The sequence below is a fragment of the Cydia strobilella genome, chromosome 26, assembly GCF_947568885.1.
Source record: "Cydia strobilella chromosome 26, ilCydStro3.1, whole genome shotgun sequence".
NCBI classification, from domain to species: Eukaryota; Metazoa; Arthropoda; class Insecta; order Lepidoptera; family Tortricidae; genus Cydia; species Cydia strobilella.
In genome coordinates this window covers 8,922,766-8,994,854 of record NC_086066.1, presented here as the reverse complement: position 1 = coordinate 8,994,854, position 72,089 = coordinate 8,922,766, and the positions used below count along the sequence as shown (strand labels likewise).

The window sequence follows — 72,089 nt, the reverse complement described above, 5'->3', positions numbered from 1 at the left end:
TAACCTAACCTAACCTAACCTAACCTAACCTAACCTAACCTAACCTAACCTAACCTAACCTAACCTAACCTAACCTAACCTAACCTAACCTAACCTAACCTAACCTAACCTAACCTAACCTAACCTAACCTAACCTAACCTAACCTAACCTAACCTAACCTAACCTAACCTAACCTAACCTAACCTAACCTAACCTAACCTAACCTAACCTAACCTAACCTAACCTAACCTAACCTAACCTAACCTAACCTAACCTAACCTAACCTAACCTAACCTAACCTAACCTAACCTAACCTAACCTAACCTAACCTAACCTAACCTAACCTAACCTAACCTAACCTAACCTAACCTAACCTAACCTAACCTAACCTAACCTAACCTAACCTAACCTAACCTAACCTAACCTAACCTAACCTAACCTAACCTAACCTAACCTAACCTAACCTAACCTAACCTAACCTAACCTAACCTAACCTAACCTAACCTAACCTAACCTAACCTAACCTAACCTAACCTAACCTAACCTAACCTAACCTAACCTAACCTAACCTAACCTAACCTAACCTAACCTAACCTAACCTAACCTAACCTAACCTAACCTAACCTAACCTAACCTAACCTAACCTAACCTAACCTAACCTAACCTAACCTAACCTAACCTAACCTAACCTAACCTAACCTAACCTAACCTAACCTAACCTAACCTAACCTAACCTAACCTAACCTAACCTAACCTAACCTAACCTAACCTAACCTAACCTAACCTAACCTAACCTAACCTAACCTAACCTAACCTAACCTAACCTAACCTAACCTAACCTAACCTAACCTAACCTAACCTAACCTAACCTAACCTAACCTAACCTAACCTAACCTAACCTAACCTAACCTAACCTAACCTAACCTAACCTAACCTAACCTAACCTAACCTAACCTAACCTAACCTAACCTAACCTAACCTAACCTAACCTAACCTAACCTAACCTAACCTAACCTAACCTAACCTAACCTAACCTAACCTAACCTAACCTAACCTAACCTAACCTAACCTAACCTAACCTAACCTAACCTAACCTAACCTAACCTAACCTAACCTAACCTAACCTAACCTAACCTAACCTAACCTAACCTAACCTAACCTAATAGGTTTTCCATTTTCCATCCCATGACTAATGTTGAAGGTCCTATCAAAATCGGACAAGCCGTTTCGATTTGGGAACCAAAACGGACAAAATGTCACAAACTGTCAATTTTGACATTTTTGACAGATGTGTCAAACTACATTTTCCATCCCATGACTACTGTTGAAGTTCCTATCAAAATCGGACCAGCCGTTTCGATTTTGGACCCAAAACTGTCAAAATTTCACAAAATGTCAATTTTGACAGATTTGACAGATAGTATAAATCTACACTTTACAATGTCACTTGGTGCTAAATTATATCCCAAAATGAGAATTTTCACTGAAAATGGCAAAAACTGTCAAACTGTCAAATTTGACAGATGTCAAACAACACTAAGTACATTAAACTATGTCACTTAGTACCAAACAATAACAAAACATGTTAATTTTCAGTAAAAATGACAAAAACTCTCAAACTGTCAATTTTGACAGTTTTGACAGATGCGTCAAACTACATTTTCCATCCCATGACCAATGTTGAAAGTCCTATCAAAATCGGACCAGCCGTTTAGAAGATACAGAATTTTTCCTCAAACTGAATTTCGGTCAAGTTCGAGTCGGAATTAGCTTTTTCCATACAAAATCGGTCGAGGCGCCTGATGAAGGTAATAGCAATGTTTCTCTATATTTTTACCTCTAAAAAATTAATATCTCAAAAACGGTAAGAGATAAAAAAAAATGGACTTGAAATTCGAGCTATCGGCACCACGTAGTAGGTGCACGAGGTACGGCATGCCTACCTTATATATTTTTTTCAAAATTTTTGGACGCTAAAAAAAAATTAAAAAAAATGCAAAAATAATCTAACCCGGGTCTAAAATCTTTATTTATTATCCGATTTTAATGTAAAAAACGTCATTCGATGCGCAATTATAGAAATTTTGGGGTAGGGTAGAAACCAAACACCTAATTATTATAAGTTTTTAATAAAAAATTAAAAACCGCAAATTTTCAAAAAATATGTATGGGAGGTACCAGACGCAGGGCGATTCAATACCAAAAGCGAAAGACCATAGATAGATCAGGTAAAAAAAAGCCCCTATGCCAAATTTGAACGAAATCGACCGAGAATAGACCCTATAACCTAACCTAACCTAACCTAACCTAACCTAACCTAACCTAACCTAACCTAACCTAACCTAACCTAACCTAACCTAACCTAACCTAACCTAACCTAACCTAACCTAACCTAACCTAACCTAACCTAACCTAACCTAACCTAACCTAACCTAACCTAACCTAACCTAACCTAACCTAACCTAACCTAACCTAACCTAACCTAACCTAACCTAACCTAACCTAACCTAACCTAACCTAACCTAACCTAACCTAACCTAACCTAACCTAACCTAACCTAACCTAACCTAACCTAACCTAACCTAACCTAACCTAACCTAACCTAACCTAACCTAACCTAACCTAACCTAACCTAACCTAACCTAACCTAACCTAACCTAACCTAACCTAACCTAACCTAACCTAACCTAACCTAACCTAACCTAACCTAACCTAACCTAACCTAACCTAACCTAACCTAACCTAACCTAACCTAACCTAACCTAACCTAACCTAACCTAACCTAACCTAACCTAACCTAACCTAACCTAACCTAACCTAACCTAACCTAACCTAACCTAACCTAACCTAACCTAACCTAACCTAACCTAACCTAACCTAACCTAACCTAACCTAACCTAACCTAACCTAACCTAACCTAACCTAACCTAACCTAACCTAACCTAACCTAACCTAACCTAACCTAACCTAACCTAACCTAACCTAACCTAACCTAACCTAACCTAACCTAACCTAACCTAACCTAACCTAACCTAACCTAACCTAACCTAACCTAACCTAACCTAACCTAACCTAACCTAACCTAACCTAACCTAACCTAACCTAACCTAACCTAACCTAACCTAACCTAACCTAACCTAACCTAACCTAACCTAACCTAACCTAACCTAACCTAACCTAACCTAACCTAACCTAACCTAACCTAACCTAACCTAACCTAACCTAACCTAACCTAACCTAACCTAACCTAACCTAACCTAACCTAACCTAACCTAACCTAACCTAACCTAACCTAACCTAACCTAACCTAACCTAACCTAACCTAACCTAACCTAACCTAACCTAACCTAACCTAACCTAACCTAACCTAACCTAACCTAACCTAACCTAACCTAACCTAACCTAACCTAACCTAACCTAACCTAACCTAACCTAACCTAACCTAACCTAACCTAACCTAACCTAACCTAACCTAACCTAACCTAACCTAACCTAACCTAACCTAACCTAACCTAACCTAACCTAACCTAACCTAACCTAACCTAACCTAACCTAACCTAACCTAACCTAACCTAACCTAACCTAACCTAACCTAACCTAACCTAACCTAACCTAACCTAACCTAACCTAACCTAACCTAACCTAACCTAACCTAACCTAACCTAACCTAACCTAACCTAACCTAACCTAACCTAACCTAACCTAACCTAACCTAACCTAACCTAACCTAACCTAACCTAACCTAACCTAACCTAACCTAACCTAACCTAACCTAACCTAACCTAACCTAACCTAACCTAACCTAACCTAACCTAACCTAACCTAACCTAACCTAACCTAACCTAACCTAACCTAACCTAACCTAACCTAACCTAACCTAACCTAACCTAACCTAACCTAACCTAACCTAACCTAACCTAACCTAACCTAACCTAACCTAACCTAACCTAACCTAACCTAACCTAACCTAACCTAACCTAACCTAACCTAACCTAACCTAACCTAACCTAACCTAACCTAACCTAACCTAACCTAACCTAACCTAACCTAACCTAACCTAACCTAACCTAACCTAACCTAACCTAACCTAACCTAACCTAACCTAACCTAACCTAACCTAACCTAACCTAACCTAACCTAACCTAACCTAACCTAACCTAACCTAACCTAACCTAACCTAACCTAACCTAACCTAACCTAACCTAACCTAACCTAACCTAACCTAACCTAACCTAACCTAACCTAACCTAACCTAACCTAACCTAACCTAACCTAACCTAACCTAACCTAACCTAACCTAACCTAACCTAACCTAACCTAACCTAACCTAACCTAACCTAACCTAACCTAACCTAACCTAACCTAACCTAACCTAACCTAACCTAACCTAACCTAACCTAACCTAACCTAACCTAACCTAACCTAACCTAACCTAACCTAACCTAACCTAACCTAACCTAACCTAACCTAACCTAACCTAACCTAACCTAACCTAACCTAACCTAACCTAACCTAACCTAACCTAACCTAACCTAACCTAACCTAACCTAACCTAACCTAACCTAACCTAACCTAACCTAACCTAACCTAACCTAACCTAACCTAACCTAACCTAACCTAACCTAACCTAACCTAACCTAACCTAACCTAACCTAACCTAACCTAACCTAACCTAACCTAACCTAACCTAACCTAACCTAACCTAACCTAACCTAACCTAACCTAACCTAACCTAACCTAACCTAACCTAACCTAACCTAACCTAACCTAACCTAACCTAACCTAACCTAACCTAACCTAACCTAACCTAACCTAACCTAACCTAACCTAACCTAACCTAACCTAACCTAACCTAACCTAACCTAACCTAACCTAACCTAACCTAACCTAACCTAACCTAACCTAACCTAACCTAACCTAACCTAACCTAACCTAACCTAACCTAACCTAACCTAACCTAACCTAACCTAACCTAACCTAACCTAACCTAACCTAACCTAACCTAACCTAACCTAACCTAACCTAACCTAACCTAACCTAACCTAACCTAACCTAACCTAACCTAACCTAACCTAACCTAACCTAACCTAACCTAACCTAACCTAACCTAACCTAACCTAACCTAACCTAACCTAACCTAACCTAACCTAACCTAACCTAACCTAACCTAACCTAACCTAACCTAACCTAACCTAACCTAACCTAACCTAACCTAACCTAACCTAACCTAACCTAACCTAACCTAACCTAACCTAACCTAACCTAACCTAACCTAACCTAACCTAACCTAACCTAACCTAACCTAACCTAACCTAACCTAACCTAACCTAACCTAACCTAACCTAACCTAACCTAACCTAACCTAACCTAACCTAACCTAACCTAACCTAACCTAACCTAACCTAACCTAACCTAACCTAACCTAACCTAACCTAACCTAACCTAACCTAACCTAACCTAACCTAACCTAACCTAACCTAACCTAACCTAACCTAACCTAACCTAACCTAACCTAACCTAACCTAACCTAACCTAACCTAACCTAACCTAACCTAACCTAACCTAACCTAACCTAACCTAACCTAACCTAACCTAACCTAACCTAACCTAACCTAACCTAACCTAACCTAACCTAACCTAACCTAACCTAACCTAACCTAACCTAACCTAACCTAACCTAACCTAACCTAACCTAACCTAACCTAACCTAACCTAACCTAACCTAACCTAACCTAACCTAACCTAACCTAACCTAACCTAACCTAACCTAACCTAACCTAACCTAACCTAACCTAACCTAACCTAACCTAACCTAACCTAACCTAACCTAACCTAACCTAACCTAACCTAACCTAACCTAACCTAACCTAACCTAACCTAACCTAACCTAACCTAACCTAACCTAACCTAACCTAACCTAACCTAACCTAACCTAACCTAACCTAACCTAACCTAACCTAACCTAACCTAACCTAACCTAACCTAACCTAACCTAACCTAACCTAACCTAACCTAACCTAACCTAACCTAACCTAACCTAACCTAACCTAACCTAACCTAACCTAACCTAACCTAACCTAACCTAACCTAACCTAACCTAACCTAACCTAACCTAACCTAACCTAACCTAACCTAACCTAACCTAACCTAACCTAACCTAACCTAACCTAACCTAACCTAACCTAACCTAACCTAACCTAATAGGTTTTCCATTTTCCATCCCATGACTAATGTTGAAGGTCCTATCAAAATCGGACAAGCCGTTTCGATTTGGGAACCAAAACGGACAAAATGTCACAAACTGTCAATTTTGACATTTTTGACAGATGTGTCAAACTACATTTTCCATCCCATGACTACTGTTGAAGTTCCTATCAAAATCGGACCAGCCGTTTCGATTTTGGACCCAAAACTGTCAAAATTTCACAAAATGTCAATTTTGACAGATTTGACAGATAGTATAAATCTACACTTTACAATGTCACTTGGTGCTAAATTATATCCCAAAATGAGAATTTTCACTGAAAATGGCAAAAACTGTCAAACTGTCAAATTTGACAGATGTCAAACAACACTAAGTACATTAAACTATGTCACTTAGTACCAAACAATAACAAAACATGTTAATTTTCAGTAAAAATGACAAAAACTCTCAAACTGTCAATTTTGACAGTTTTGACAGATGCGTCAAACTACATTTTCCATCCCATGACCAATGTTGAAAGTCCTATCAAAATCGGACCAGCCGTTTAGAAGATACAGAATTTTTCCTCAAACTGAATTTCGGTCAAGTTCGAGTCGGAATTAGCTTTTTCCATACAAAATCGGTCGAGGCGCCTGATGAAGGTAATAGCAATGTTTCTCTATATTTTTACCTCTAAAAAATTAATATCTCAAAAACGGTAAGAGATAAAAAAAAATGGACTTGAAATTCGAGCTATCGGCACCACGTAGTAGGTGCACGAGGTACGGCATGCCTACCTTATATATTTTTTTCAAAATTTTTGGACGCTAAAAAAAAATTAAAAAAAATGCAAAAATAATCTAACCCGGGTCTAAAATCTTTATTTATTATCCGATTTTAATGTAAAAAACGTCATTCGATGCGCAATTATAGAAATTTTGGGGTAGGGTAGAAACCAAACACCTAATTATTATAAGTTTTTAATAAAAAATTAAAAACCGCAAATTTTCAAAAAATATGTATGGGAGGTACCAGACGCAGGGCGATTCAATACCAAAAGCGAAAGACCATAGATAGATCAGGTAAAAAAAAGCCCCTATGCCAAATTTGAACGAAATCGACCGAGAATAGACCCTATAACCTAACCTAACCTAACCTAACCTAACCTAACCTAACCTAACCTAACCTAACCTAACCTAACCTAACCTAACCTAACCTAACCTAACCTAACCTAACCTAACCTAACCTAACCTAACCTAACCTAACCTAACCTAACCTAACCTAACCTAACCTAACCTAACCTAACCTAACCTAACCTAACCTAACCTAACCTAACCTAACCTAACCTAACCTAACCTAACCTAACCTAACCTAACCTAACCTAACCTAACCTAACCTAACCTAACCTAACCTAACCTAACCTAACCTAACCTAACCTAACCTAACCTAACCTAACCTAACCTAACCTAACCTAACCTAACCTAACCTAACCTAACCTAACTCAATACCTAACCTAACTCAAAACCTAACCTAACTCAAAACCTAACCTAACTCAAAACCTAACCTAACTCAAAACCTAACCTAACTCAAAACCTAACCTAACTCAAAACCTAACCTAACTCAAAACCTAACCTAACTCAAAACCTAACCTAACTCAAAACCTAACCTAACTCAAAACCTAACCTAACTCATAACCTAACCTATTTCAAAACCTAACCTAACTCCGAACCTTACCTAACCACTCTTTTCGTCGAATGCTGGGTTATTTGTAGAAAAATCTTAACAGCGCGATCTATTTGTGGCGATCTGAATGATAACTGCCATCTAGCGGCCGCATTAAAGATTAAACATTAGTAGGCGACGCACAGGTCGGGACTAATTACTAAACACAAAAATAGATGTGTAGAATCGCCGTTTTTTAACAATTTCAATTTGGTTTAATTAATTTGAATAATGATTTCATCATATAATTATTGTGATTCTTGGTTTTCCCTTTTCAGTATTGTTTTATGCAATCGGGTTTTTTGTTTTTATGATAATAATAAATTTATTCAAATTTAGATTTATACTTGTAAAATTTGTCATCTACGGCTATTTATTACTTCTAAACGTACTTATTCCGACTGACAGCGAATTTATTAATGAATTAATACATAATTTCTCCATGCAATTTCGCAGGTGAGTGTACCTGCAATAGAGAGGGTGCCATACGTCAGCGAGTGTATAGGAATGGTCAGAGAAGGATGGGCGAGTATTATAAAATAAATAGCACTTTTTATTTATGGATATGTATATTTTCAATGAACACTTGATTGTAATAATAGTCGAATACATTGTAACTATTTATATTTCCTAACACACAATAGCCATAAGCCGCGGTGGGCACCGCGACCCTCGAAATTACTGTATGTCTATCTTTATCGCTACTATATAGCAAGAGCGAGAGAGACGTGCATCTCATTTTACAAGACGATTGTAATCAGTAATCAGTGTGTTTATTGTTTGTTAAGAACCAATACATATTAGAGTCACTTCGTTTACCTTTCCTAGCTCAACGTGCAGTGATCCTCGCACACCTTTGGTGGAAACGCAGCCTTACTGGCGGATCTACACCAAGAAATTTCTCCACATAAGTTACTTACTTTATAAAAAACCGGCCAAGTGCGAGTCGGACTCGCGTTCCAAGGGTTCCGTACATTACACAGTTTAAATAATGTATTTTTCATGTAAAACGTGAGTGAAATTTCTTTAAAAAACCCGCAGGGGTCAGATCAAAAACTAAGTAATTAAGTCCGACTCACGCTTGACACCACATTTCGAATAGGTTTTCCCGTGGACTATAATTCTATAGGTAAAGATCTATTTTGTTTTGTGTATTTTTTTCAAAAATTTTGACCCAGTAGTTTCGGAGATAAAGGGGGGAGAATGGTAATTTTTTGCCTATTTTCTTGAATAACTTCTCAACTGTCTATCCTAAAATTAAAAAAATATATATATTTGAGATTTTTATAATGAGCTTTTTCATTTGATATGTAACACTTTATTTTTTAATTTTCTCATTTACCCCCGAAAAGTGGCCCCTGTGTTTAAAATTCATTTGTCACAAACTTACATATGTATTCCAAATTTCAATTTAATTGGTCCAGTAGTTTCGGAGAAAATAGGCTGTGACAGACGGACAGACAGACAGACAGACAGACGCACGAGTGTTCCTACAAGGATTCCGTTTTTTCCTTTTGAGGTACGGAACCCTAAAAATTATAATATTTTTCACATAGCTTGGGTACGTAACGGTGACCGGCTATCATCTCTATACAATTTATAACTTTAAAACGCAAAACTTGAATTGAGATGACAGTTGTCAGTGTCACCGTACCCAAGCATGTGAAAAATATTATAAATTGAGTCAAGTCGTGTATAATTATAATTGCAGTGACTACATTAGTACAAGGGAGCGCGCGTGAGCTGTAGGGGGCAGCACGGGAGCCCCCTGCTTACTCTGTGTCTTACGTAAGCGAACAACTCGCTAATGCGAAGCGAAGCGGCGCGGCGCGGCGGGCCCACGGCGTTCGCGTTCGCAACGAGCTCGCCCACGCCACGTAGGACACTTCTATAGGTATCAAAGGATTGATTCAACCTGCGCCGCGCCGGGCCGCCTCGCGTTCGCATGTTATAATGTGAAATGTCAATGTCAATTATCCGATTTAGGTCAAAAGGCAACGAACTGAACGAACGTTCCCTGTAAGGCTTCTCTCCGTGTGTGTGGTGTAGGCCACAGCCAAATATCACCCTGTACAACTAATACCTATCTCTAAGCCGATTTGATACGTCACTCTCTCATATGTTAGCATTCCTGACAAACAAAGGAAATCTACTGTATTACGCAACAATTAACCAGAACATCTGTACATTTGACTAGTATATAAGGCCAACATTTTGCAATAAAGATTCATTCTATACTCAACTCGAGTGTTGTCATTATACCCCTGGACGTCCCACACTTCATGGCGACCGTGACAGTCGGGCTGCTCGAGGCAGCCCCAGCTTAGAAGCCAGCTAGCCAGCCAGCTCCACTGCACCAGCGAAAGCCAGTACCATCAAAGTCAAGTCATGGGAAGTCAGTGCACCAAGGACAGAAAAGAAGAGGTCATCATCGCTCAGAACGGAGCCGCCAACGACGCCAGCGCGAAACAAGCGGGCAGCAACACAATCACAAATTATACAACCACAGCGGTGCTGATAATAATATGTGCCATTCTTATGTATGCCATATGGAAAAAAAAATACATAAGTGTCTCACAAGAAAAATTGAGCGACAAGCAGTATCAACGATGATGCGCAACACCAACAAGCCGGAGCAGAGCATCTAGCACCCGCCTCACCAGCACCAGCACCAGCACCAGCCCTCGCCACTAACCCGCCACCGCCAGTGCGCTACAGAAACTACAGGTACAATTCAACACACCGGCGTTAATTTGATAATTTGCGAAAATTAGTTTTATTACGGTGTAAAGACTGTTGTAAAATCACAACTTTTCACAATAAATGTGAACATTATATGTAAATAACGTGCAGAAAATTACGACTGACATTCAAAAATTACATGACAAATTAAAATCATTACAAGAGGACATCAGAAAATTAGGGCCCGCACGTCGGAGAGAAGCTAATGGTCAGAAAAAACTCGAACAAGTTAAAGAATTATATGAACAATACAAACAATACATAGAACAATATAGCGAAAAATTAGAGAAATCACAAATCTCAGTAAAAGACAGTGAGCAAATCCAATCTTACTTCACTAAAATCGAAGAAATATACATTAAAATCATAACCACATACGTACAAGACACGATGACGTCTAATGACAGTTTTAACCTAAAAACGGCGGCAGCACTGCTGCCACCCATGGACGGTTCAGAGGCCGTTACTAAACAGCTCATAGACGCCATAGAATTGTATTCTACACTAATCAAGGAATCAGACGCAAAAATGTTAATAAACTTCGTGACTAAAACTCGTCTAACTCAAAGTGCAAAACTTACCATATCAGATAAGCATACCAGTGTAACCATTTTAATTGATGAAATGAAGCTCCGACTTTTACCAACGAAATCAGCAACCGCGATACAAACAAAACTATTAACTACAAAACAAGGGGGTAGGACAATCGAGCGATACGGTCAAGAGTTAGAGGAATTATAATTCATAAATCATAAATCAAACATTCATGATTTATGAATTATTCGTAAACCTCACAGTAATACAGGCAAATGGGAAGCCAGAGGCCTATAAAATCTTGCAATCTATGGCGATAAATAAATTCGCGGAGGGTTTGCGCAATGATAAACTAAGTACCATTGTAGCATCGCGGGAATACACCTCACTGAAAAATGCCATACAGGGGGCAAAGGACCAAGAGGTGTCCCTATCATCTACGCCAGCATCGGAACAACTCTTATACTTCCGGGACGCCCGGACGCCCAGGGGTACCGGGACAAAGGGTATAACAGCCGAAGGCCACAAAGGGGTCATTACAACAATACACAAGGGGATAGATACCCACAGCGTACATTCCCCAGTAATATTGCGTCGAACAGACCACCAAGGGCATACACCCACAGAAATATTACCGCACCCATACAAACCTCGAGTACTTATAACACGCGTACATACACTAATTCCCGAGGACGCCCAGCTAACAGGCGACACCAGGTGAATACAGCGATAGAAAATACGCAAGATGACGGAAACTCACCGCTGCAAGGAAATACGGTGACAGAAAATACTCAAGATGACGACAACCCACCTTCGCTGTTACAATTTTTTCGTGAATAACAACTACATTCTAGCGTACAGCCATATGAACTCAGTTCAACTTGCAATAAACGACACAACGCACATATGGCTTATTGACACGGGCGCGAGTCTGAGCGCAATAACACATGACACGGCATTAGTGTCTCGAGCCCTCATGATACCTAACATAACTCACATCAACGGAGTCGGTGGAAAGATTACGTCATACAATACAATTACTCTACGCTTGCAGAGTGGAAGCCATTCATTTCAACATGACTTTCATGTATTCCAAAAGCTACCATTACAAGTAGACGGAATAATTGGACAAGACTTCTTGATAAAATACAAAAATATCATAAAAACATTAAACAACCACTATGCGTTACTAGCACGTCAATAGCATCGTTCGATAAGATATTTTTAGACTTATGCGGACCCCTAACTAAACATGTGAATGGGCAATGCTATATACTTTCTCTACAATGCGAGCTCACAAAATATGTAGAGGCGTATCCACTTCTAAATAAGGAAACACAGTCGCTAAAGCATTAGTTGACAACTTAATATTGCGATACGGAATTCCAAAAGAAGTCGGAACGGACAGGGGAAGTGAATTTATCTCATCAACTATGCGCGAAATTTGCAATATTTTAGGTATAAACCAACTGCAATCAACCGCTTACCACCATGAGAGCCTCGGTTCCTTAGAAAATTCACATAAAGCTCTGCTCTAGGAGCATTTTTAAGGATACAAACAAATAACCAGGCTTACCAGTGGTCGGATTGGGTGCAATACTGGTGTTTTTCATATAACACAACAGTGCATTCAGCAACAAAATAAACCCCATATGAACTAGTATTCGGCAAATTATGTCGCATACCAGGCAATATCGGTCAACAAGTGGACCCAATGTATAACTTTGACTCGTACCCCATAGAATTTAAGTACAGGTTACAAAAATCCCAAGAGGATGCTAGAAATAATTTAATTAAAATAAAATTATGTAGAAAGTTAATTTACGATTTAAAAACAAATCCAATAACATACACAATAGGAGACTTAGTGTTACTCAAAAAGGAAGATAGAGAAAAAATGGACCCAGTGTATAAAGGGCCATATACTGTCATAGTAGATCAAGGTACGAATGTAAAAATACTAGTTTTAGGTAAAGAATACATCGTACATAAAAATTGAACAAAGCCCTACTATGCATAAATAAAACAACAAACAAATTATATGATGAACACGTTTAATACAAAAAAAACACACACACACACACAGGAAAACAATAAAAACACAAAAAAAAACCAACAATACAAATCGTCAAGCGCACTGAACAAACTTTCAAACGTATAGTCACTAAACCCATCACCGAAGTCCAAGGCCCCGGCGACAGCCACCGAGAGCCACTCCAACCGGCGCCAGGTCACGTAACCGGCCATTACGGGACAGCATATAATCTAAAACTAGACCCTCTCCATCAGGACCCTCAACACGTAGCTCGAACTCCAAAAGTGTCAGGCTTTGTCCCGCTCTGGCATGCGTCTTCTGGTGACTTCGTACTCTTCGTAGGTTGGATTTAACACTACATTTATAATCACAGTGGCTACATTGAAAAGGCATGTCGCCAGTATGTGTCATTTCGTGTCTGCGTAAGCCTAACCTTACACTGCACTTTTAGTCACAATGACTACATTTGTAAGGCTTTTCTCCGGTGTGTATTCTTTGGTGTGTTTGTAAGACTGACCTATGACTGCACTTATAGTCACAATGACTACATTTGTAAGGCTTTTCTCCGGTGTGTATTCTTTGGTGTGTTTGTAAGACTGACCCCTGACTGCACTTATAGTCACAATGACTACATTTGTAAGGCTTTTCTCCAGTGTGTCTTCTTTGGTGTGTTTGTAAGTTTGATTTCTGACTGCATTTATAATCACAGTGGCTACATGCAAAAGGCTTCATGCCAGTATGTGTCATTTCGTGTCTGCGTAAGCCTGACCTTACACTGCACTTGTAGTCACAATGACTACATTTGTAAGGCTTTTCTCCGGTGTGTATTCTTTGGTGTATTTGTAAGGATGAAGAATTACTGCACTTGTAGTCACAATGACTACATTTGTAAGGCTTTTCTCCGGTGTGTATTCTTTGGTGTGTTTGTAAGCCTGTCCTATCACGGCACTTGTAGTCGCAATGAGTACACTTATAAGGCTTTTCTCTGGTGTGTATTCTTAGGTGTGCTTGTTTGGGTGTCTTCTTATCACCAGTGTGTATCGCTTGGTGTTTGTGTAAATCACTTTTAATCGGACTTTTGTAACTGCAGTGAGTACAATTAAAAAGGTTGTCTACATTATGAGTTTTCAAATGAGCTTGCAAACTTGTCTTGTATACCGTTGTATACTCGCAATGAGCACACATGAAATTTGCAACACCATGTTCGATTTTTTCATGCTCTAAAACAAGCGATTCTGTTTGGAATGTAGAACTACAAAAATCACAAGAAATTTGTTTTGTTCCGGTTGACATCGCGAGCTGTTCCCTGGCGCGGGCGGCGCTGCCGTACGAACACACTGAAACATAAATTAACAAAACAATTGAAATCGATTGAAGTATTATCAAACTCGGCCCGGCCGTGTGGCCTCTATTTAGTGCCACAAAGGAATACAAAAACAATAATATAAAATATGCGGTCATGTAGCGGATTGTTATACTGGTTCCGTAGTACGTGTAATATTGTATTTATTTAATTCCAAGCAGCATAAGTAAAAACATGTCAAGGTATAAAATGAGTTTTACTTTTAAAATACTAACGCCTATAATTTAATTGTTTTGTTTATATTTAAAAATATTAAATTTGATTATACTTTTACACAATGCTAGGAACATAATTTTTGACTCCGTAACTTTGTTTGGACTAGTTAGGAGGTGAACATATCCATAATCCCCGGCCGTAACCCTGGTGCTGGGGGGGGGGCAGAGGGGGGTTTGAAAGTTCCAACTTTTCGGTTTTTCACTTACGTCTTGGAAACTTTGCGCATTAGCGACATGACTACTTAAACAAAACGAAATCTGATTAAATTTGCTACAAGTTTAATTTAGTCATATTGTTCGATATCTCAAATCGTTTTCGAGATATTCTCTATACTATTGAAAGTTTATTTGTGGCTCTCAATTTTCAAAAAGGAAACAGTAAATTTCGATGCTAGTGCGGAAAGTATGTCATTACTTCACGAGTACCGAGATATCTTGCCACGAGCCGCACGTGAGTGGCAAGACTATGGACGAGTGAAGAATGACATTTCCGTACGTGTATCGAACGACGTTTTTTTAATACAGTTGCAGTTTAAAAACAAACAAGTAAGGAATTCCAAACTTTTATATTATTAATCCTGTAACATCATTGTAATACAGCCCAAAAGGGGCGTGGGAAAAAATGGGCGTGGCTTGGGGTGCGGTGATTGGTACTTACGCGACATCTCATCACTGGTTTCCTCTTCGTCCGCCAGCTCCGGTTTGATTATGAGCTCCTCATCTGAAACAAACATACTATTCGTGTGTTTGTTGTGACTCGGAGACCCCGCACCGCACCCTCGCTCCGGGTCGTGCCTTATGCCTCATGGCCGGTGAGTGGTGCACCGACTGCACCGACTGCACCGTGCACCGCGCACCAGATCTCGTAGTTCAGTGCGGCAACGCTGCCAGTGTCGTGGGAGAGTTTGAGCTACCGTTTGAGTGGGCCTTGTAACTATATTTAATCAGTGGTTGAAATTAACCAAGCAGTAAATAGTGGGACAGTATCATGACATTATTTGAATTTACAGCACTAGAGAGAAATCTGGTGCGATATTACCATAATAATATTTACGATAGCTGACAACAATGTGTCTAATCCTCCTAAGGCCCACCATACAAAGTTTTCCTATTTTTAATTTGAACCTTGTTGTAAAGATGATTAGGGTGACTTTCGTTTGTTTTAGAAAACACTAGGACTTAAATTATCACCACTAACATCTTTTATATTTCTACCTGTGGTCTGACAATAAATGTTTTCATTTCATTTCAATGAAAAAAAAAAGAAATGCTACTTAATTCAGTTAGTGTAAGATTCAAATTAGATTGCAACAGAGTGTACATTGTAATGCACATTGGGCCTTACGAGGATAAACGTGCAGATGATAGATTTGAACACGATTATACAAAAAAAAGATTTTCAAAGTGGCGGCCATTTTTACAAGATTTTTATTAACTTGCAATGTACCTATGTATTTATTTATTTAATCTTAATTGCATAAAAGAAAATACAATCGTACAAAAGACGGACTTAATGCTATGAGGCATTCTCTACCAGTCAACCTTCGGGCAAAGCATAGAATTTGTAGGCGGTGCAACATAGTGATTATACATGTAAGTATATATCAGTATATATCTATGTATGTACTTATGTAACTATGTATGTACGGGTCAAATCTTGCACGTCAAATTTAAACCTCTTCCCGACTTCCAAAGAAGCTGAAAATTTGCATACACATGTAAGTCGGGTGACAATGCAATATTATAATGGTACCATCGAGTTGATCTGATGATGGAGACAGGAGGTGGCCATAGAACTCTGTGATAAAACAATGAAACCTCATTGTGTTTGGGGTTTTTAGAATTGTCTCGATAAGTATTAGTTGCCTGTGGAAAGAACAGTACAGACAGCGATAAAAGCTTGTAGGAAAAAATTTTTTTTTGCCAAAAACTTATTTACAATATTTGACTACGAATTCATATTAAGGTACAGTCGCCATCAGATATATCGGAGCGGCCAAGGTGCTCACAAATATCTGAACACGCCTCTATTGTTAAGGCGATAGAGTGCGCGTTCAGATATTGTGAACACCTCGGTCGCTCCGATATATCTGCTGGCGACTGTACCTTTCGGATCCTAAGATGTTAATTCTTATCAAGATTAGAGCAAATTTTCCGTCGGACGTGCCGTTTTTGAAATACAAGCAAAAAACTGAAAAACAGCAAAAAAAAATCCACAATCCTGGAATGGAGCAAACTCGGATTACACTAACTTAGAACCAAATGAAGGGACTAAGACGATTTCCAGCTTGCTGGATATTAATTCCTAAAAAACATCTAATTTGAGTAGAGTAGGCTAATCTTGAAGTAATTAATTTTTAGGGTTCCGTACCCAAAGAGTAAAAACGGGACCCTATTACTAAGACTCCATTGTCTGTCTGTCTGTCACCAGGCTGTATCTCATGATCTGTGATAGCTAGACAGTTGAAATTTTCATAGATGATGCCGCTATAACAACAAATACTAAAAAAATAATTTGTACGGAACCCTCGATCGGAGAGCCCGACTTGCACTTGCCCGGTTTTACTTTCACATTTTTAGGGTTCCATACCCAAAGGGTAAAACGGGACCCTATTACTAAGACACTGCTGTCCGTTCTTCTGTCACCAGGCTGTATCTCATGAACCGTGATAGCTAGACAGTTTCAACTTTCACAGATGATGTATTTCTGTTGCCGCTATAACAACAAATACTAAAAATAGAATTTAAAAAAAATTAAGTCCCATACAACAAACGTGATTTTTTTCGTACGTTACGTACGGAACCCTTCGTGCGCGTGTCCGTCTCGCACTTGACCGGTTTTTTATTGTTCTTACAGAAATGATAATATTTGTTTAAACACAAGTGCAGGACATTGATATGCAAGTTTCAGCTATTTTAAGCTGCCAGTGCTGTGTGTGTTTGTGTGTAATATATAATATACTAATATTTAATATTCATTTATTCATTCATATATTTTATAAAAGGGGTATCTTATGTTATCCTAGTATCAATGTTATTTTAAGTAACTTAACTTCACTCGGTGATCAGTCCAATGTTCACATTATTTATGCAGATGTTTTAAATGTAATATTAGCTAGCCGCTGGTCTAGTCACATCTTCTAAACCTGTCGTTAAAACTAAGTACTCACGCAACATGTCATCAGGAGCCACATCTTCATCCAGCATCTCTGACTTGACCGTCACCGGGGGCTCGTCACCTGAAACAAACATACAAGTTTATAAGCAACAGGCTAGTTAAAAGATACTCAATTCTAGTAACTATTACTGTGAACCAAATTCCCATCAGGAATTGCCAGATCTGGTCTCAGCCCACATCCACAATGTCGACAACTTAGACAAGCACACACATTTGTCTTCTAATACTTAACAACAAACATTAATAACAATTATCTAAAGATTGATACAGGCAACATCATTTGTTATAACTGCCTGTCAGCTTAGTAAATAATCATTGCAGAGGAGTAGACTCACCCGATACAGGCTCACCGGTGCCATCTCTATCCTGAATTTGTAGATTCTCTGGCTCGACTGCAGATTCTTCCTCTAGAGCAAACAAACACAACACAAATCACATCATCCTTCTGTTAAATTATGCTCAGAAATTTTAAAGAAGTCCAATAGCACTATCTGGCAGGATACCGGGCAGTCAACCCTTAGCAGAAGTGTGTATGGTGCTGCCATCTAGATTGCAAATCAAATTGTGATAGTGTGTGTAATGTATTAAACATAGTTATTCATTGGACTTCTGTATAGAGCTCAAACAGAATCACTAAAATTCAATACTTTTTTGATGGGTGGTGCTTCCCTACCTTTGACACCACCCGCTCCCTGCAGCCGCGCCTGCAGCTCCGCCTGGCTGCACTGCACTTGCAGCTTGAAGTTGCTCGCGTCTCGCAGGCGGCACACACACATAGTGCAGATGCCGCACGAGCCCGAGCCGCCAACCTCCAGCTGCAAGTTAAATAATCAATCTCACATTTGCTAGCATTAAAAGAAAGACCATGCTGTCCTAGCACTGTTTTTAACAATAACAGCCCTTAACAAAATTTTAAGGTTGTGTACGTTTTGCTCCACTAACAAGATTGTCGTACTTACATGTATATTAAAGCACTCTTTGATAATGTCGGCATATATCTCCGTTTCGCCGAGATGTGCGTACGGCGTCGTCAGGTCCTTGACCGGAGCACACCGCAGGCAGCAGCGACACGCATGTATCACGTCCATCACGGAAATCGCTACGTTGTTTGTATGTACTCGCCAATCCTCACAAGTAGCCCTTCGTCTGACAAACTCCCAGAGCGGAAATGTCGATATGAAATATAAATTTAACAAAAAGTTAAAATTCCAATCACTATGTAGCCACGAAGGGGTAGTATCAAACGTAAATAAAACAAAATTAATCGTGCTTTCGTTTCGTGGTAGTTTTACTAGTTTTTTGATTAACAATAACACAAGGTAGAATAACAAGATAACAAGCTAACCTAACCTCAAATCGTAAAAATATGACCTCAGAATAATGACTAAAGCAAATATGACAGATACCATAGACAAGTCTTGTCTATGTCTTATCACAAGACATAGACCATGAAGTAGTTATACTTGGTTATACTGTGGTTATATCCTCCTAGGTCCATCCGAATAATGCAGCAATTTTAATTATAATTATTAATTGTTTAACAGCTTGTTGTTTTTGAACGTACCCTAGAGTGAATTTTGTTTATGGCGAGGTTTGTTTCGTATTCTGTAGTCTATGGACTCCATTGTCTTGTCAAACTTATGAGCGTATGACGTATGTCAATGTCAGTCAAATCAAATGTCAACTTCTCAAAAGAGACGCTACGCTTTTGAGCCTTGATTTGATCCACTATTGAAAATAATAATCAATAAAATTTGCAAAATTGTGCTAAAAAGTTTAAAAGAAAGAAACGATAGTGTTTTTTAGAATTTTTAGCTCAAATATGGACGATTTGTGCACAACGTGTCTGTGTTCTGGGCGAAGCCTGTTTTTCCTTGAAGATACAGAATACTATCACATGTATTTACAGATTTTAAATGAAATACAAGTAAGTGTGGTAATTTCTGCCTTTGACTAAGTTTTTCCTATAACTGTTATTTATAGGGTGTGCACAATTTCTATGTTTTGTACTGTGGTACCATCTTAAATCGTTCATTGTTTTAAAGCTTTATAAAAAAATATAATACGTACGTACTTTACTAGCATAAGCTTTAGGTTCCCCTCAATCGAGTGGGACTTTATATTAGAGATGGGTAGCTCAGGGGATATAGATATAAAGGATATATATCTTTCTCTTTTCATGAATCACTCTTCTTGTCTTTACGAATCCGAATATATCAGTATATCCCAATATATCCGTACACTCGCACCGTCGCACCCCCGGCAAGGATTTACTAAAGTGAATAGATAGATAAGATAAGCGATGTCTATTGTCTCTTTGTCTCGGCCGCGCGTCGACGCCGTCGGTCAACCGAAGTACAATGCAATTGCTATTGCTTAAAGTTTTAAAGCTTAAAGTTGTTTGGACCTAGCATGATTAATTTCGTTGTTATTATACACTAGCTGCGTTTTGTTCCTACAAAGTTAGAATTGAACTATGCATATGCAAACTAATTTAGGTCATATTTTGGTAAGTTTACACAAAACGTATTTGCGATTTCCAAAATTTTGCAAATCGTTCGCTTTGCTTTGACCTCGTTCGTTTCGACGGGACTTGAGTGTATTCCTTTAGGTATTTAATAAAATGTAAACAAACCGCAATAAGGTATTTTATTAAGCAAAAATATTAAAATTCAATAACGTCACTATATTCATTTTTAAATGTAAGGTCAAGGTTATAGATAGCGCAATTCACGACGCGCAGATTTGTCAAACCTAAAGTAATAGCAATAGCATGAGCATGACAATACGAACCAAAGCAAGCGCCTTCGTGAATGAATCGATCTATATCCAATATCCATCATGATACAATCATCCAAGACATCCAATATACAAAATGAAAGAAACAATCTCGCCACGGTATAATAACTACTCTAGTGTCCTCTCTCTCACTCATAACATGACGTAAAGTGAGCAAGTGCCGATACAGTTGCGAGCGGGAGCAATGACGCATACGGATATAAAGATATAAAAGAGTGATATATATCCCAGTGAGAGAAAGATATATATCACTCTTTTCTTTTTACTGACACATTTCGCCCATCTCTACTTTATATGTCCATATTCTTGAAACTATGCCATCTCTTTGTCATGAACATTAATAGCTGACTGCTATACAACCAATAAGTGGAATCGAAAGGGAAGTCAAAGAAACAGAATATATTTTAAATAGAGTCATAGTTTGAAGTGTAACATTACCACAACAATTTGCCGCCACCAGTAGTTAGCTGTAAGTCCCTGGCGGTTTTCAAACTACGTTGCAAGGCTTATTTACTGGACCTCCAAAAGGAAGTACCTAACGTACACTTTTGGTTAAGTGACCTGCTTTATAGATATTTAATTTTAGTTATGTTAGCACTTTTTTTCTTCTTCAGTCGGTCCCTCAATACTGAGGATCGTGACATCATGTCCTTCTGCTGAAGACCAGGTTCCTCCATAGGGCTCTGTTCCTTGCCAAGCGCATGGCCTCGTACAATTTTAATTTATTTATTAAATAATTTGAGCACACCATCTAGGGAGGAGGGCCCTGAGGTCTCAACTTTGCCCATCAGTATTACTCTTTCCAGGCTATCCGCACTAGCACTTTTTTTTATCCACTGTGCATTGTTCGGTTTTTGCTATTCTGACCTGTACATAAATGTTTATAATGTCCTTGGCTAAATACAAATGCGGCGGTGGCAGAATAACAGCGTCCGTTGCTGGAAGTCTTTAGGGCTGCTGTGCCCCGAAGCCTTTTTGGCACAGACATTAGCTGAGCCGCCTTCCCTTTCAATTAGTTTGTAAGCATTATCATGTACTTTTGTTATAGACCGTTGTTCAAACTTTTTGAATAAACGTCTTTTATTATTAGTATTTATTACTTAATATTTGTTGCAGCCGGAAATGCGGGTCCGCATTTGCTGGGAGTGCCGTGCGGTGCTGCGTCGCTTCCAGCAGTTCAGGGGGCAGGCGCGCCGCTGCCAGCTGCTGCTGACTGAACAAGCAAGTAAACTCCGCCATTTTGAAAATTTTCCGTAAAATTATTTGACAAAACAATTCAATTTAATTTTTGAACCTAGGAATAGACATATGACCTGTAGACGAGAACACATCCGGACATACAAAAGCATTTCTGACCAAGCTGAATCAGAGACCTATGCTAATGCTTGGTCAATAACCATATTGTCTAGTACCAACAACACAAGCATTACTGAGCTTACTGTGAGACAAGGTTGATCTGTAAAATTGTCCCATAATATTATTTGTGTTTTTAGGGCACTCCAAAATATGCACTGTGCCAACCGCCTCGGTTAAGTATTCATCATGTAAACACCATCAGTTATCCGCTAGATGTGAAGGCTGAGCCCACTGATACAACCAATGTGGAGATTATTGATAACATAAAGGTAATTCAAAATACAATTTATAATCTATAAGCACCTAAAATGCTATCTATCTATCTTTTCTACTTTTTATCCTGATAAAAAAAAAATAGATCAATCTCGATCGGTTTGACCACTATAACTCAAAAAAGTAGAAGTATTGTTTTAATATGTATGTACAGTCAAGGGCATAAATATATATACATTCCCAAAGTTTCAAAAATATGTGTATGCTCTTACACCTAAGACAATAAAGTCGTGTTCACATATTTATGAGCCATTTGTCTGGATCGATATTTTTGCCTTCGACTGTACCTCTATATATAATGTACATTGAAGTTATTTACTAAGAAACCACTTTAACTCGTAAATACTTTACGTAAGTATGTGTATTTGATGATGATGATTGATAAAAAACAATCCTATGTGCCTTCCCAGGACTCAAACTATCTCCATAACAAATTTTAACTAATTTGATCCAGCGGTCCAGGTAACAAACAGACGGACACGGTTGCATTTATAATAGTATAATTTGGATTGTATATTTCAGATAGAAGTAGATGACACTATTGAACATTGTGAACCAGAGACATTTGTGAATGACCTGGATTTGAAGAAAACTGAGGATCTCGAGAAGAGTGAGGATTTAAAGAAGGTAATTTTCATGCGCACTTGATAATAAAATACTAAATTAAATAGTTTTTAGTTTTCCGTAGCCAAAATGTCAATGGTGGAATGGACGTACGGAAATCAACCAATACTACAAATAATATTTCTGGTTTAACCCATTGGTTGACTGGTAGAAATGCCTTAAGGCATTAAGCCCGCCATTTGTACCTTCATGTATTGTGCAACTAAGATTAAATAATATTTATATTCCGATGTTTTTTTTAAATTTACAGCCAGGCAAGAAAAAGAAGAAAAAGTTAAAAGGAAACAAAAAGAAGAAAAAGAAATTAGAGGAACCATTGTCAGATGGATTTAGCGACAGAGACTGTGATTACAAAATTGACATTGTTGACCATTTTGACGATGCAGCTAACAATGTTGATAACTTCCACAATGTGGGTGACAATGTTGACAACATTGAAAATGGTGACAATGTTGACAAAGTTGACAAACCTGGTGAGAATGTGATAGAAGCTAAATGTATGTGTTCTCAGTGTGGTCTAACCTTTGATACCAGAAGAGAAATGGACTTACATGTTAAAAAGGAACATTTAAAGGTAAGTTCACAAAGTCAAAATATTCTTTATTCAAATAGGCCTAGCAACAAGCACTTTTAAATTGTCAAGTTTTACAAATATTACCTTAATATATTTATTGTTTACAGGAGGAGGGTGTGACCGGGAAAGTTAGGACCCGGAGTAAAGAGGTTTTGGCAGAAAAACCCACGTGCGCGGAGTGTGGAAAGGTGTTTAGCTCTAGAAAGACCTACAGATACCATCTAAAGTGAGTACATAACATTTGAGGAGGATAGTGGGAGAGCGCTTCTCCATATAAACGTAGGTCTAAGGAAAAGACGTGCCTCGGAAATCAAGAAAAATTGATTCTCACATAGATGGCGGGTACACCTTTGGCTTGTTCTCGACTAGATGGCGTTGACGTTTTCGTAATACATACAAATAAAAAAAAAACATTTATCCTTATATATAAACCTTTTTATATACTTAGTTAGTTTTAATCGTGTGTCGATAGATGGCAGTAAATTTACTGTGGCTACAAAATTTACTAAGACAGTAACACTATCCTATATATTCTCTTTGTCTATAATAAGACACACCGGTTGTAACGTTCGTAAGTGTATGTCAGGTGTCACATCGCTTTTGACTGTTCTAGTGTACTACACAAAGGACAGAACCGATACCCGTGTCCGCGGTGCGGGAAGGTGTACCAGTGGAAGTCTAACCTCGGCCGCCATCTTAGAACACATAAGGTGAGGCATAACTGATGATTAGTTCCAGTGTGCTACATAAAGGACAATTCATAGATAGCGGTAAAGGTGTACCAGTATGTATGAGATAACAGCATACTTAAGTCTACAAGTTGTACAACAGTAATCATTCTTTCGGTAGATGTCGCTTTACGCCACCTTATTTTGTAACAGGCTCGAGACGACGGCGAGCTGTACTGCGCGCTGTGCGACAAACGGTTCGCGTCCGTCGCGACGTACCGACAACATCTGCGCGTGTCGCGACGACACGTCTCCGAGAGCGAGTTCAGGTGACTACATCATTCATTCCTTGTCTATAGCAGAGAGACAAACGGTTCGCGTCCGTCGCGACGTACCGACAACATCTGCGCGTGTCGCGACGACACGTCTCCGAGAGCGAGTTCAGGTGACTACATCATTCATTCCTTGTCTATAGCAGAGAGACAAACGGTTCGCGTCCGTCGCGACGTACCGACAACATCTGCGCGTGTCGCGACGACACGTCTCCGAGAGCGAGTTCAGGTGACTACATCATTCATTCCTTGTCTATAGCAGAGAGACAAACGGTTCGCGTCCGTCGCGACGTACCGACAACATCTGCGCGTGTCGCGACGACACGTCTCCGAGAGCGAGTTCAGGTGACTACATCATTCATTCCTTGTCTATAGCAGAGAGACAAACGGTTCGCGTCCGTCGCGACGTACCGACAACATCTGCGCGTGTCGCGACGACACGTCTCCGAGAGCGAGTTCAGGTGACTACATCATTCATTCCTTGTCTATAGCAGAGAGACAAACGGTTCGCGTCCGTCGCGACGTACCGACAACATCTGCGCGTGTCGCGACGACACGTCTCCGAGAGCGAGTTCAGGTGACTACATCATTCATTCCTTGTCTATAGCAGAGAGACAAACGGTTCGCGTCCGTCGCGACGTACCGACAACATCTGCGCGTGTCGCGACGACACGTCTCCGAGAGCGAGTTCAGGTGACTACATCATTCATTCCTTGTCTATAGCAGAGAGACAAACGGTTCGCGTCCGTCGCGACGTACCGACAACATCTGCGCGTGTCGCGACGACACGTCTCCGAGAGCGAGTTCAGGTGACTACATCATTCATTCCTTGTCTATAGCAGAGAGACAAACGGTTCGCGTCCGTCGCGACGTACCGACAACATCTGCGCGTGTCGCGACGACACGTCTCCGAGAGCGAGTTCAGGTGACTACATCATTCATTCCTTGTCTATAGCAGAGAGACAAACGGTTCGCGTCCGTCGCGACGTACCGACAACATCTGCGCGTGTCGCGACGACACGTCTCCGAGAGCGAGTTCAGGTGACTACATCATTCATTCCTTGTCTATAGCAGAGAGACAAACGGTTCGCGTCCGTCGCGACGTACCGACAACATCTGCGCGTGTCGCGACGACACGTCTCCGAGAGCGAGTTCAGGTGACTACATCATTCATTCCTTGTCTATAGCAGAGAGACAAACGGTTCGAACAGAGACAAAGAGAGAAAAACATAATAAAATAAATATTTAAGTGGAGCTCCCATACAACAAACGTGATTTTTTTTGCCGTTTTTTTGCGTAATGGTACGGAACCATTCGTGCGCGAGTCCGACTCGCACTCGCACAATCAAATTCTTATTCAGCTAGGGCCACTTGCACCTATCCACTACCCCGTGGTTAAACGGTTAAACCTGGAGTTATAACGGTTACCACAACAATTTGACACTGGGTTAACGGTTTAACCGGTTAACCCCAGGTCAGCGGGATAATTTTGGTTGTTGTGTTAAATCGTTCTTCATTACTGAATATTTGGGCAGCATAGGATTTGTGCTCTTTCACTCTTATAAATTTCGGTATTTCGTCATCGCGTCCTACCTATTATTTATTTATTATTTATTTATTGGAAACAATGTAAGTTTACAGTTTAAAACCAATTCACTTACATGCTAGGAGTACAGATATGAGTAGGAACATGGAAACTAATTAAAACTAAAAAACTATACTAACCTATGATGCCACCCGGTCGGTGATAAGGACAAAGCATGACACTATTTTCTCTTTCCTCTTATAGGAATCGCAATAAGACTATCTTTCTCTATCAAAGAGTGTCAAGCCCTTGCAATTTATGTTGGAATTTCTGATGGAATGTTCGTTATTGCACATGAAGCATAAAATTACATGGAAAGCCACATACCTATATATTAAGAAAACCGTTTTTAAACTATCGTGAGACATATTTCAAAATATTTAGATCAGTACGGTTGACTATTGTTTTTAATCGCTTTTGGCGACACGTTTCGGATTCGTCGGGAATTCTTCCTCAGGCACTATAGTGCCCGCGCGCAGTGCACGGAGTACAACCGCCGCGGACACTCGTGCCTGAGGAAGGATTCCCGACTAATCCGTAACATGTCGCCAAAAGCGATTAAAAACAATAGTTCGATTAGAAACCGTACTGATCTAAATATTTTAAAACCGTTTTTATTTGAATTGTTTTTCTTTTTCAGTTTCGTATGCAACGACTGCGGTAAGAAGTTCGTAAACAAGACGCGGTTGAGAGACCACGTGGACTGGGAGCATCTCAAGAAGATCAAGTTCCGCTGCCAGCTCTGTAATAAGGTACTTATCATTTAAAAAACCGGCCAAGTGCGAGTCGGACTCGACCACCGAGGGCTCCATAATTAAACTTATTTTTTACTAGCTTTTGCCCGCGACTTCGTCTGCGTGGAGTTAGTATATAATTTGGGTAGCTTAATTTTTTATCCAATCTGCTTTTTATCGATTCCCCATACAAACTTCCACCCTCCTTTTCACCCCCTTAAAGGATGACTTCTGGGAAAACTATCCTTATCCTTCCGCGGCTCTCAAACTATCTCTATACCAAATTTCAACTAAATCGGTTCAGCGGTTTAAGCGTGAAGAGGTATATAACAGACAGACAGACACACTTTCGCATTTATAATATTGATTCCCTGGTGTCGATATATACGTTTTTTTGCGGCATAAATGGCCGTATCTTTTTTTTACGTTAACTTAGAAGAGTGATTTTTTTCACAGTCTCAAGGGACTGTAGACCTGGGTATATGGTTTTAATTTCAACTAGATACCAGGCGTTCCCGAGATAAAGTCTTGAATGACAGACGGACGGACAACAAAGTGATCCTATAAGGGTTCCGTTTTTTATTTTGAGGTACGGAACCCTAAAAATGAAGGTTAAACGTGCCTATTATAACTAAGGGTCCGGCAAGAAAATTATAGGCTTAAAGTCGATTATTTTACAATGACCACAGAAAAAACGCATAACTTTAAGTAATACTAAAAAGAGTTTAATAGTAGATTGTTAACCAAGGGATGAAAGGCACTCATTGCTGCCGAGGTAGTTTGGGGCTCGAACGTAGTGAGAGCGTCAATAGTCCGAGGCTGAAATGATGTTTTTCACCCGAGTTAAACACTACTTTTCATTTCGAATACGAGGAAAATAAAATGCGTGTTTTTTTTAAACATGACTAAGTATAAATGTTTATAGTATTTCTTGAGGGTACTTTGAATTAAAAATTTAGGCAAAATTATCGTTATTTGTGTCGTTTTCAAGCAAAAGGTAGGTTGTCGCTTGCCATAAGGACACTGTGACAGGTTTTTCGTATAAAGATACAAACAAATTCTCGTCCTTATGTTAAGCGGCAATTTGGTACCTTTTGATTGAAAACGTCACATTTATGGAATGGGAAGTTAAATATCAGAATGGATGTTGTATAACAAATCCATTTAACCCCAAGGTTCAATTGCTTATCGTTAAAAAAAATATCGTACTTGTAACGTAAAAAGGTCTAGTGCAGAAACGTATCATTTTCTGCACACCTTTTAGAACAACAATGACCCATTCACTGCACACCTTTCAGAGCATGAGAAATGAAAAAAAAATATATATTTGCAGCCCTTCAAATGTCACACATCGCTGTACGTGCACCTGCAAAATGTCCACCGTAATAAGGAGAAGAAAGATAACTTGTGTCACGTCTGCGGGAAATCTTACCAGGTGAGTTAGTTTTATTGCACACTAAGTGCCGGTTGCACCATCAACACTTGACACACTGATCAACGTCACCCGGCGCGCCGCGGCGATTTACTATGAAACTTTCCATACAATAAAATTTAGCGAACTCTTTAACGATGACAAATAGTTTGGTGCAACTGACCCTTACTGTAACAAAAATAGTGGGGATCCGTTTAAGGGCTCATTCGGTATCGTGTTCAGCGGTGGCAGCATGGTTCCATTTTTATCGCCTGTCAGGTGGTAAAACTGCGACCGTGCTACGGCCGCTGATTAGTAAAAACAAAGATAGATATAACTCCGTAATAGATGGATACAGTCTAAGAAAAAAACGTAAACGTTCAGAGGGCGTCACTAGTTTTGGCCTACTCTAGTATAGAGGGCGTTGACGGTTTCGTTTGTTATTTATAATTTTAACGCATATCAGTGAAAGAACATGGGTCAAAATCATATAAAAATAATTAATGCAAATAAAAAAATCATTTATCCATATTTAAATACATTTTAACGTATTTTTATAAATCTTCATTTTTAGTTTTAAAGTATGTCGATAGATGGCAGTGAATTTAAAGCGGTTACAAAATTTACTATGACAGTACCACTCTATCTTATTATTGTATTGTATTGTATTGTAGTTCGGGCGATTTTCCGCAACTCGACGACTGGCGCCTATTTTGCGCTCTGGTTTCCCTTCAAAACGAATAAATCTATCTTATTATATCCTCTTTGGTAAAAAGTAGAAAAAAACTTTTTTGGCGCGGAATATTTTTTGGTTTTGTATGGAGGGTTCGCCGACTTGCCCCATAAAAAAAATTTTTTTTGAGTCAAAAACATTTTTCTTTTACTTTTTCCTTATCAGAACACAATACCGAATAGTTGATTCACCCCTCTACACTTCTCTAAAATAAATAACTCTGTTCTAGTGGTAAAAAAATAAATTTATAAAAAAACATTGCCTTCCAGAACGCAGCTAAATTAAAGTACCATATAGTGGCGATGCACACACGTGAGACGCCCTACCAGTGCGGGCAGTGCGGCGCGGCCTTCGGGTGGTACTCCAGTCTGTACCGACACATCCGCGAGGTGCATTATAAGGTAACACCCAGTCATGGACATGTACCAGTTATGGACACTCCCTACCCTCCCTCCCTTATTTTTGTTTTTGCTATTATTTTTAAATTCCCTTTTTTAAGCATCTTATTTCTTTCGTCGTATTGTCCTGTGTATGTGTGCTTTATGGAATAAATGTCTTTCTTCTTCTTCTTCTTCTACCTGTGCGGCGCCTTCGGATGTGTACTCTAACTTATACATATACATACCCATCCGCGATGTGCATTATAAGGCAACACCCAGTCATGGACATATACCAGTCCCAGTGATGGACACAAATACTAGTTATGTACATTAAGTGACAAATATCTGTGATGGACAGTGACGTCAGTGACAAACACCAGTTATGGACATTAAGCCGAGTAAACGGCGGCACCAGTGTTTTGGGTTGTTAGAATTGTCTCAATGAGTATCATTTGCCTGTAGAAAAGAAAGTACAGTCAGCGATAAAAACTTGTGTCAAAAATTAAATATTTGACAAAAGAAATCTTATTTTCAGATGAAAGTGCAACCAAAGAAGTCTAAGAAGGCAAAGAAGATAGAAGATATGGACGTGACGCCGCCGCTGCCCGGCCCCGCTTAGACATACATACAGACAGACAATTAACTTGGCAAAATCAAGCCAATTCTTCATCACTTTGCGATTCTTAGTATTTCTATGTCTATGGTTTAAACAGACCTTCGTTTTTAATAATTATTGAAAAAATATGATGTAGTAATTATTTTTAGTTATTATTGTGATAAATATAACAGGAGTTTTATAAAATAAATAAAATACTAAGCACATTGACCCGCTATTTCCTTTCTCTATCGCACGCGCTTAATTATATTGCAGTCTCGCTCGCACAGTGGCATTGACCGCCCGCATCATGAGCGAGGCAGCAATATAATTAAGCACGTGCGATAGAGATAGGAACAGGCAGGTCGATGTACGGAATTTTTCGTGCTTAGCGTCCTTACTTTAGTAATAATTTTAATTTAATATTATGAATTGTGATGATTATTTATTGATATTCATCAGACTGAAATGTAATAACCATAATAAAATATAAATAATTTTAATTTGTCGTGTATATAATGAATTAAAGCTTTTTATATGAATCTGCTACTTTTATTTTATGGATCACCGTTTAAGGGTGGTATTCCATCTGTCCAATATATTGGTCCAATGTGCATTGCATCTCACTCTCTCATTAAGCAAAATGGGGAGTTTAATTTCAGAATAGAACATACAACAAATCCATTTAGAACCAAAAAAAAATGAAAAAGAAACATACTTGGTAAATGCCCAAGGGCCAAAATGTATCACTTTCAACCCGCTTCACAGATAAACAAGGAGCTACTTTCAGAGCATGAGAAATGAAAAGTATATTTAACTCGAATGAAACTACCGTGATAATCAAAAACCTTATATTAATAATTAAATTAAACAATAAACACCATAGTGTAATGACGTCATATTAGACTCCATGCTAACAGCACCGATTTGAACAGAAGTAAGGGAATGCCATTATAAACAGCATATTTTCATAGAATTTTAACACTAATAATGACATTATTACACTTTGTTATTGTAAACGCCGTGCAGAGTTGGTCGACTAATAGTTACGTACGAGGATCACAATATTTCGTAACCTATTTTATATTTAACCTTTTGACCCGCACAGTCAGCTGTGGTCGTCATCGGAGTCTTGCCAAGGATGCCAATGACGGCTACAGCCGTCAGCTTCACCAATGCAATAGGGACTTACGCGGGACTTCTTAAAGTTCCTTCGCCGTCTGGCGTTCAAAGAGGTTAATAAATGGTTACAAATTAGAGCATTGCATTGGAGATATCAGGGGGCCTAGTCATAATGAAAATCGTATATCGGCAAATACGACAATTGTCATCGTGAACACAGCTCCAGCTCACAGGTCTAAAAGAGCTAATCTGTTCTGTATTTGAGAAATATGGAAAACTAGCTAAGATATTCTACTTCTTCTTCATGGGTCTTGGTTGCTGGTTGGGTTGGCGGGCGTGTGTCGGCGGCGGGGCGGGGCGGCGCGCGCCGAAGGCCCCGCGTGCGCCGCCGCGCGCCGAGCGCATGTTGCCGCCTCCTCGCCCTTTGGAGATCTCGCGCAAGCCTCGGGATTTCACCTGTGGCAGATTAAGGACTGTCTTACACTGCTTCCACAAAATAAGCACAACGGTTGTCAATTTGTGGAAAATGGCCAAGGTAACTAACTGACACTGATTAACACTGACTATTTAATAAAACATTTAAAAAAACCAGCTAAGTGCGAGTCAGGCTCGCACACAAAGGGTTCTGTTGTACCATTAGGGAAAAAAACGGCAAAAAAGTTACGTTTGTTGTATGGGAGCCAGATTAAAATATTTATTTTATTACTTATGTTTTTAGTATTTGTAGTTTAACTTAAGATTTTGTTAAGATCAATGTGAAGAAGACCCACATAATTTTTTGTTTTTTTCGGGGGTTGGACTAAAGCAAAGGGGGTGCCGACACTTTTCATCTGAGTGATGTTATTATGACACCAATTTTTTTCATGATGTTATTGTAGAGAATACGTTAAAATAAGCATGTTTTGTAGGAAAAACTTTTCTCTAAAATAAAAATTGGCCGAGATATTTGACCCGGAAGTTGGGAGAAGGGTTGGGGTATAGCAAAAGGGGCCCGATTTTAAGACTTAGAAAATTTACGAGCAAAATTTTATTTTTGCATTTTTGCTCCTTTTTATTTTTTTAGTTTCAAGTAATCATTAAAATAAGCCTCTTTTATTGAGAGAAGTTTTTTTATAAACTTGATCATATCATTTTTTTATAAAATTCCTTGTATGTAGCCAGTTACGAATTGGGCCAGAGTGGAATTGTTTGGTAAATAAGTTTTGTAACTGGCTACAAAATGGGAATCCAAAATTACATTAAATCAATAGGTAGGTAGGTTAGGTTCGTTAGGTAGCTTCAAATGCCCGAAGGGCAAACCGCCCAGAAATAGGAGCCCCGCGAAGCGGGGCTCCGTCTAGTTGCGTTGTGAAGTAAATTTTTTTTAAAGAAATAGTCCGACGAACTCCAGCTAACTAGACGGAGCCCCGCTTCGCGGGGCTCCTATTTCTGGGCGGTTTGCCCTTCGGGCATTTAAAGCTACCTAACGAACCTAACCTACCTACTGATTTAGTGTAATTCCCATTTTGTAGACAGTTAGGTACAAAACATTTGCCAACCGTGGCTAGGAATAATCCATTTGAGTAAATTTTCTAAGTCCAGTTGCGCCCCCTTTGGACCGCTGTAGTTCTTAAACGGGCAAGTTAATCAAAAAATTGTAATCAATAAAAGATGCTTATTTTAATGTGTTCTTTAAAGTTCTAATCAAAAAAGTTGCAAAAATGAGAAAAAAATTTTTTTATGAAAAATTTCTATGTCCTAAAATGGGGCCCCTTTTGCTATACTCTGACCGGGAGAAGTTAGTACTGGCTAAACTAGATTTCGTATTTGAATTTAGTACGACAAATAGTAAAAACTTACTTGCGTCTCTTCCTTGACCATATCAATAACCTCATCAGGAATACGCAAGTATTTGATCGTAGAACCGCGAATATAGCACTCGGGCATTCTCCAGAACTTGTCACCGTCTCGTGATGTGCAAATTACTTCTCTCAAGTTGATATTCATCCAATTATCGCAAGAAACCAGATGCCCGTTGTAGGTCTCGCCGTTTTTAAGTTCTACCAGCATTGGATGGTTTTGAGCGGTTCGCAGTAATGATAACGGTAGCATCTTGATGGCTTTGAAAGGTCTAGTTTAGCAAGGTACCGTTGAACTTCCTAGATCAGATCAATTTACCAATATTATACAATGCTAAATTTTACAGTCTGAAACGTAGCGTCATATAAAACAGGTTAGAAATATAGGTGTTTAATAGGAGCGGCGAATGTGATCAGTTTAACGTGAACAATTAATTGTTTTGACGTAGCGTATTTCGACTTCAAAGTTGAGTAAAATTGATTGAGTTAATTTCAAGCAGTAACTTTTTTTCATTTTTTAAAAACTCATTTACGTAATCAAAGTTGTTCTAGTGATTTTCATATTTTGTTTGGTTTAAAAGAATTTCAGCAAAGTTTGCCCTATAAATGACTTAATATTGACAGCTTGACGGCTTTTAGGCGTTTTTCGTAACTAACGCTTTTCTTACAACAAAAATCAGCGTTTATAAATGTAGCTCAAATAAATGTTATGAAAAAAATGACAGTTGTTTTACTTGTTTTGTCACATTTTTGACACTTCATTTCCTTTCCATACTTCGAGAATTTGCCGCAATCGTATTAGTTTATATTATAACTGTACCTGTACGAATTAATTACTTAGAGTGAGTATAAATATGTATTTTCTTTTAAATTGACTTCTTGATTCTTTTTGGATATATTAAAATCTTTAACGACAACTTCTTATCGTTTATTCGTTTAACCGCCAAATACCACGCGACTCTGTTAACTATACATATTATACTTATCTTTCGCGTGTTAACTGTAAATTAGCCATCCAGACACGCTAATACCGGGCACACAGGCATTTCTTTGCCCAGTTCGGCCTAGAGATGGGCGAAATGTGTCAGTAAAAAGAAAAGAGTGATATATATCTTTCTCTCACTGGGATATATATCACTCTTTTATATCTTTATATCCGTATGCGTCATTGCTCCCGCTCGCAACTGTATCGGCACTTGCTCACTTTACGTCATGTTATGAGTGAGAGAGAGGACACTAGAGTAGTTATTATACCGTGGCGAGATTGTTTCTTTCATTTTGTATATTGGATGTCTTGGATGATTGTATCATGATGGATATTGGATATAGATCGATTCATTCACGAAGGCGCTTGCTTTGGTTCGTATTGTCATGCTCATGCTATTGCTATTACTTTAGGTTTGACAAATCTGCGCGTCGTGAATTGCGCTATCTATAACCTTGACCTTACATTTAAAAATGAATATAGTGACGTTATTGAATTTTAATATTTTTGCTTAATAAAATACCTTATTGCGGTTTGTTTACATTTTATTAAATACCTAAAGGAATACACTCAAGTCCCGTCGAAACGAACGAGGTCAAAGCAAAGCGAACGATTTGCAAAATTTTGGAAATCGCAAATACGTTTTGTGTAAACTTACCAAAATATGACCTAAATTAGTTTGCATATGCATAGTTCAATTCTAACTTTGTAGGAACAAAACGCAGCTAGTGTATAATAACAACGAAATTAATCATGCTAGGTCCAAACAACTTTAAGCTTTAAAACTTTAAGCAATAGCAATTGCATTGTACTTCGGTTGACCGACGGCGTCGACGCGCGGCCGAGACAAAGAGACAATAGACATCGCTTATCTTATCTATCTATTCACTTTAGTAAATCCTTGCCGGGGGTGCGACGGTGCGAGTGTACGGATATATTGGGATATACTGATATATTCGGATTCGTAAAGACAAGAAGAGTGATTCATGAAAAGAGAAAGATATATATCCTTTATATCTATATCCCCTGAGCTACCCATCTCTAGTTCGGCCTGTTACAAGGCTATGAAGAGGTAATTTGGCGTATTTTCAGCGGAAGTTTCGAGATGCCTCAAGCGGGTCGGAAGACGCCGTTCAGCGGCAAAGCGAAGAAGCAGCAGCTGCAATCTAAGAAACAGAATAAAACGCTATTACTCTCCAGTAAGTAGATTCCCATTTAGAAATTGAGCTACTTTTGTGCGTAGTTCTTATGAATAAATAAATATTTCGGGCCAATCTTATACAGATCCAGTATATAGGATCTTATACAGATACTTATATAGATACCTGTCCCCAAACTAAGCAATGCTTGTACTGGTACTAGGCAACGATATACACCTTGTTTTTATTTTATTTCCGCTTCTATTTCAAGCGTGCATTCCAGAGCTTAGCGTAACTTTCTCAAATTCTAATTAACTCAATTTTGGAGATAATCAATAAGAAAATTTCTGAAAGGCGCTTACGAGCGTGTACACTTTGATGATCGATGTTAGAAATGACATTGATATGTCACAGTTTTTAATTGGTTGAGTTATGGAATTCAATAAAAACACGGTGTACAAACTTACATCGATGGCACCCATAACTAAGAAACAAATATGTGTGATGAACACACCTTACCGGGATACTTAAAGTACTCGCTACAAGCTGTATCGGATGTAACATTGTCTGATCACTTCTTAGCAACAAGACTAAGGCTAAGCCTGTTGCTACGTAATTTTAAGTGTTCTGATGAATTCCTTTGCAACGTTTTTTCTTTCTCCAGCCACATCAGGAGAGTCCGGCCAGGATGTGATGTCTGTGAACTACCAGCCGTCGAGGGGCGGCAGGAACTGCAACAGATATGCTCTCAAGTTCTTCAGGGAGAGTGATGCGGAGCTTAAGATGAAGAAAGAGGATGCTTTGTAAGTACAGTCTAGCATTACTAACCAAACTTAATTTTCAAATTTTTATTAAAGATGATACATCTACGAGCAATGCTATTTTTAGGGTTCCGTACCCAAAGGGTAAAAACAAACCTATTACTAAGACTCCTCTGTCCGTCTGCCTGTCTGTCTGTCACCAGGCTGTATCTCATGAACCGCGATAGCAAGACAATTAAAATTTTCACAGATGATGTATTTCTGTTGCCGCTATAACAACAAATACTAAAAACAGAATAAAATAAATGTTTAAGTGGGCCTCCCATACAACAAACGTGATTTTTTCGCTGTTTTTTGCGTAATGGTACGGAACCCTTCGCGCGCGAATCCGACTCGCACTTAGCCGGTTTTTTTGTCAAAACTGATGTATCTGTAGCAAGTGTACCACATTTTGACACTGTAAATTTTTCCTAAATCTGCTAATTCCAAAATTATCATATAAATGTATTAACAAGCTGTCTTATTGCATCAGGAAAGCCCTAAACCCCGTCGCGGAGACAGAGCTGGAGGTGGACCCCCATGTGTACTTCCCCGAGGACCTGGCATTCCCCAAGCGGCCTCCATGGGACTTCAGCATGTCTCCTGCACAACTGGATGCTCAGGAGCATAAATATTTTACGGTAACATTTGTTTTAACTAAGTACTATCCTGTACGAATCCTTTACTGAATTTCGGTATAGCGATGGAGATGGTGCTGCCATCTATCCAATTAATCCAACTTGAATTGTGTTTTTTTTAAGTAGTCGCACTACTATTATAAACTATAGTATAGTTAATATTTTTTGATGATTTTTTTTAAGTAGTCACACTACATAGTTTATAGTTTATACACGTTTAGTGTCGTTTAAAATAACACTGACCCACACTCTATACTATCAAACACGGTGCAGAGTCAGCTAAAACTGGCTCCAGTACCTTTATAAGTACAAATAAACGTTCCAATTTTTTTTTAAATAAACTATAACTAACCAAACATGTATTAATTTTTTCCTGTAGGTTCTTACGTAATATAGCCACTACAGGGGGAGGGGGCCAGCCTTTTCCTATTTTTTCTTACATAGGGGCGCGAGGGGGTCAAAAATCATCTTACGTAATGAATGGCACCTTTGCCTTCTATTTATTTATTCTTACCTTTATTCTTTACCGGGACAAAATGATGTACTATGCGAATGTGGCGACCTACAAACAACGCAACATATGATGCAGTGTTCCCTGTGTCCAACTACGTGCACTACAGAAGACCTGATAAGAGCTACCCCCGGGGGTTAGAGGTGGCAAGATATTGGCAAAATATTATTTAGTTTTGATCCCTTCACACGATAAGAAGAAGATTATTCTTTCAGGAGTACATAAACAGCCTGCAAGCCACCGAGTACTGGAAGCAGATGTCCTACTTCGAGCTGAACCTGGAGACCTGGAGGCAGCTCTGGCGGGTGCTCGAGATGTGCGATATACTTCTACTCATAGTTGACGTTCGGTTTGCGGTGAGTGTAGTTAGTTAACTTTGAGCTGTAGTTAGTTAGTTACTGAATGTATTTAGTTTGTGGTGGTGCATCGTTACTGGTGAATTTCCAATATGACTTGGAACTCCATTAGCCGTTTAAGAAGTGTAACACTGTTACGGTAGATGTCGCTAGGCGCACATGAGTGATATTGTGGAAATATTCGTTGTCATCGGGTGGAGACTTGGTAGCTCAGTTGGCAGAGTGATGGGCTAGTGATCCAGAGAAGCTAGTTATTTATATGGTGTAAAATACTTTAAATACCTACAGTGAGGGCCAAGAGAATCATCAATGACAGCAATCTGACGAATGCTCGACTCCAAAGTCTGGAGCATTGTCGCAAGATTGCCAGCCTGTCGATTTTTTATAGGATACATTTCGGAGAGTGTGCCGAGGAACTGCACAACCTAATTCCTCAGTCCCATTTTTACCATCGGACTACAAGACAAACGGCACTCCGGCATCGCTTCATGGTAGGAACTCCAAAAATACGCACGAATCGTTTTGCTTCCACATTTCTTATGCGAACTGCCAAGGAGTGGAACGCCCTGCCCGAGTCTGTGTTTCCGCGTGAGTACAATCTGGGGCTCTTCGAGGCAAGAGTTAATAGGTATCTCATAGGTAAGCGTGCTCCACCGTAGACCGCATCATCACCTTACCATCAGGTGGGATCGTTAACGCATCATAAAAAAAACAGTGAAAATCTCACTATTAAACCGTCTTTTTAAGTGGTCTGTAACAATGACATGTTTCCCCCCCAGGGTATGATGTTCCCCCCCTCCCTTTACAAGCACGTAATGGAACAACAAAAAGACATGATCCTGGTGCTGAACAAGGTGGACTTAGTGCCGGCGGCCGCGGTGGTCGCCTGGAAGAAGTATCTGACCGAAACGTGCCCCGGACTCAGGGTCGTGTACTTCACTTCGTGTCCGGGGTACAATCTGAGCGGGGCCACTAGTGATAAAGCGGGTAAGTTAACACATTCACTGCCAAGAACCCGCTGACTTATTATCAAAAGTTATTTTTAATAAAAAAACACGTCAAGATCTCTCACCTTCTTTCTAATGCTAAAAAAACGAACTATAGTATTAGAGCATTTTCAATAATAGCGTAAGCGCGAACCGTACCTTTACCCGCGGATCGTCACAATTAAATTTAACAATTTGTATTTAGGCCTCCTCGTGCGTCGCCGGCGCGGCCGCCAGCGCATGTGTGCAGAGGGCGCCACCAGGCTGCTGGAGGCCTGCGGGGAGCTGGTCGGCGCCCGCGTGGACCTCGGCTCCTGGGAGAAGAAGATACGGGAGGAGACTGATGTGGAGTTCGATTATGACGACCAGGCCGAAGTGGGTGAGTGTGTAGGGCTTAATGCCGATCACGACACCTGTGCGTCACGAGTTTGATGCCAACAACGACACGTGTGCGTCACGTGTCCACAACGACCGGCGGGCTTAGCACGGTAGCATTTTTATCGCCTGTCACCATGCCTGTCACGTTTCGACAAGTATGTAAGTGCGATGGTGACGGGCATAGTGACGGGTGATAAAAATGCAACCGTGCCGACACCGCAGGACGAAGTCGGTAAGTGTTTACACTGACGCCCATGACGACACGTATGCGTCATTCAAATTAGACGCCACGATAGTAGTAGTGGCTTTAAAACTGTTTTACTTGTGTACGGTTTTCAATATATTTGTCACAATATAAGTGCGAAACGCACTGGAATACGTATTTCTCACTCTAACTGTATGTATATAGCGATAAAAGTGATGCATTCCTATTATATCTGCTTACTCTATAAAGTCTAACTCGGCCTACTCGGCCCACTATAAAGAACCGGCCAAGTGCGAGTCTACTCGCGCACGCAGGGTTCCTGCAAAAAACGGCAAATAAATCACGTTTGTTGTATGGGAGTCCCACTTAATTATTTATTTTATTCTGTTTTTAGTATTTCTTGTTATAGTGACAACAGAAATACATCATCTGTAAAAATTTCAACTGTCTAGCAATCACGGTTCATGAGATACAGCCTGGTGACAGACGAACGGACAGCGGACATCTAATAGGGTCCCGTTTTTACCCTATGGGTACGGAACCCTAAAAAAGAAGTTGAGAAATTTATTTATTTATCATACCACCTGTTCATACCTGTGTTGTGTACAATAAAGTGATTACTACTACTACTACTACTACTACTACTACCACTCATTGTCCGCAGGCGAAACGATTCTCCAAGAAGCGGACACGTCCTACTACAAACACGAAAAGTACAAAAACGGCGTCCTGACCATAGGCTGCGTCGGCCAACCGAACGTGGGCAAATCTTCCCTCATGAACGCTATCATGGGCCGTAAGGTGGTCTCCGTGTCCAAGACCCCGGGACACACGAAGCATTTCCAGACCATATTCCTGACGCCACAGGTATAATTGAATTAATGACTAGCCCAACGTAGGCAAATCCTTGATGAATGCGGTCATGGGCCGTAAGGCGGTCTCCGTGTTCAAGACCCCGGGACACACTAAACATTTCCAGACCATATTCCTGACGCCACAGGTATATTACGTAGGAAGCCCTTGATTAATGACACCATGGGCCGTAAGGTGGTCTCCGTGTTCAAGACCCCGGGACACACGAAGCATTTCCAGACCATATTCCTTACGCCACAGGTAATTCACAAACGTAGGCAAATCCTTGATAAACGCGGTCATGGGCCGGAAGGTGGTCTCCGTGTCCAAGACTCCGAGACACACGAAGCGTTTTCAGACCATATTCTTTACGCCACAGGTAATAAGCCCAACATAAACAAATCCTTGATGAATGCGGTCATGGGCCGTAAGGTGGTCTCCGTGTCCAAGACTCCGAGACACACGAAGCGTTTTCTGACCATATTCTTTACGCCACAGGTAATAAGCCCAACATAAACAAATCCTTGATGAACGCGGTCATGGGCCGTAAGATGGTTTCGGTGTCTAAGACCCCTAAGATTTGCAGACCATATTCCCGACGCCGGAGGTAATTTTATATGAGATACATTTCTTACACACTGCATGAAAAGCGAATAACCTTCTTAATATTGGGAGTGTATCTTAATCTTTCAGCTGTTTGAATAAACGGCCACCATCTTTGATCTCCATCCATTTTTAGGGTTCCGTAGCCAAATGGCAAAAAACGGAACCCTTATAGATTCGTCATGTCTGTCTGTCTGTCTGTTTGTCTGTCCGTCCGTATGTCACAGCCACTTTTCTCTGAAACTATAAGAACTATACTGTTGAAACTTGGTAAGTAGATGTATTCTGTGAACCGCATTAAGATTTTCACACAAAAATAGAAAAAAAAAACAATAAATTTTGGGGGTTCCCCATACTTGGAACTGAAACGAAAAAAAATATTTTTTCATTAAACCCATACGTGTGGGGTATCTATGGATAGGTCTTCAAAAAGGATATTGAGGTTTCTAATATCATTTTCTTCTAAACTGAATAGTTTGCGCGAGAGACACTTCCGAAGTGGTAAAATGTGTCCCCCCCCCCTGTAACTTCTAAAATAAGAAAATGATAAAACTGAAAAATATATATGATGTATAGTTTGTCAAAGGACTGTCTCATTTCAAACATAGACAGGGAGAATCATACTATCTTTGTCTTACACTAGTACTGGCACCCAAAAGAATGGGATGAGTATAATTTTCCTGGTTGTTACTGACTGACAAATTACCAACTATATATGACCATGCAAACTTCCACCGAAAAATGGTTTGAACGAGATCTAGTAAGTAGTTTTTTTTAATACGTCAAAAATCGTAAACCGCAATTTACCTTTCACTCACGTTTCACATAAAAAATACATTGTTAAAATTATGTAATGTACGGAACCCTCGGTGCGCGAGTCCGACTCGCACTTGGCCGTTTTTTCCACCCATTCATCCTTCTTTGTATCCAATCCATCCATCCATCTTTTCAACGTTCGAAAGTCCTCCTTAATGAACGTCATTATGGGCCGTAAGGTGGTCTCGTTATCTAAAACCCCGGCCCATACGAAGCATTTCCAGACCATATTCCTTACGCCACATGTAATGTATATTGAATTACTAATAATAATTTAATTTTCCTCAGGTCCGTCTGTGCGACTGCCCCGGTCTGGTGTTCCCATCTCTGGTGCCGCGGCCCGTTCAGATACTTATGGGCGCGTATCCCATTGCGCAGTTGCGGGAACCCTATACCACCATCAGGTTAGTAACATCTGGCAGCCGTTCATCGGTGGAGGCCAGTATGGCTGGTGAAATATGCTAAACACACGGGTGTCATCCGGTTGTTCAAATCTGGAGGCCGGAGCAACGTGAAGGGTGGCGGTGGAACCTGGCATCCGATAGAAGAAGCACCATCTCGGATGACGTGGGTGGAGAGGTAACGATGCAACGTCTCCTGAAGTTTGAAGAAGCCGAGTGCTCAGGTTGAGGGGTGCCGAGTGCTGCTGAAGTCCGGGAGATGACGCACGGTACGGAAAGCGGGATGAAGTTGTAGGAGCCCCGAATGGATCCCGAACCCGAGGAAGCTGCACTTCTCGCCGGAGGAGCGACAGCTATTACACCCTAGGGTGCTGACGGTTCTGGATATCGGGACGGCGAATCGGTCGGGCATCGAAACAACGGTTCAATTCCACCGATTCCCTCGCTCCCCACGAATACTGGGTGACCGGTTCCGAGGAATACTCCGAGGTGTAGCGCTGCTGGTCCCCGGGGACCGGCGAGTGGTCGGGTTCATCACTGAAATGACGTCACACAGATTAATGACGTCACAACATTAACAAACCACCGACAAAATATGAAGGCGGTCGGTTCTGTGGTTGTGTGGGAAAGACAACAATACACAATACACAAAAATAAATAAGAAGGGACAATAGAGAGAACTTACCGGGTGCTGAGGCGGTCAGAAGCCATCTGTGCACAACGGTAATTACCGCCCTATCTCTATCCTACCTGCTATCTCAAAACTGGTGGAAAAGTTAATTAATGTCAGACTCGTCGGGTATCTCACCAAATTTAATATACTCTCTGATTCGCAGTTTAGCTTCAGGCGCGGTAAATCTACAGAAGATGCGGTCTTAGCTCTCACAACAGAAATTACTCGGCAGGTGGATAAAGGAAAAAAGTGCCTTGCCATATTATTGGACTTGCGGAAAGCGTTCGATACGGTCTCTCTCCCCATTCTAATCCATAAACTTGAGCACATGGGCATCCGGGGAAAGCCTCTTGAGTTAATGACAAGCTACCTCACTGGTCGCACTCAATCCGTTAGGATAGGTAACGAAATAAGCAGTGTAAGATCCATATCTTATGGGGTCCCCCAAGGAGGCGTTCTGGGGCCCACACTGTTCCTAACCTATATCAACGACCTAACTAATCTCCCCATCGAGGGAGGCAGTGTGTTCTCATATGCGGACGACACTGCAATTGTCTTTAAAGATCGCTCATGGGAGGCTGTATACCAGAAGGCACAACAGGGTCTAATCAAGGTTAACCAATGGCTACAACTTAACCTCCTTACTCTAAATACTACCAAGACCAATTACATGTGTTTTCCGAAGTATGAGAACACACAGCCCCCATCTCACCTCAAATTGGTTATACACAAGTGCAAGTGTGACCTAGCTACAACTACAAATTGTAATTGCACCACAATTGAAAAGGTACCCACTGTTAAATACCTTGGTATAATCCTGGACCAAAGGCTCTCTTGGAACTCTCACATAGAGTATCTAAATGGTAGAATACGGAAGCTCATCTGGATTTTTAAAACCTTAAAGCACATAGCCTCAACTACTCTTTTAAAGCAAATTTACACTGCATTGGCCCAATCCATAATGACCTATTGTATCCCAGTCTGGGGGGGCAGCATTAAAACTAAATTTATAGAAGTCGAAAGAGCACAAAGATGTCTCATCCTACTACTGAATTATATAAAGAATGCGGTCTTCTTTCAATGCGCCAACTGTATATAGTTAGCGCTATTGTAAAAGTGCATAAGACTCTGAATTATAACTAAGCCATTGCGGGACGTAGGAGACGAAGCAGTGTGGCCCCCAGACCTCCAACTGACAATTCGCTGCACAATCAGCCTATTTATACTATAAAATTATTAATAAAATCATTGATATATATCTGCTACAACTAATTGACTGCAAAACTGCAACCATAGACTGGCTAAAAACATAAACCTATAAAAATACTGAGGCGTTAGTTACCTATACTACATAATTGTCCACAACTAAATAATAATTATGACAACCTATTTAATTAACAAATTGCATTTAAACTTTTGCTTACACATACCTTCACACACACACACACACACACACGCACGCACGCACGCACGCACGCACGCACGCACGCACGCACGCACGCACGCACGCACGCACGCACCATTCAGCCTCTAGATTTAGATTAGATTTAGATTTATTTATTTCAGGATAAAAATTACACTATAAATTTGCATCAATGTCAAAATTATGCTTATCTTCCTATCATGATCGTCAAAATACAAAATCGTCTAAATACATAATTAGGAATTGTTACTGAAGTAATTAATAAGTATTAAATAGTTAAAATGTAATTATTGTAACCATCATGGTAGTACTACTTTTTAGTATAAAAGAAGTATTTAGTTTTAGATTTAAGTGTTAAATACTAGATTTAAAGACACAAACATAATGGTTTATACACTAGCGATTTCGGAAGAGCGAGGTTTTCTGTCACAAGCATATTTAATGCTTATAGACGGAGAGCTGGTAGAAATTTGGAGTAGGTCCTTGAGGCAAGCTGAAAATTGGCCTGATGCTTCTCCTATCTTACCCTACCTCAGCACTACAAGTCTGGCTGCAGGGTAGCGGGTCTAAACCAACCTATAAATTTTTTTTTTGGTGCCCAAAAAAGGTTCTTGAGGCAATCTGTAATTTCTACAAGTGGAAATTGAATATCTAAATAGTCATAAAAAAATTATGCCAGACGATTTGGCCGGGTCTTTAACCTCGCCAGACGCGTGCAAAATATTTTATCAAAAAATTCTAAAAAGGTCCTTGAGGCAATCTGTAATTTTTACAGTTTAAAGTTAAGTATCTAAATAGTCATAAAAAAAATAAGCCAGACGATTTAGTCGGGGCCTTCTACCTGCCAGACGATCTAGAAAGTTACGTATGGCACTTACTCGCACGCAAAATAAAGTTTGTTATCCTGTATAAATGTATGCTAATACAAAGTTATTTTTGTAGTTCAGAAAATTAAAGATAGAAAGGTATAAATTTGGATGTACGATGTGATTGTGAGTATGAAGATGTGTATATTTATGATAATTATGCGTATAGAATTATGGGTATGAATAGGGTGTGGGCATATTACATATTATGAAATTAGCGACAATATGTCCAGCTGTATCTCTATTGTAGATCCATGGGTAGTTCATTAGTTATGACGAAGGCCTTTTTATTTAATTTTAATGTACCATGGCGTGCATGGCTGTGTTCATGTATTTTTTTCATCTTTAGGGGTCATATAATATAATTAAATAATAAATAATTAATTAAATAATTAATTATTTATTTTAGGGGTTTAATATAATTTTAGTCTAATTTAACTTTAATTTTAATCTTAACTGTAATATAATAATTTTATGTAATGTTATAATGTAATATATTATGATCCTAAGTTGATTGAAATAAATGAATAAATGAAATGAAATTAATATCATCACACGTTTAGGGGGGGGGGGGAGGGTGTCAAGAAAATGTGACATGTTGTGACAAAGGGAACGGGGAGTCATAAACTTTGTGACGTCACTATAACTTATTTAAATTATTTTATTCGCTGGACAGTTAAATAACAAGTTTTTGGAACGATAATCGTTTTTAATCGTTTAATTTTCTTTTTTCAAACATGCAATGAAATATCTGTGCCTCCAGTGTAAAAGGGTTAAACTCAAAAAGTGTCATTTTTCAGTATGGCCGAAAAACGTTTCTAACCGTGTTTTCTCTGGATTCTTTCTAAAAAAATTGGGGTTTTGCTTTTAGTTTAGACTAGATAGTTTAGGTAATTTTTAAAAACACAAAAAAAACAACAAAAAAGTTATAGGGCTGTATCTGCTAAACCGTGCGCCGTAGCGCAAAAATTATGAAATTTTTGATTCCCATCAGGAAACCCCTAATTACTATTTTTTTTAAATCACAAATAAGAAAAAAAAAGCTTTATAGGGCTGTATCTCTTAAACTGTGCGTAGTAGCGCAAAAATAACCAAATTTTTAAAAACAATACAAAAAAAGGAAAATAATATATGGCTGTAGCTTCTAAACCGTGCGTTGTAGTGCAAAAATAATAAAATTCTCGCCCCCTTTTAACACCCCACGCACTTAATAACCTATCACATCTGGACATGAAACAATCATCATCATCATCATCTTATTTGTATTATTATTTGTATTGTTTAAGCATTTATTAATTAAATAAAAAATTTACACATTATAATAATTAGAACACATTACTATTCTGTATTTAAATTGTATTATTTTACATATACATGTATTTTTTTAAATTACAATACATTCAAAATATTTAGATAAGTACGGTTTTTACTCACTATTATTTTTAGTCGCTACAATACATTACAATACATTATTATAAATTCAGTCATATTACGTTAACTAATTTATCATAAATATACACATATTCATAATCATAATCACATCGTACATCCAAATTTGTACCTTTTACCTTTAATTTACTGCACTACAAAAATAACTTTGTATTAGCATACATTTCTACAGGAGAACAAACTTAATTTTGCGTACGAGTAAGTGCCATACGTAACTTTCTAGATCGTCTGGCAGGTAGAAGGCCCCGACCAAATCGTCTGGCTTATTTTTTTATGACTATTTAGATACTTAACTTTAACCTGTAAAAATTACAGATTGCCTCAAGAACCTTTTTTGAATTTTTTCAAAAAATATTTTGCACGCGTCTGGCAAGGTTAAAGACCCGGCCTAATCGTCTGGCATAATTTTTTTATGACTATTTAGATATTCAATTTTCACTTGTAGAAATTACTGATTGCCTCAAGAACCTTTTTTGGGCACCAAAAAAAAAATTCTTTAAAAATTTGTAGGTTGGTTTAGACCCGCTACCCTGCAGCCAGACTTGTAGTGCTGAGGTAGGGTAAGATAGGAGAAGCATCAGGCAAATTTTCAGCTTGCCTCAAGGACCTACTCCAAATTTCCACCAGCTCTCGGACCATTAAAAGAAGATCCCATCCCATGCTGTAAACTACTTGTAAGGAACCAATAAACATTTTTTCACTTTTTCAAAGGTTATAAAGGCCCATTAGCGAATGCCCAAGGTTTGGCCTTCCCCTCGCTTAAATCCTTATGAATGATATACATTATTACAACCATTTAGATAACTAAAATAGTCATGTCCTCACAGCGCTAATTTTATTACCTACAATCTTGCTGCAAACCAGGGATGTTGCGAATATTCGCATCCGCAACCGCGGAACTTCCGCATTACTTTCAACATCCGCATCCACATCCGCATAAAATTGATGCGGAGCTTAATGCGAATGCGGATGTGGACCAGGTAGGTACAGGAACGTCTTAGCGGCGGCGTAAGTGCTAGGTAATTTCGTCATTAGCCAATAGGAATCTCATTTCGTTTTTGTGATTCGTCGATCGGACACTTTAGCCTATGACGGACAGCGACAAGAAGTGAAAAGTTTGTTTTATTTGGACTTTAGTATAGTAATGCGACTGTGGGGCACCTATATTCTTGTTCAGTTACGTTTTTTTTTAAATAAAAATTACTAAAGGATAATATTTGACGTTTTTATGTGCCTAATTTCGACATCCGCATCCGCGGATGTGAGCCTTTAAAAATCCGCATCCGCATGTCAAAAATTCGGCATCCGGAACATCCCTGCTGCAAACGCAAAAGATAATCACTCAAATATTTCCCCAGATATCTAGGCGAAAGGCTAGACCTGCCATCGCTGCTCCGCATGGAGCACCCGGAGCACGACGACACGTGGTCTCCGAGAGACATTTGCGACGGATGGGCTAAGAAGAAAGGCTATCTCACCGCTAAGGCAGCTAGGTATGTACCATCATATGTGGTATTTTCTATAAAAGGGGACCTTATTGTCGATGGCGCTTACGCCATTATAAACGATGCTCCGATATAAATACAATGCCGCGCGACGCTGTGCGGCGTAAGCGCCATCGACAATGAGGTCCCTTTTCATAGAAAATGCCCCATTTAGATCACTCAAGAACGATGACATGTGGTCTCCGAGAGACATTTGCGACGGTGGGTCTTTCCAATCCTCATACTTACACCAATTTTCATTATGATCGAGACAAAAATGATGAAATTGAAGAAGGCGGCCCTTTTGTGTATTTATTATTTTTTGTGATTCCCTTGAAAGTAGTTGTGAGGTATTCATGTTACGAATTGTTTTCAGACTGGACACGTACCGAGCGGCGAACAGCCTGCTACGCATGGCGCTCGATGGAAAGATCTGCCTTTGGCTTCGCCCGCCCGGATACGCGGCTAATAAAGGTATACAATACACTAAGGGCCCCACTAACCCGGGGCTAACCGGTTAAACCTAGAGTTACCACGGTTACCAGTACACTTTGACACTAAGTTCGTTCCATCGGTTTGCCGCTATCACTGTCACATTTCGCAAGAAAGAACGGGAAAGACCATGCGCGTTAAGTGTCAATTTTGATCGAATTATGTCGATTTTTTTTTGTTTTAAAATCGTCGCCTGACAATATCGAAATTCAAAAGCGGTAAAATTACTATTTAAGTTAAGATTGTTTAAACGGAGTGAGTGTAGAAACGGGACCCTACTACTGAGACTCCTCCGTCTATCGCCAGGCTGTATCTCATGAACTGTCATAGCTAGACAGTTGAAATTTTCACACATGATGTATTTCTGTTGCCGCTACAACGACAAATACTAAAAAGTACAGAACCCTCGGTGCGCGAGTCCGACTCGCATTTGGCCGGTTTTTTGTAGTATAGTTTTACATGAAATAAATGTGCCATTTTCAACCAAAAGGGTTACTTCAAGGTTACTTATTGTCGCTTGTCAGTAAGGCGCTATTTCCATGTAGCTTCAATTAGAAATCAACTTAAACGACAAGCGACAGTGTGGTACCTTTTGGTTGAAAACGTCACAAATGTTATCTTATCTTATCCCCAGGATCGTTCGAGACCGCCGACGAGCTGAAATACGTGAAATGGGTCCAAGCGCTCACATCACAATCGGCGCAGCCGGGGCGGGGGCCGGCCGCCAGCGAGAGTTCCGGAGATACAGACACACAGACAGACGCGGACGACAGCGACAGCAGCGGGGTGGAAGATATTGCTGTTGCTAATAAGTTCGCCGCTCTAGGGCACCACTAGAAATGTATTCATAAAATATACATTTTATGTCATCACAGTTTATTTATTTATTTTAAACTTTATTGCACATAATAAGTGTACAACGGGCGGACTTAATGCCATTGTAGGCATTCTCTACCGGTCAACCGTAGGGCTAAACAAAAAAGCGTCAAGGTGGGTGCACTGAGAAAAAAAAAACAAAAAAAAAACGTAACTTTATACTTTACGTAAGTTATAAGGGTGTCCAGAAAAAAAGAGTTTTTATTGTGACACCTTTTTTCTTCGTTTTAATCAATAGACTTCGTGATTCTGAGTCGAAATAATCCAAAAGTTGATGGTTTTTCAAAAAACGGTACACATCTGAAAATGCTCTTATGATCATTTTATGAAACTCGCTTCGTTCGTTTCATAAACCCACACTCATGTCTTAATGCCTTTCATTATGTAACAGTCACATAAACTAGTATTTTAGTTTCCTTGCTTTATTAATTACCAACGTGCTGTGGTGGCCGAGTGAATCTGACGTCCAACTTACAATCCGGAGATCGCAGATTCAAATCCCGACTCGTACCCATGAATTTTTCGGAACTTATGTATGGAATATCACTTGATATCTACCACTTTTGGACCCGGGTATGTCCTTAAACTACATCCAAAAGAGAGGAATGGGCACTGTGAATGACCTTTCGCTTTGTGTGGTAGGGCACAGGACAGCGGATGTCATTCCAGATCTAGAGCAGAGCCCAACTGGGGAGGTACCTCCACCTTACAGAAAACCGCAGCCAAATAACACTAGACCCTACTAATAGTGTTGTGTTCCTGCCGGTGAGTAAGGTTGCCAGAGCTCAACGAGGGAGAGGAGTGTTAGGGTCGGCAACGCGCATGTAACTCCTCTGGAGTTGCAGGCGTATATATATAGTCTACGGAGACTGCTTAACATCAGGCGGGCTGCCTGCGCGCGTGGTCAATTGTGTGTGAGCCTCAGGCACAAAGGCCACGCGCTCACATAAAAGAAATAATGGCTTTTGTTTAACAGAATGCCATTGTTAGTACAGGTAAGTTAACGAGCTCAGTAGAGATAGCGTTAACTATACTAAGACTCCGCTGTCCATCCGTCTGTCACCAGGCTGTATCTCATGAACCGTGATAGCTAGACAGTTGAAATTTTCACAGCTGATGTATTTCTGTTGCCGCTATAACAACAAATACTAAAAACAGAATAAAGTAAATATTTAAGTGGGGTTCCCATACAACAAACGTGATTTTTTTGCCGTTTTTTTTTTCGTCAGTCATCGCCTCCCGGGCGAAAACTCGTATAGCGGTTAACGGCTATGTATGATGAACCCTCGTGAACGTCAGCTGCCGCTCCGTTGGTGGGTTGAGGAATGACAGCCATCGAAAGGCGTAACACGATCATTCCACCGCGATACAACCGGCTGACTGTTTGTTTTATTAACAATAGCATCTAAACTATCATCTGACAAAGTATAAAACGGGAGGCGATGACGCCGATGACTGAAAAGAATTTGCTCGCACTTGGCCGGTTTTTAATATTAAATTGTTACGAAAAAGTATGACTATTACGTAATTGTTCTATTTACTAAGTTACTAACTATACTTAATTGTAATTAAAGAACAGACGCCTACCACGAGGTATTTCATACGTTTACTCGCCTGTTCCTATCTCTATCGCACGCGCATAATTAGAATGCTATCCCTCTCGCAGTGTCATGGACCGCTGTCATCATGACGAGGACAGCAATATAATTACGCGCGTGCGATAGAGATAGGAACAGGCGGGTCAATGTATGTACAATGTTCCTCGTACTAAGCGTCCGTTCTTTAGTAAATGTATTTAATTATTAAATTTGCATTTAATATGATGTAGTTTTGTTACTTATTTTATTTTATGTATGACTGATGTGTATAATTTTTTACAGTACATATGGTGCTACTTTACCGCTCTAGTGTGATAATTACCACATTACGAAACTACCTGGAAAATTTAAAGGGCCATATGTACTGTAAAACGTTGTACGGTACATGTGCGAATTTCCTATTTTTCGCACTTGTATCGTAATTATAGGAAAGTAACCTATACTTTGTGATGAAAAAATGCGTTATATAATATATTTAACTAGTCTTCTTAAAATCAGTTATTTTTGGCGATTAATGATAAGGGTTCTATTTGAGTCAATTCTGACTGCTATGGTTGCTGTATTTATTATTAAATAAACTATTTTTATTTAAATCCTTTTTTTTATTTTCTATGCAAAATATCAGTCTACATCATGTGAAAGACCCAGAATAGCACTTTTTTACTGAAAATATATTGTTTTATGAAAGATAATGTACAATAAAGTGCGAATCTCCTCTCCTTATCTCCGAAAATTATGAAACTTACATAACATAAGTTCCCGGCAAGCTCGGCCTTAAATTAAATTAAATATATCTTTATTTCATACCCACAAGTCCATATATGGTTAGTTACAGTAACTTAAAAGCTATGTTAGTTACCTACACTAAGTATTTTTAATTACATTTTTTTTTATACACCTAGGTCACTTGATATAGGTCAATTGAATTGCACCTTCCCATACAAACGGATGATGTAACATTTAAAACTTTCGAGTTTTGAACACATATTAAATCACATTTAAAATCGGGTCTATCTCGAATCACGAGCAGTGAAACCTGTGTCGAAACGTCGGTAAATAAAGCCCGGTTCACATTTATCTGACTGTCGATATTCTTTGGCCGTGACGCATATTGGTTTCATACATTTAATATGATGGCGTGCATATTTGTCGTATTAAATGTATGAAACCAATATGCGTCACGACACAACACAACGCGACAGACAAATGTGAACCGGGCTTAAAGGTAACAAAATAAATTCGCGATAGACCCGATTTTAAATGTGATAAACGGGTGATGGACTGATGGGCATGTGAAAATAACTATTTTCTAACTGCTGTCAGCTCTAACTCGGGATATCAGTTGTATCAGGCTTTCGAATTAGAATCCTTCTATCCGTCTGTCCGTTATCTTATCATAAGCAGCTGTCACCGTCAAACGTACCCTTTTCACCAAACTTCCACGATGCCAATCTGTAAAGGGTTGTTCGGAAGTTCTACAGCGTGCTCACAAGGAATCCGAAAGATTTTAACAGGGAGTTCCATCCTATTTGAAAACTAAATTGTCCTAAAAGCTTTTCTGGAGTTCGCCTAGTTTCAGTTTTAATACCAATAAAAAAAACGTCTTTTCACATCACCAATTCGAAAATAGTTATTTGTTATACAAGGGTGCAAAGTTGTATTTTACCCGCGAGTGTTTCAACACACGAGAAGTAAAATACATTTGCGCCCGTGTGTAACACAAAACTTTTCACCTCACTATAGCGAGGAAAGTGCAACCTCCGCACGCTAGATCATCTTCATCACTGGAATCACTCATTTCTTTACGATATTATAACAGAAAACTCTGGAAGTTGTGTATTTTTACGCGAGTCGGTGAGAAAAGCTCCCATACAATAAACGTGATTTTTTACCGTTTTTTGCGTAATGGTACGGAACCCTTCGAGCGCAAGTCCGACTCGCACTTGACCGGTTTTTAGTTTTACCCTCTGTGGGCGACGGAACTATCAACCTATGTGCTGCACGCGTGCTGGCAGCCTGGACGGGTACCATGGTATAATAATATGCCGCTGCCAGCGCGCGTCTTGTTCATATGCATAGATTTTTCTCAGTTCCTTGCTGTCAATAAGCGACGAATGTTTCGTTTCCACATTTTCTGTAATTTTTATGCGTAAATAGCTGTACAGCAGTAAATATACTGTACAGCAGTATTACATCAATGTGGTTAAACATCGACGATTGGTCTGTAATCAAATCTTGCAAGTTCAATTTGACCCACTTCCCTGACATGAAGCTGAAAATTTGCATACATAATTATGTATATTATGGTACCATCGAGCTGATCTGCTGATGGAGACAGGATGTGGCCATAAGAGCTCTGTAATAAAATAACGAAACCCAATCGTGTTTAGGGTTTTTAGAATTGTCTCGATGAGTATATAGTTGCCTGTAGAAAGAAAAGTACAGTCAGCGATAAAAGGCTTGTACCAAAAATTTCAATTTCGCCAAAAATTATTTATTTAGGTGTTAAAGACAACATAATGGTCTATATTTATCTCCGTATGCGTTGTATCTACGGTGCTATACCTATAAGGCACTATTCATATATTACGTAAGACGATTTAAGGAGGATAGAGGTCGACCATGTCTTATTTTTTCTTACAAAAGGGTGGAAGGGAGTCTTAATAGTTCTTAAGTAAGTTTTGCGATTATTACCAAAAAAAATAAAATTATTAGTACCTTTTGTAGGTACAAACAAAGAGGATATAATAAGATCAGAGCGGTAGGTACTGTCATAGTAAATTTTGTAACCACAGTAAATTCACTGCCATCTATCGGCATACTTTAAAACTAAAAATGAAGATTTATAAAAATACGATAAAATGTATTTAAACATGGATAAATGATTTTTTATTTGCATTAACTATTTTTATATGATTTTGACCCATGTTCTGTCACTGATATGCGTTAAAATTATAAATAACAAACGAAACCGTCAACGCCCTCTATACGAGAGAAGGCTAAAGGTAGTGGCGCCATCTGATCGAGAATCAAATTTTCGTGATTTTCGAGGCACGTTTTTTCCTTAGACTGTATCCATCTATTACGCAGTATTTGGTACTAACAAACGTCGCTAAAACAAAATAGTAGGTAATTAATAAATATTCAGTTCTAGCAGAATTACCAGTGCTTCGCTCGAAAGAGCGGAGTGTATAACTGAGCCAGCAGAACACTTTGGTTTTGCTGGAACGCACACAGCAATTCTACGGTTTATTTTTTAAGTTTTGTTTTTTATCTTAATGTTGCTTTTTTGTATCTCCTGTGTTTCTTCTGTTTTAATATATGTGTATTGTGGCAAACGAATAAATGGTTTATCTATCTATCTATCATTAAACAGGGGGGCGCCGCGCCGGGGGCGTAGGTCGGGCTGTTCTTTTTTTTTCTTACATAAATATAAGATAAGATAGTTTATTATTCAAGTAGGCATATTACAATGCGCTTATGAACGCCCCGAGAAGATTTAAATCCCCCCTCAATTGGAGGAGGGTAATCTCAATATGGGACCGGCAACAAACTCGGCGGGACACATCTTTTCAAAACAATACATCTTATAATTAACATGCATTATGAGTAAATAAAAAAAAATACAATTTAAATTGGAAAAGGGGTCAAAAACTAGCAAAAATCGTCTTACGTAATAAATACAAATACAAATTTTTTATTGTTTGAATGTGAGTGAGTGGTTATAAATGGTGGTAGGGTTAGTATTTGGTTACATCACAATCAGCCTGAATTTGGCGTACAATACTCTTTGACTCTCATTGTGCATGTCATTAAAACCTATAAAATTAAAATAAAAGTATAAAAATGTCAAATGAATAGCGCCTAAACGAAAGCTTCAAATTGATGTCTTTTCCGAATGACGAAAGAAACTCTAAATTAAAGTAAGGTCCCTCAAGGATTTGCAAAATCAATCGCGTAGTTAACGGATGTTGATTTTCCGGCTCGCGGACCGCATACTGATCTAACGAGGCCAACGAGGGGAATGAATTGATTTGAAAAAAAAATTACCACTCAATTAGTGTAGCTTAAAATTCGTTTCAAAAGTCTAATAATCAACCATTTCCGGTACGTAAAAGGAGCATTCCATCGTTACGTAAGACATCCATCCATCCATTTTTTTGACTTTCCGAGCCGGTTCTTTTTTGGCTTGCCTTTTTTAAGTGTAATATTGGTATCATCTTAAAGCTGCTTGTTTTCTTAATAAACTGTTTTCTTTTACTATAATACGCGTTTAATTTAATTTACTTACTTACTATAATACGCGTTTAATTTACTTTTACAATAATACGCGTCGGCAAAGTGATTCGGAACTAAAGCAAATATTTCGTAAGCGATTCTCATGCAAAATACGTCAATACTTTGTCCTACACGTAGACATTGCATATAAAGAATTTTGTTAAAAAAAACTAATGTAAAACTTATCGTTTTCATAGAATGCTCCAAAATCAGGTAACTTTATTCCACCACTTACAACTATGGTCCAAATTCAAGTTGCAGTAAAATATGTATAATTATTTTTCAAATTAATATTAAGTTGTAGGTATAATGTAGAAAAAGCATACGTATATCTACGCTCCAAAATAAATGAAACAAGTACAAATCAAAAAGGTTATCGTTAATAATCAACTTCGCACGGGTTACATAAAACCTTAAATTATATATCTAAACATTCCCCAATAATCACTCTATTGATATGTGAAAACCGCATGGAATTCCGTTCAGTAGTTTTTGAGTTTATCGCGAACATACATACACACAGACAGACGCGGCGGGGGGCTTTGTTTTATAAGGTGTAGTTGATGTTGATTCTAGTTCGTTAGAGTTAAACGTTCATAAAAATACCAGCAAGCGCCTTGTAAGAAAATCGATACAACCAGTTGTCCAGACATAAATATATCGTAAATTTGCACATTACACGGCGGGTGAAGGGTTAAACCCTGTCCATTTCGGGCGCAATTAGGGGACACTTACCGTTGATTAAGTTTAACCCTTGCCCCGTCCAGGTAGGTAGGTAATAACAGTTAATTTCTTAATCAAACCACTTCGTTATTAGCGAAGACTAGTATTTGCCCGCGAGTTCGTCTGCGTAGAATGATGATACGGGTCATTGCGTTTTCGTCCAGCTCTAGTTTTCGTCCACTTGACAAATTTTGAATATAAAACCTACATTGCTGCACAAATGATGTCTGAACAATATATCTATCTACATAAAAATATATTTCGCGTGTAGCAAATTAAAAATGAAATATATTATTTGCTAATCCGTCACGTGGACGAAAACTAGTAGTAAGGCAGTTTCAGGTGATAATGTGGACACGCTGGACAAAAGCACCAATTTTTTTTCAGGTACTTGTTAACTAGGTCCTTAGCTTTAAGTTTTTGATAAGAACCAACTCCTCCGTCGGCCATCTTTAATTTTATCCGTCCCCACGTCACATGTTTTACTTTAAGGACCAATATTATTTACAAACAACACTACTTTTGGTTCTTCTTGTGTTATAATGTGCCACGAATAAACTATTTCTATTTCTACTATATCGCTGTTTAATGGCAGTTAAAATATTCCATGATTCCCATCCAAAGCACCAAAATAATTCAAGTAGTCAAAATACACAAAAAAAATAACGAAAAGTATGCGAGCTTTATACAGTGAAATTTTTAACGGCGCCCTAAGACTACTGAGTTACTATTGGTCCAGGATTTAAGAATGACTGACCGCATAGCCGGAGTATTGCGTCACATGCATACGTATTGTAATTTTCAATAAATTTTACTTGTTTCAGTTGTCCCCATCCTACCCTATATTTCTGTGTATATGTGGAACAATTGATAAAGATGTGGCTTCTTAATCCCACAAGCTGTCTTCGGTCAAGAACTCAAATCCTACCTATACTTAATGCTATTCATAATACCTAGATTTCACAGCCATCTTCCAAAGTCTAGACGTTAAATAATTTAAAAAACTAAATGCTCAGTAGGCGTGTATTTACCACGCCCCCACCCACGCCCAGTTACCTCCCATTTTAGTGTTACACGACTCTCTATGCCGAGCGGACGTATGCGCGGTGCCTTCTTCCCGAACTCTTGAAAAAAAGTTGATTTGTTTATGGTCGTTTCGCGCGTAAACATATGTCAGCTTGACAGTTGTAGTGATGAGGTGATATTGGAAACGATTGGGGCGTTTTTTTCGGTTTAAATCAATATTTGTTTGTTGTTTGTTTGTCAACAAACGCACGTGAGAGGTCGGTGAACTCTGACTTTGATTGTTCGTAAATAAAGTTGTGTGTTGTGTTGAAATGTACTTGTGTGTGTAAACGATGTGTAATTGTGAGTAAGTAATGCGCCGGTTAAAGTGAAAAAAAAAGACGTTAACTGAAGTTTTTAAATAAGCGTGTGTATAATAATCTAACTAAATTACTTTTATTAAAATATTATGAAAACGAATTATTGATTATTAATTATTTATTTAAAGCTTTGCAAAAAAATAAGTTATTGTATAAGTGAAATTATTAAAACGAATGTATTTAACAATTATTGCATTTCACTTGATCTGAGAACTTTGGTGCCGTCGCTAGTAAAAAAGGTGTTAAAAATATAAAAAAAAAAAACATTTTTAAAACATTTAAACACATATATTTGGATATAGTGAATAAATAACGTGAAAAAACGCCCATTTTTAAAGCAAATGTTTCTTTCCATAAAAGTTATCGAAAAACCATCAAATTGGATGCACTAAGGTCCTCGGAGGCCCTATTAGGGGCCTCTAATCCTAAACCCTCTAAACCTAAAACACTTCTAGTGCATCCTTTCAACAATCAAACAGACAAACGCACAAGAAACTATTTATTAGAACTACCAAAGGACTTGAAAAGAAAAACGCCTCTACTAGAAATACCAAAAGACTTTACCAAGAAACCGAAACCGTTTATCGAAACCAAAAAAATAAATACAAGATCAACCTTAGTAACGTCGGTAACAAAGCCAACAGTAGTGCCGTGCGATACAGAAACCGATACCGAAACTAATGACAATATTATGAAAACCACGTCAATACAAACTGAGTGTTGTAAAGGTTGTTGCTGTAAACGTGAGGAAGTGGTTGACAAGTGTAACTGTCAGGCTGTCAAAGTGATTTTCGCGCCGGCCATGATGCCCTCCATATTTGGGGCCATGCCGGGGATCCCGTATATTGTCAAGCCGCCTGTCAAAACCCATGAAAAGGTGAGTTTTTCCATCTTTTTCCTATATCCCCCCTTTTTTTACAAGCTTTTATTTTTGCCAAAATATTTTTAGGTTCTTTTTTTGCCCGCATTGGGCCAGCGTGGGGACTATAGCCTGGCTATATGACGACCGGATGATCTGTCTGTCTGCCTGTCTGTCCGTCTGTCACCAGGCTGTATCTCATGAACCGTGACAGTTAGACAGTTGAAATTTTCACAGATGATGTATTTCTGTTGCCGCTATAACAACAAATACTAAAAACAGAATAAAATAAATATTCAAGTGGGGCTCCCATTTAACAAACGTGTTTTTTTTTTGCTGTTTTTGCGTAATGGTGCGGAACCCTGCGTGCGCGAGTCCGACTCGCAATTGGCGGTTTTTTTTTTCTGAATATAACACTAATAATAAATTTCAATCTACTTAAATAACTGCGGTTCATAAGCGGTGGTAAGCGGACGTCGGGTGGTCTATGAAATAGCCTGAAATATTACCGAGTTTTGATCATATATCATTTCCTCAGCATAAATACATCGAAATGTTCAATTAAGATTCAAGATTTTCGACAATCGAGATTCCAAAATTCAAACAGAATCATTTTTACCACACCAATGCGAGGAAAATACTAACTGTAAAATATTACAAATTAAATCCAATTGAATGCTGTTAATTACATTAAAATCATCACTTCAAAGTCAATGTTTTACATCAGCCACCACGAGGAAACAACTCAAAATTTGCATTTGCATGGCCACTCTTGTGGTTAAAATGCAACTTTCTCATCAGGCACGAATAAAGAGAACCTTTACGAGCTGGTGTGGTGTTTTTTTTATCAGGGTTAAGTTTTCCTTATTAAACAGTAGATTGTTAACCAAGGGATGAAATGATGCTTTTCACTCTACTTTTCATTTCGAATACGAGGAAAGTAAAATGCATGTGTTATGTGTTTTCTTCAAAACATGACTAAGTATACATTTTTATAGTATTTCGTAAGGGTATTTTCAGTTAACAATTTATGCAAAAGTATCGTTATTTATGGAATGGAAAGTCAAATATCAGAATGGAAATTGTATAACAAATCCATTTAAACATAAATTTCAATTGCTTATCCTAAAAATAAAAATAAAATCGTATTTCGGACGTAAGATGCTCTAGTGCAGACACGTATGATTTTCTGAACACCTTTTAGAACAACAATGACCCTCAAAATATTTATCAGTACGGTTTTTACTCACTATTATTTTTAGTCGCTTTTGGCGACATGTTTCGGATTCTTTAGGAATCCATCCTCAGGCACGAGTGTCCGCGGCGGTTGTACGTCGTGCACTGATAAATATTTTGAAATATGTCTCACGATAGTTTAAGTGCGATGAACAATGACCCTCTTTCAGAGCATGAGAAATGAAAAATATATATGTTTACTCGATTTCAAATGTTTTGCTCACTTGTCTAAACAAGTCTGAACCTGTCTTTAGACAGACCTTGAAAACAGTGTTGCTGCGCCTACAAACAACCCCTGACTTCCTGTTTCCGGGCCACTATCTCCGGATCCGGACGCCGAGAACCGGTTTTACATAAATCAATCCGGATCTATCTGCAAGAGTAAGGTACGCTAAAGTGCAACAATTTTGTCTAATAATACAGTATTACTACACTATAGTATATTAATACAGTGTGTATTTTTTAATACGACAGCAAAATGAAACGGGACGTAGATTTTAGTGCTGTGAAATGATTTTGAAAGATTTTTTTTGCCTTAATCAAAGAGGATATGATTAGATAGAGCGGTACTGTCATAGTAAATTTTGTAACCACTGCAAATTCACTGCCATTTATAATTTTTATATGATTTTGACCCATGTTCTTTCACTGATATGTGTTAAAATTATAAATAACAAACGAAACCCTCAACGCCCTCTATACGAGAGTAGGCCAAAGCTAGTTGCGCCATCTAATCGAGAATCAAATTTTCGTGATTTTCGAGGCACGTTTTTTCCTTAGACTGTATCCATCTATTACGGAGTTATATCTATCTTTGCTATTACTAAGACTCCTCTGTCCGTCTGTCTGTCACCAGGCTGTATCTCATCAACCGTGATATCTAGACAGTTTAAATTTTCACAGATGATGTATTTCTGTTGCCGCTATAACAACAAATACTAAAAACAGAATAAAATAATTATTTAAGTGGGGCAAAAATATATGTAGTTCTTGACTATATTATCTTTAATATCATAGCGCGGCGGGCGGCGCGGGCAGTGCACGACGTACAACCGCCACGGACGCTCGTGCCTGAGGATGGATTCCCAAAGAATCCGAAACATGTCGCCAAAAAGCGACTAAAAATAATAGTGAGTAAAAACCGTACTGATAAATATTTTTAATATCATAGTTTACGATACACGAATTATGACACTTCGCTCGATACAATTAAATCCTAAAGTAACCTCTAACTCGGACTTTTAATCCAACTTACTCGGTTATTTATTATGTGATACTATAAACAAAAAAAGAAGAAAAAACAATCTTAAATTAAATAGTAATTTCATAGCTTTCGAATTTCGATATTGTAGGGTAACGTTTTTAAAATAAATAAAAATCGACAAAATTCGATCAAAATTGACACTTGGCGCGCATGATCTTTCCCGTTCTTTCTTGCGAAATGTGATAGAGACAGCGGCAAACCGATGGAACGGCCTTTATTGAACGAGCGTACTTAGTTAATTTTTGTAATTTTTTCGAGCGGCAGTGTATTGCGATTGCGTAGTCGTAACAGTAAGATTTCTGGAGTAGATATATTTCCAAGCGTAATCGTAAAGGCCCCGTATAATCGTATGTAAAATTGAAACCTCCCCTGTAAAAAAGCCATGAATAAAATTATAGTGCGCGCCGAATATATGGCGGAAGAAACGAATCTACATTTATTGCGAGTACGTTTGAAGGCGGTATTTATTACAGGGTTTATTTAACTTCTTCTGTTTTTATATTATTAGCGAACCTGTGATAACTCGGGATACAATCTAGGGATTTGATATCGATAAAAAAGATGTCGATATTTATTTTGCATCCGTCAGCCGCCCATTAGTCATTATATTGTTAAAATAGTTTTGTCAAAGAACTCCTTTCAGGCATATTTTACAAAATAAATAAGATTTGTCTCGAAATGGTTTATGTACCTAATGGTATTTAGACCTAAGGTAAATTTCACTTTTTATATACTTTTAGCAATAAATGAAGATGGAGGAATATTTAAGAAATAATAAATAACGAAATAAAACTATGAAAACGGTTTATATCGCGTATATTGAATCCGCGCGTATGGTAATCCGTTTTCATAGTTTTATTTCATGAGTAACTATCGCGGTAACCGAAGACAATATTAATAAATAACGATATAAAATGATTAGAAGTCAGTCACCCGTTGACCACGAACGCTGAAGGGTTCGAAACGTCGGGATGTATTATAAATTCAATATAGTTACATTAGTTACGCGATATAATCCGTTTTCATAGTTTTATTTCATGAGTAAGTATCGCGGTAACCGAAGACAATATTATTTCTTTCTGAACTTGACGGAGCCCCGATTTGCGGGGCTCCTATTTCTGGTCGGTTTGTCCTTTGGGTATCTGAAGCTACCTAACGAACCTAAACTACATATTAATTAAGTGTGACGTCCGTAAAAACATTACACTTTGGGGAAAAAAGCGTAGGAATAGATTTGCAGTTATTTATTTTTATTTAATCGAATGGCATAAAAAGTCACAAATAAATCGAAAATATAACAGGTATGTCACAGGTTTATATCACGCTAAGACAGGTATGTCACGCTATGAAATTTACACTTGGGCACAGAATAAGTAATAGTATACTTGGGGTGCAGTTAGACACAACAATTGCAAAGCGTTTAAAACACATTCGAAACTATTGTCCATTCCCCCCCTTCCCTTCAACTGCGATCGCTTCAATTCCTCCTTAAGTGCGTATCAGTGTAGTCCGTGGGCGATAGATTTATGGTGATCCCACACATCCTGCTATATGTGTGGCGTTCAGGAAAAAGGGAACTTTGGCAGGCGACCACCAGGCCTAGATAAGATTAATTGTATTACCATCTATCGTGGCCAGACCTTATAATTGATCATTTCATGAAAAAGTCAAACATAACCTAATCATATCATTAGGTGATCAATCTGAAATGGCATTTAATGAAATGATCAAAATTTATGATCTGGTCACGACACGACACGACAAACGTCAAACGAAAAGATAAAATTTATCCGGATGATAGATGCTACGAAAAACTCACGTGGCTATTTCCATACTTACATTATTTAGAATAGAATATAAACTGAAATAGATAATAATATTATACACCAAACAAAAAGTGACCAAGTCCAGCGGTGGCCGAGGCGGGTAGAATAGAGTATAGAAAGCGTTTATTTGTGGCAAAAAATGAGAGTTCACCACACCAGCTGGTAAAGGCTCTCTTGATTGTTCAAAATTTGATGATAAACTTGCGCTTTATCCACATGTGGGGCAAAGTAATCCAATGCAAATTTTGAGTTGTTTCGTTATGTCTTATGTTGACTGGTAGAATTGACTTAAATGATGATTTTGAATGATAAATATTTTAAAACATTCATCCTTATTGCATTTGAAGCACCCTTCTGTAATGGAAAACCACAAATGTAGGCTCCCAGATTTGAAAGAGGCCGTCTAGCTTACTTTACAGAGCTCGAGGGAGAGGAGTGTTAGGGTCGGCAACGCGCATGTAACTCCTCTGGAGTTGCAGGCGTACATAGGCTACGGAGACTGCTTAACATCAGGCAGGCCGTATGTTTGTTTGCCACCGACGTAGTATAAAAAAAAAACTTTGCATTGACTCGAACTGAACAAAGTGAAATTAGACATAAATGATGAGTATGATGACCAACGGGCCAATTCGAACAATGATCTAGATATCCACAAGATATGACACAGAAACGATAACGAGATATTTAAGAAAGTCATGTCAAATTTGACATTTCCGCAATTCGGAATGTCCTCTTTAAGATTTGCTTAAGTTATTACTAAGACATCCAATGGATATCTCATTTAATTTGGGCAGTCACCAAATTTGCGCCTCCTGAAGACTGACAAAAGTTTCCCTGCTGCTGACTTTTGCCCATTTTGGCGCCCCTCCCTTGGATGGCGCCCGGGGTACTTGCCCCCCCCCCCCCCCCCTAGTTACGCCACTGCTCGTATCTAGTAACATAGAGTAACTTATACTAGAGCGGTACTGTCATAGTAAATTTTGTAACCCCAGTAAATTCACTGCCATCTGTCGACACACTTTAAAACTAAAAATAAATATTTATAAAAATACGATAAAATGTATTTAAATATGGATAAATGATTTTTTTATTTGCATTAATTATTTTTATATGATTTTGACCCATGTTCTTTCACTGGTATGCGTTAAAATTATAAATAACAAACGAAACAGTCAACGCCCTCTATACGAGTGTAGGCCAAAACTAGTGGCGCCATCTGATCGAGAATCAAATTTTCGTGATTTTCGAGGCTTGTTTTTCCTTAGACTGTATCCATCTATTACGGAGTTATATCTATCTTTGCTAGTAATTATCACGTTGTTTGAATTGACCGGCAAGACTCGGAAAACGGCCGCCATTTTGAAACCCTGTACATGAGACTTACAGATGTAGTGCATATTGTTTTCTATCGTATTTTCTCGGAAACGTTCGTACTACCTACTACTACTTCATGCTACTTCACTCAACCTCAGTACTTTTTAGGGTTCCGTCCGTACCTCAAAAGAAAAAAACGGAACCCTTATAGGATCACTCGTGCGTCTGTCTGTCTTTCTGTCTGTCCGTCTGTCACAGCCTGTTTAATTTCTCCGAAACTGCTGGACCAATAAAATTGAAATTTGAGTTTTATACATGGGGACCACTATTGAGGGGTAAATGAAAAAATTAAAAAATAAAGTTTTTCTAATTATATCGTGTTACCAAAGATAGATATAACTCCGTAATAGATGGATACAGTCTAAGGAAAAAACGTGCCTCGAAAATCACGAAAATTTGATTCTCGATCAGAGGGCGCCACTAGTTTTGGCCTAGTCTCGTATAGAGGGCGCTGACGGTTTTGTTTGTTATTTATAATTTCAACGCATATCAATGGAAGAACATGGGTCAAAATCATATAAAAATAATTAATGCAAATAAAAAAATCATTTATCCATATTTAAATACATTTTAACGTATTTTTATAAATCTTCATTTTTAGTTTTAAAGTATGTCGTTAGATGGCAGTGAATTTACAGCGGTTACAAAATTTACTATGACAGTACCACTCTATCTAATTATATCATTATCCTCATTGGTGTTACATATCAAATGAAAGAGCTCATTGAGAGAATCTCAAATGTATATTTTTTGTAATTTTAAAATAAATAGTTCAGAAGCTATTTAAGAAAATAGCCAAAAAATTACCATTCCCCCTTTATCTCCGAAACTACTGAGGCTAAAATTTTGAAAAAAAAAATACAAAAAAATAGTTCTTTACCTATAGATGACAGGAAAACCTATTAAAAATGTGCAGTCAAGCGTGAGTTGGACTTAATTAGGTTTGATTCGACTTAGGGTTTTTTAAAGACATTTCACTCACGCTCACACGCTTCACATAAAAAAATACATTGTTAAAAATTGTGTAATGTACGGAACCCTTGGAACGTAAGCCCGTCTCGCACTTGGCCGGTTTTTTGTACTGAGACTGACTGAAATAGCAAGACACGTTCGTGCGTTTCCGTGAAAATACGATGGTAAACAATTATGCACTAGTTGCACTACATTTGTACCAATATCAACGATTAAATATGCCCCAATGACATCCGTAGAATGTGAATTTTAGACTCATAAAATGGGTCCTAAATTATGGTTATGTTCTCAAAATGACGGGGGCATTTTTCCGAGCCTTGATGGTGACATTTCCATACTTTGTCATTGCTAATGCCATGCAGAGTCCGCTTGATTGACTCTATCATCCCCTTCATTATTATGTAGATGTACATCCCTGGTGCGCCGGATCCGCGCCAGTACCAACAGCATTCTAAAAATGATATCTGACCGTTTAGACTGTGCATATCTCAACCGCTGTTGTAGTATACACCTGAACCGGGATGTACAATACCTACACTGACACCTGAAAACTTGTAAGAAGTATGAAGTGACATTTTATCAAATTTTAAAATTTTAATTTTAATTTAATTCTTACTAATGATAATACCTATTATACATTTTTAAATTTTAATTTTTAAACATATTTTAGTGACATTGATATTAATTTTATTGAATTTTGTTTTTATTGTATTTTGTTTGATTTAATTTCACTTCTTTTCAATTTTTTATTAATTAATTTATTATTAAGTTTATTGACATTCGTTATATAGTGTATAATACTAACCATATATTTAAGCTTTATGTGTACTAACAACAATGATCTCAGTTGGTCTATGAATAAAAAAATAAATAATAATAATTATTATGTTTTGATTGGCGTTTTCAATTTGGTAGGCGGCGGTAACGTCGGGCGGGGACAAAATGGTAATACACCATTGTTTCTTCACTTGGCCAGCTTCCCAGATTATCTTAATGTTATTCGCAACATCTTGTATGTGTATTTTAAAACTCTTTCTAACTTTCCAACCAGCACCAGCATCCCAAACTTTAGACATTGTGTAAAGTTTGAGCGCCATAACGCGGAGGGCTGAGGGCACATAAAGCGATTTGCTAATTAGACTTCGGCCGTATTTTTTTACTTTAATGCCCTGTCATTGGCTTAAGTCATAAGAGCATACCGAGTTAAGAGTCACTACAAATTGGATTTTGTATGTAGTGAGTGAGAAGTGCGCCTGTGTGCACGTTTCCCCCCGCAAAAAATGGCTGAATGATTTGTACGATAAAATATCGCTTGGGTTCCGCCCTTCCGACGTGTCGGAAGCCGTTGTTGCTCGAAGGTCCCCAGTTACCCCACTTGACGGTACAAAACTTCTACTGGCTCTATTTTCGTTTTGGCGGCGGGTTCCTGTGACTTGACGGAAATCTTCATTGGAGAAATCTTCATGTGTCCGCTCTAATAAGCATACAAATGTCTCGAGTTTGCTGATCCTGCGCCATGGAAGAAGTTGTCTAGATTCCTTTCAAGGTCCCCACGGATCCCCGCTGGCTTCCACGGCTCCCCGCTAGCTTCCATGGCTCCCCGCTGGCTCCCATGGCTCCCGCTGGCTCCCATGGCCTGTTCCACACAAAGAGGGGAGCCGTCAAGTGTCCGCTCTAATAAGCATACAAATGTCTCGAGTTTGCTAATCGCGCGCATTGGAAGAAGCCCTGATTAAACGGAGACTGGAACTTTTTAATTTGATGGCGCTATCTTGTAAATATAACGTGTATATCTCAATGTATTACAAGTGGATATAATATGCCGTCTATTACACACCTTTATTTTGTAACTGGCGACAGAGACGCAGCTATACGTTGAAATGTCTACGAATTGCTGCCTTCCTGTCATCACAGGCATTTATGCATTGCTGTTTAGACAGCGGGTTTGGTGACTGTGGAGGCCGATGCGTGAGCGGCACGACCTCCCACATTTTTGGCAGAGAAAGCTCATGTCACCCGAGGTTCCAGTCCCGGTTTGCTTTCTGCGACACCTTCTGCTATCTAACGCATTAAACCAGGCTTGGTCGCATAGCGTTCTGACCTCCACAACACGCTTGCGCCATCCATCACGGTCCTCAGCTAAGGTCTCCCAGGCATGGTGGTCGATCCTGTCATGGTGCCTTTCTGTACGCCATTTTATTCAATAGCGTGACTTGACGTACGCGATTGCGTTAAGTCTCATTTTGTATGGGATTTTGAGTGTCCAAAACGTCCCGCTTGGCGCGCTGTTCAAAATCCCATACAAATCAAGCTATCGTATGAAATACACTAGGGTTTCTGTCGTCAGTAACAGAATAAAGTAAGGTGTGTGAAGCGTTTGCTATTTATTTATTTATTATTACAAATAAGCTATTACTAGCGAAAGCAACATGGCTGTCCCAATGTACTGATAATTTTACTTCGAGCATAGTGATTTGGACAACGTTTTCTAAAAGCCCATTTTTTAACAATAAGGCTCATGCAATTTTATTATACGTATATGTGTCCCATTACCACAGGACGGACACGCTATACATCAAAAAACCGGACTCGGACTCGCAACGAAGGGTTCCGTACCATTACGGAAAAAAACAGCAAAAAAATCACGTTTGTTGTATGGGAGCCCCATTTAAATATTTATATTATTCTGTTTTTAGTATTTGTTGTTATAGCGGCAACAGAAATACATCATCTGTGAAAATTTCAACTGTCTAGCTATCACGGTTCATGAGATACAGCCTGGTGACAGACAGACAGACGGACAGACGGACAGACGGACAGACGGACAGACGGACAGACGGACAGACGGACAGACGGACGGACAGACGGACAGCGGAGTCTTAGTAATAGGGTCCCGTTTTTACCCTTTGGGTACGGAACCCTAAAAATCACATGCGTTTCTATTTGTGAACGGCACGTCTGTACACGCGTCGTGCGTCATAGTGTGAGTAAGTTGCTTCCACGTTGCTTCTAAGCGGTCGGCAAAAGGTCGTCAATCTGCTGTCGCGGGGCGAGGTAATTCGCATCGGGGCGGGGCGGCGGGCGTTCTGTATGATAATACTATTACTTATTCTGTGCCATTACTGTGTCATGTGTTAAAAATACTAAAATAAATAGAATATTTGTTTATCACTAGAAGAACTCCAATGCATCGGGGCTAGTACCTTACATAACTCATCTTGTTTAAGAAGCGTTTCTTATAAGAATTACTGGAACAAATCGATAGCTGAACACTTCACCCTAGAGATTAGGTGGCAAAACATCCTAAGAATACATTTGATGTGTCCGGTCAGGTGGACAAACGTTTACTTTCGACCCCTGCGGCTGGCCGATAACGGATAGAGTATAGAGAGTATAGGCGGCGACACAAGTCTTTACTAAATAAACTAGCTAGTGGCTTTGAGAGCTGTAGACCTCGCGATAAGCTTAGGTAAATAATGTAAAAATAAATCCCAATAAAAACTTTTATAAAAAAAAAGATAAACCGACTTCAAAAAGGATGAAATAAAATATTATCCTTTTTAGGGTTCCGTGTTTAAGTATATGCGTTACCAACTGATATTTTTGAAGTCGGTGCCAAGCCAAATTTTAAACCATATATTCATAATCATTTTGGTGCAATTCGATAAAGATACATAGATATAGAAGTGTCCTACGAGGGCGATCTCGTTGCGAACGCGAACGCCTTGGGCCGGCCGCGCCGTGCCGCGTCGCTTCGCTTCGCGTTCGCGAGTGTTCGCCTATGTAAGACGCAGCGTACACGACGACAATAAACGAACTTTCTGTACACCTCAGAACAGAACACACGGTTGAACCTTCTTGGCGCAGTTCGTACCATGCTTGTCGGCACGTTAGTGTAAATCTAATACGTTTTGTCGTCGTATTTTTTTAAAGAGCATTTCTTACTAATTCTTGAACAGTCATAGCACGCAAGTGTGGGATTGGGACTGTCGCTTATCCAGAGGACTACATTTCAAAATATAAAACAATTCAAGGAACCTTCATGCAAAATTTCAGCTAAAGCGGTTCAGTTGTTTAGCCATGAAAAGGTTACAAAGAGGCAGACATAATTGCTTTCACGTTTATAATATTTGTACAGTTGTAATGGGATTTATAGACATAAAGCTGATTATTTTTGACTGGTATTGTTACTACTTGGAGTACTTGGCTTGGCACCGACTTCAAAAATATCAGTTGGTAACGCATATACTTAAACACGGAACCCTAAAAAGGATAATATTTTATTTCATCCTTTTTGAAGTCGGTTTATCTTTTTTTTTATAAAAGTTTTTATTTTTCCATTTTTAGTTTTAAAACATTGTTAAGAGCGTGACGCATGAATGAAAAACATAATGATGTTTAACTGTAAATTCGTAAACTTTATTAAATAATCAGAATTTTCCTCGAATCCGTCTGGGAAATCATTCCTGTCACTAAATCCATTCTCCGCCCCGCCACTGACCCAATCCCTCAAACCCGGTGATCACTCAACCTCACAGCACATCAACCCCTGATCACTGAACCCCTCGACCCTAAACCACCAACCCTTCAACCGCCATTCCCCGACCCCTAACCCCAGACCCCTTAACTTCTAACCCTAACCCCCGATCCCTTAACTCCCAACCCCACAGTCCCCAACCCATCAACTCACCTCCCCTCAACCCCCAACCTCAAACCCCCCAAACACTAATACCCTCTACCTTCACCTCTCAGTCTCTTTGGTTGTTTCCAACACTACCTACATCAAAAATCATAATACACATACGAGGGAAGTTATCAGTAGCCTTACCACGAGTTTGACATTGATATATTCGCTATCGTGTGCGTAACTTACTGTTTATGCATCTCGCTCGTACTAGCATTAGGCTAGGCTACAGTTGCACTACATCAAATTGGTGGTTTTGGGGAGGAAATGCTTGAGTTACTTTAGAAAACACCGAAATTACCACACACGTGCCTTTAAAAATTGAGGAGTTCCCTCAATTCCTCACGGATTCCATCATCAAATCAAAACCAAAAATATTACGAAAACACCTTGGAGAGGTAACTTCTTTCAAACAGAAAAAGAATAACTCAAATCGGATCATGGGTGCCGGAGTAATCGCTGAAATCATTATCATCAAAACAATCATCATCATCCGCTCCACTTCATCAAATTGGTGGTTTTCGAGAAAAAATGCTCAATTTGCTTAAGAAAACGACCAAATCACCATACATGTGCCTTTAAAAATTGAGGAATTCCCTCAATTCCTCATGGATCCCATCATCAGAACAGCACCAGATTAATGTGGGACCACCTTGGAGGTAGTTCCTTTCAAACAAAAAAAGAATTGTTCAAGTCGGACCACGGGTCTCGGAGTATTCGCTGAACATCCTACAATAAAAAAATCATCATCACTATCTTCAAAACAATCATCATCATCATCAGGTGCAATTCATCAAATTGGTCGTTTTCGAGAGAAAATGCTAAAGTTGCTTATGAAAACACCCAAATCACCATACATGTGCCTTTAAAAATTGAGGAGTTCCCTCAATTCCTCAGGGATCCCATCATCAGATCAGAACCAGATTAATATGGGACCAACTTGGAAGTAGCTCCTTTCGAACAAAAAAAGAATTACTCAAATCGGACCACGGGTCTCGGAATAATCGGTGAACATACATAAAAAAAAAAAAAAACATAGCCACAACCGAATACAGAACCTCCTCCTTCTATGAAATTGAAGTCGGTTAACAAAAACATAAATGAGAAATGGGATATTACACACGGTTGCTGCGTCGCTAGTTCTTTTTTAGGGTTCCGTACCCAAAGGGTAAAAACGGGAACCTATTACTAAGACTCCGCTGTCCGTCTGTCTGTCTGTCTGTCACCAGGCTGTATCTCATGAACCGTGATAGTTAGACAGTTGAAATTTTCACAGATGATGTATTTCTGTTGCCGCTATAATAACAAATACTAAAAACAGAATAATATAAATATTTAAATGGGGCTCACATACAACAAACGTGATTTTTTTTTGCTGTTTTTTTCCGTAATGGTACGGAACCCTTCGTGCGCAAGTCCAATTCGCAATTGGCCGGTTTTTTTTTATAACTTGGCTGGACACGCTACCGCATAGTAACAATACTGTGTTGAACTAGGGAACAAATCGAATTATTTTTTGAAATATTTTTTTGATTTGTGTTTCTTAAGTAGTCACACTATGTATAAATTATAAACTGAAATATATAACATACACTAAAGAAAAAGTGACCAAGTCCACCGGTGGCCGAGGCGGACGTCCTGACCACTAAACCACCCGGCCACGGCGGTACCCGTCCCAAATTCTCTGGTGTATGCTATCTTTTTGAAAGTAGGGCGCCATTGACCAACTCCAAGGGCGAGCAGTGTGTGCTTGCACCTTCTATACGAAGGAGGTTTGTTTTTTCTTAGACTTTACTTATACCGAGTTACATTATATCTTTGTAGTGACTGCCATCGGTCCTTCCAACCCAGAGGAAAAAATGGCCTTAAGGGGTAATACGGCTAAGTGTGGCATAGGGATAAGTGTGGCTGGTTTCACATTGGGGCCATTTTACACATTGATTAGTGTGCCACAATAACACGTTTGGACCTTATTGGAATTAATTTGTTTTTCCAACGATTTTTCCTTTTTGGAAAAGCAATTGGTAAATATGATATTTTAACCTGCTCTTTTAAAATTCAAAACTCATATTTATAAGTACTGAACACCAATAGGTATTTACATTTAGTAGATTTTGTGCGCGACTGTCTAGATAGTCCCGCCTCCTCAAGGGCTGGCCCCGACAGATAAGACGAGAAGTGACGTGTATGTCCAAGATACTCCGTGTATGTCCAAGATACTAGAAAAGATTGTATGCACACAATTAAATGACTACATCGAAAGCAACGGTATCTTGCCCGATGTACAATCAGGTTTCAGGAAGGGAAGCAGTACAGTAACCGCCCTGCTTGATGTCACGGATAACATCCTCTGCTCACAGGATAGAGGCATGTGCACACTGCTTGTACTGCTTGATTTCTCTAGGGCATTTGACTGTATCCATATAGACCTGTTACTGTCGAAGCTAAGCTATTATGGATTTGATAACAGTGCACTACGTTGGTTTCACAGTTACCTCACTGAGCGGCATCAGTATGTAAAACTGTGCTCAAATGATGGAACAACTAAAGTCTCTGGAAATATGGCCCTCTCTAGAGGCGTACCTCAGGGTTCAATACTTGGTCCAATCCTGTTTATTTTATATACAGCAGACATCAGAACTCGCATTACACACTGCAAATATCATATTTATGCAGATGATATTCAGATATATATTGCTTGTAAGCCTTCGGAAATTGACAGTGCTATTCAAAAGCTCAACATGGACCTTGCAAATATAGCGTCTTGGGCATTAGACAATAGTTTAATGCTAAATCCATCTAAAACAAAATACCTTATCTTTGGCACAAAAAACCAGTTAAACAATATCAGTCCCACTAGGGATGTAATGCTATTCGATGAACCAATTGAAAGAGTATATGAGGCTCGAAATCTAGGCTTAATTATGGACGGCCAACTAAGATTTGAAAAGCATGTTGCTGAAACCGTTAGAAATTGTTT

The 72,089-nt window shown here is 38.9% G+C and overlaps 4 protein-coding genes across 4 annotated transcripts; 2 read left to right on the top strand and 2 right to left on the bottom strand.

Annotated features, from left to right (window-relative positions):
• Positions 1 to 13,330: 13,330 nt before the first annotated feature.
• Positions 13,331 to 19,249, bottom strand: LOC134753244 (zinc finger protein 271-like). The gene is made up of 6 exons (XM_063689046.1): positions 18,913 to 19,249; positions 18,627 to 18,768; positions 18,289 to 18,360; positions 17,946 to 18,014; positions 15,434 to 15,496; positions 13,331 to 14,534 (listed from the first exon to the last, which is right to left on the bottom strand). The coding sequence occupies exons 1-6, from the start codon at positions 19,039 to 19,041 to the stop codon at positions 13,645 to 13,647; spliced, it is 1,365 nt and encodes a 454-aa protein (XP_063545116.1). The 5' UTR covers positions 19,042 to 19,249; the 3' UTR covers positions 13,331 to 13,644.
• A 414-nt stretch (positions 19,250 to 19,663) lies between these two features.
• LOC134753414 (zinc finger protein 287-like) lies at positions 19,664 to 30,482 on the top strand. Its single transcript, XM_063689304.1, has 12 exons — positions 19,664 to 19,880; positions 21,869 to 21,973; positions 22,246 to 22,377; positions 22,904 to 23,008; positions 23,256 to 23,579; positions 23,687 to 23,805; positions 24,193 to 24,289; positions 24,461 to 24,576; positions 26,805 to 26,916; positions 28,232 to 28,333; positions 29,312 to 29,443; positions 29,958 to 30,482. Exons 1-12 carry the CDS (start codon positions 19,776 to 19,778, stop codon positions 30,039 to 30,041), a joined length of 1,533 nt encoding a protein of 510 aa, XP_063545374.1. The 5' UTR covers positions 19,664 to 19,775; the 3' UTR covers positions 30,042 to 30,482.
• A 371-nt stretch (positions 30,483 to 30,853) lies between these two features.
• Positions 30,854 to 33,367, bottom strand: LOC134753092 (U6 snRNA-associated Sm-like protein LSm4). Its single transcript, XM_063688855.1, has 2 exons — positions 32,979 to 33,367; positions 30,854 to 31,595 (listed from the first exon to the last, which is right to left on the bottom strand). Exons 1-2 carry the CDS (start codon positions 33,228 to 33,230, stop codon positions 31,431 to 31,433), a joined length of 417 nt encoding a protein of 138 aa, XP_063544925.1. The 5' UTR covers positions 33,231 to 33,367; the 3' UTR covers positions 30,854 to 31,430.
• Positions 33,368 to 33,719: 352 nt separating this feature from the next.
• Positions 33,720 to 62,647, top strand: LOC134753365 (guanine nucleotide-binding protein-like 1). The gene is made up of 13 exons (XM_063689247.1): positions 33,720 to 33,819; positions 35,055 to 35,161; positions 35,766 to 35,904; positions 36,395 to 36,542; positions 37,266 to 37,406; positions 38,186 to 38,393; positions 38,598 to 38,771; positions 39,640 to 39,842; positions 41,535 to 41,650; positions 47,417 to 47,551; positions 47,919 to 48,016; positions 48,669 to 49,711; positions 62,516 to 62,647. Exons 2-12 carry the CDS (start codon positions 35,068 to 35,070, stop codon positions 48,869 to 48,871), a joined length of 1,659 nt encoding a protein of 552 aa, XP_063545317.1. The 5' UTR covers positions 33,720 to 33,819; positions 35,055 to 35,067; the 3' UTR covers positions 48,872 to 49,711; positions 62,516 to 62,647.
• The last annotated feature ends 9,442 nt before the right edge of the window (positions 62,648 to 72,089 follow it).

Excerpts from the sequence above, each read along its gene's own strand:
- LOC134753244 (XM_063689046.1), bottom strand. The coding sequence starts at position 19,041 with ATGGACGTGATACATGCGTGTCGCTGCTGCCTGCGGTGTGCTCCGGTC. Across the intron at positions 18,361-18,626 it reads GGGAGCGGGTGGTGTCAAAG|AGGAAGAATCTGCAGTCGAG; the intron begins GTAGGGAAGCAC and ends TGTTTGCTCTAG. Across the intron at positions 14,535-15,433 it reads AACCAGTGATGAGATGTCGC|TGTGTTCGTACGGCAGCGCC; the intron begins GTAAGTACCAAT and ends TTTATGTTTCAG.
- LOC134753414 (XM_063689304.1), top strand. The coding sequence starts at position 19,776 with ATGGACGATTTGTGCACAACGTGTCTGTGTTCTGGGCGAAGCCTGTTT. Across the intron at positions 21,974-22,245 it reads AGCTGCTGCTGACTGAACAA|GGCACTCCAAAATATGCACT; the intron begins GCAAGTAAACTC and ends TTGTGTTTTTAG. Across the intron at positions 28,334-29,311 it reads TCTGCGGGAAATCTTACCAG|AACGCAGCTAAATTAAAGTA; the intron begins GTGAGTTAGTTT and ends ATTGCCTTCCAG.
- LOC134753092 (XM_063688855.1), bottom strand. The coding sequence starts at position 33,230 with ATGCTACCGTTATCATTACTGCGAACCGCTCAAAACCATCCAATGCTG. Across the intron at positions 31,596-32,978 it reads TGGTCAAGGAAGAGACGCAA|GTGAAATCCCGAGGCTTGCG; the intron begins GTAAGTTTTTAC and ends AATCTGCCACAG.
- LOC134753365 (XM_063689247.1), top strand. The coding sequence starts at position 35,068 with ATGCCTCAAGCGGGTCGGAAGACGCCGTTCAGCGGCAAAGCGAAGAAG. Across the intron at positions 39,843-41,534 it reads CCATATTCCTGACGCCACAG|GTCCGTCTGTGCGACTGCCC; the intron begins GTATAATTGAAT and ends AATTTTCCTCAG. Across the intron at positions 41,651-47,416 it reads GAACCCTATACCACCATCAG|ATATCTAGGCGAAAGGCTAG; the intron begins GTTAGTAACATC and ends ATATTTCCCCAG.